The sequence below is a fragment of the Xiphophorus maculatus genome, chromosome 17 (genome assembly GCF_002775205.1).
Source record: "Xiphophorus maculatus strain JP 163 A chromosome 17, X_maculatus-5.0-male, whole genome shotgun sequence".
Lineage (NCBI taxonomy): Eukaryota > Metazoa > Chordata > Actinopteri > Cyprinodontiformes > Poeciliidae > Xiphophorus > Xiphophorus maculatus.
In genome coordinates, this window is record NC_036459.1 from 3,739,216 (window position 1) to 3,803,424 (window position 64,209).

At 39.2% G+C, this 64,209-nt stretch overlaps 1 protein-coding gene across 6 annotated transcripts; it reads right to left on the bottom strand.

The window, feature by feature from the left end:
- Window positions 1-552: 552 nt before the first annotated feature.
- Window positions 553-54,407, bottom strand: LOC102232116 (protein piccolo-like). Of its 6 annotated transcripts, XM_023349758.1 has the most exons (26): window positions 53,959-54,407; window positions 49,276-50,323; window positions 45,257-46,249; window positions 36,584-36,787; window positions 29,878-33,955; window positions 28,048-29,582; window positions 25,436-27,503; window positions 23,835-23,882; window positions 23,252-23,334; window positions 22,047-22,122; window positions 20,487-20,612; window positions 18,260-18,368; window positions 17,922-17,986; window positions 17,006-17,190; window positions 16,271-16,321; window positions 15,993-16,123; window positions 13,807-13,833; window positions 12,739-12,832; window positions 12,203-12,274; window positions 11,792-12,038; window positions 9,903-10,091; window positions 8,180-8,321; window positions 7,241-7,302; window positions 6,415-6,549; window positions 5,223-5,368; window positions 553-4,793 (listed from the first exon to the last, which is right to left on the bottom strand). In XM_023349758.1, exons 1-26 carry the CDS (start codon window positions 54,168-54,170, stop codon window positions 4,650-4,652), a joined length of 12,270 nt encoding a protein of 4,089 aa, XP_023205526.1. In that variant the 5' UTR covers window positions 54,171-54,407; the 3' UTR covers window positions 553-4,649. The 6 variants fall into 6 exon arrangements, with proteins under 6 accessions (XP_023205526.1, XP_023205528.1, XP_023205527.1 ...); XM_023349760.1 differs by lacking the exon at window positions 23,835-23,882; XM_023349759.1 differs by lacking the exon at window positions 13,807-13,833.
- Window positions 54,408-64,209: the final 9,802 nt, after the last annotated feature.

A 64,209-nucleotide genomic window follows, 5' to 3' on the forward strand; every position in this document is an offset into this window, starting at 1 on the left:
AAATCAAAACAGTCTTAAAAATCTCCGTTATGTTATGAAGAGTGCAAATTCTACTGAGGAATAAATGAGGACACTCTACACTTAATTCCTCTAAGAATGGCTAAAATTACACATATATTCTGAGGTGTACATGATTAGAACATTGCATTTGAAAATCTGCCTTTTTCAAACCTCAGATATTAAGTTTGGTTTTGACTCCTTACTGTTGAAGTGAGAGTGAACAACATCTGAATCTGTATTCAGAAAAATTATTGCTGCAAGTTACGAGTCTTGTAAGTGATTCAAAGAAGTCCAAACAGAATTTAAGTTCAGCTATGAAAAATACACAACAAGGAGAAGGAGTCCAAGCAAATTCACACTGAAAGTAGATGAAAATATCTTAGGTGAGGAGCTGAACAAACTTATCTCAAACAGGTCAAGAAATGGCAAGAAGATGCATCTCACTGATGTTATTCCAACAAATAGCATAAGTGCACTGATGACAACTATGAGGAAAAAAACAGACACAAACAAAATAAATCGGGTCATAAGTGAATACACAATAGAAAATAATAAGTTTTGTACTGATATTTAATATTTAGACATGGGGCAATAGCCATTTTTACAGCACATTTTGCATAATTTATCAATACCTTCTGTATACAATCACAAAACCATCACAGTAGATTTATTTCTTTTTTTCTGTTTACTTACAAGTGAAAAACCAGACAGGTTTTACAAGCAAAATCTTTGTACAGTCAGCATACATCGTCATTAATTTAAGCTTTTCTTCATTATTCTACCCCCTCTCTATGACATTTTTGCTTAATATCTTTCCATACCTTCTTTCTCTTTTCAGTTTTTCTGTAATAATATCTGGACACAAAAATAGTATGAACCACCAACAGAACATGCAACATCCAGTGAGCACATTTAAATTCTCCTGCGGCTAACTCGAGTTGTCACAATAAGACTTCTGTGTTACGACTGTGTTAACCTTGTAGTGTTCTGTGTAAAGGGTTTGGTTAATCTGGGTCCCTATAGGCAGACAAAACATCTTTTTTTTTTACAGCCTATCCACTGCACACCGTTTAAGAGAAAATACATTTCCTTTTATTATGTCCACTAAAACATCTTTTACTCCTCTTTCCCCGTCATAGATATATTTATATGTATGTATAAAAAAACTAAACTATATATTTACAATGCTAAAAACAGGGAGATGGCATCTTTGTTTAACTGTGTGTGTGGACATGTGGAATCAGTTATGAGTTACAGCAGGTGTTTGAGTGGAAACACATAAAAGAAGAGACATGGATGAGGATGAGACCACATGGCTCGCTGCACACAGGCACATAAATATCAACCTAAAAAAAAATACAGAACACAAACAGAAACTTACAGAGAGACCTTAAAACAACTACCATTTCATGTATAATGTCCATTAATTACAATCTTTTACAGTCTTTTCTTTTGATAATTTTTGATATGCTAAATGTGAATTAAACTAACTAAAAGGTAGGTGCAGACAAGAGGCAAGTTCTTTTTTTTTACGTCAATTTTTTTTTCTTTAGCTTCGAGGAATTTCTTGACGTAACATAATATCTCTGAGTTTCAAGTCCTCCTGACGTTGTAAACAAGCTCTACATTGTGTAAAAAAAATTGTTTTCTGTACACTTGATATGTACTGTGAGCAAATGCAATTCAACTTAACATGACACTGTCTCACAGGAAATAAATAAGTAAACATCTGTACAGCATTACAAAAATCACAAGTTCAAAAGAAAATGAAACCAAATTAAAGCAAGTAACCAGTTGTGGAGGATGCAGCAGTGCAAATTAGGAATCGGTGACTTACTTCTGGTAAGTTAAGATGCAGATTCTTCCCTCTTTTTACAGTCGATGTTGCATAGAAATCACTCAGGTGTTAGTTTTACTTTTTTTTTTTTAGCTTATGATATTGGATGAACCAGTAGCACTACCTCTTAACCTCCACAAAGCATACCTTTCTCAAATATAATGGACATAGAGAACATTGTAGATGATATTTTTGATTTTAACTTTAAAAAATGACAAACAGCATAGCATTATAGCAGTGAAGATGGCAGTAGTGCATTTACATGTATTATTGTACCCCACATCTGCTGTTATCTCATTTTACCACTTCTTTTATTTTGTCACAGTAAAGAAAATTTAGCAGGATGCCAACTTTTTACATTCTAAGCAGGAAAAAAAAGTGCAAAATACCACAATAAGCATGTGTTGTTAAGAGTGCCACCCATACAAACTGAAGCAAGACTGATGACAGTGATGCAAAAACAGCATTTGCTGCTCTACAGAATTCTCCTGTTTTTGTTTCTTTGTTACTGTTGGATGTTTCGGATAATGAAACATATTTAAATATTGCATAAAGGTAACATGGTTAAATACAAATTGCAATTTTCAAATGTTGATTTCATTTACTGATTGCTATCATACTTGTAGATTTAAAAAGTGCCTTAAACAGAACCGGTCCAACAGCATGAAATAGGCCAAAAGATTATAATTGAGGGGGACACAAACTTAAGTCCCAATGTAATGAAATTCAATAAAAGATTTTAAAAAGTCACTTACGTTTATTTATTTGGACAGGGTTACAAAGCCATTTCTAATCCCTTGGGACCCCAGTGAACCACAGTGAGAGCCATTATCCACAACTGGAGGAAACCGGGATGAACTTTTCTAATGGCCTTTCTAAATTTATTCCAATGACTTATCCAAGACAGAACCCAGAATAGCATCTTACAGCACTACAGGTCTCATGTGTTCATGATCCAACAATAATAAAATGGCAAAAATGGTATTCATGGAAGAATTCAGAGGCCAAAACCAAAAATAGCATGGAGGCCCTGCTAACATTTTCCAGAAAAACATCTTAATGGTCTCCAGGACTAGTAGAAAAACATTCTGTAAAGTGACAAGACTAAACTGAAACTGGATGACTAGATCCCTGCAGTTCAGTGTATAATGACTGATTTTCATATATAATGGTGGTAGACTCAAAGTTTGTGGCTACTTTGTTTGTGTAGTACTTTGATGACTTGTTTTTGGTTTAACCTAAAATTCTGCTCTGTACCAAAAAACCTTGATAGAACTTATCTGACCAACAGTTTGTTACCGTAGCCCCCAGAGCACAAAGTGCAAAACAATAGTCCAAAGTATACAAGCAAGTCCACTTCTAAATGGAATTTTAAAAAAAAGAAATTTTGGGTGGCCTTGATGTGACATAACCTTAAATGTAGCTTATGTTTGCAAACTCTTCATTGTGGATTAACTTCAATAATTCTGCAAATATGAGTGGCTCAACATTTGTCAACAATGTTGTGACTTGCAATAGGTTTACATTTTCATGCAGCGCCAGGTTGGTTGGGCTAACCATTTTTCCCTTGAAAAAATTAAATCATCCTTTAAGATTAGCTCTTTTTTTATTTCATGACATTATATATGTCTGATTTCAAAATAACTTGAAGTCTTGAAACATTTAAGTCTGACAAAAACAGAAGAACTGTGTAAACAACAAATCCTTTTTCACAGCACTTGGATCTCACAAAGCAAAACAGAAAATCTCTGGTCGACGTCTCACATTCGTCGTGGATAAATAAAACCTCTATGTCACAATCGTCAAGGCGTGATTGTCTGTGATAAAGATATCTATTTATTGAAATATTTTCATCTCCATCTATGACACTTCACTATTTACAGAGAGAGCCTTAAAGGTGTTTTTTTAGTGGCAAAACATGTGGTACTGCATGCCAAATAGACTCATGCGCACAATATACTGTATAGTATCCAATCTGGTATATATTTATAATAATTCTTTATCAAACAAATTCAGGTATATGATAAAACAAAGGAGGAAAAGCACACTCTAAAATCTAAAACATGCTTGGTTTTCTTCTTCCTTGATCTGGAATGCTAAGTAGGTAGAGTGTTTTGGAAAATATACTTCCATCCAAACATGAATTTTTAAAACATCTGATAAATAACTGAGACAAACAATAGAATTTTACACTAATATAATAAAAAAATAAATAGTACTTTTCTGTGGCAGAACCTTCTTTGTCTCATTTCTAAAAGGCTTTGAAATTCAATACAATTCTGAAAAAAAGAAATAAATGCAGATGAAAAGACTCGTCCCTGGATAAAGCGCCTGAATAAATTAAAATCTACAAGTGTGTCAATTCCCTGTTTTCCCCTGCATCTTTAGAGCTAAGGGTCCTCATGGGTGGAAATGATTTTGTGCAAAGTAATTGTGTGCATGTGTGTGTTGGTGGATTAGTATGTGTAATACCTGGTTGATCTTGACCTCTGCTGAGCCACATCACCTGCTGTTTGTTGTCTCTTCCCTTGGAAAAACTACGGTGTATCCTGCACCCTGTAAATGTGTTCATTTTCATGTAAACGTGAAGCCAAGTTCCCTATGCTGAGAGCGTCATCCGAAACAAGTCCCAAACAAAGGCTGGAGATGGGAGTGATTTGGTCTCCTTTTGTTCCAGAGCCACCATAGCCCGTAGCCCCCAGAGCACAAAGAGCCAAACGGGACCGGTCTTGTAGATGCTCAGCTAAGTTCCCTCTGATTTCACAAACCCATCATCTTTTCAGTTTTTTGCTTTGAAGTCCTCAGTGTCTCCCTACGAGTGGATCTGGGCCGTGCTAGCGAGAAGCTTGTGCCAGCCCACAACTCGTTTGCGTAAGTCCATTTTGTCCAGCCACACATAAGCCTCTCCAATGAGCGTCTTCTTTATGAACTTGCCTCCATTTGACACAAGAAAGAGCTTGTAAAAGAAGAAGGAAATTAATACGTCTCACTTTCTGAAGAAAAACATGTACTTCAGTAGCTCTGCAAGAGTATATTTTTAGACTCTTGTGATGTCCTTTCCCCATTTTTCCACATAAAAACTTGGAACTTCAGTGTATTTGATTCTTTTTTTGTGACATACCAGCAAAGAAGTAGCAAATTTCTGTGAATTGGAGGAGAAAGGACAAGAAGTCCAGTTTGCGCTTGTAAAAAGCTGCGAAACAGACACAACTAACATGCAGTTTGCTTTCATATTTATTAACTATTCAGGATTCAGAACAAACAATGTCCTGAATAATCTTGCAAGGCATATTGCTATCAAACATCTGAACATTTATTAACAGATTGTCAATATTCTTAAATCAAGTACTCAGGTTTTGGTTACATAAGCATCCAATTGAGTTACCTGTAGTGAGTGTCCTGTTGGGTTCATGCAGAAGCGGAAAGTTTCATTGAAGGACGGCTCGCGGTCATGACGACACACTCTGGTCTTCTTCTTGATGATCCTTTTCTGGGTGGCAATGTTCACCACATAGAGCTTCACATAAAGGTCTGTAGAGACCGACAGACATTGTCGTAAAAAACACAATTCAATGGTCTCGCTGACAGAACAGAACTGAACATAAACAAGTCCAGTGCACAAGATTCAGAGACTGTCAGACACAGAAGACACAAAGGTCTCAGTATGTACAACTTCTAATTAAGCAACGGTTTTAATTACTTCAAAGAAGTTGCAAGTCAGGACGAAGTCCTTTACAGAAACTTGTAAAATAACCTCAAGCAAATTTGCTGCAAAGAATCAAAGGACTAACTTAATTGGCAACAGATATCTCTACACTTAGCTGTCACCACAATAAGGAGGTAATGGTATGAGTCACTGAGCAACTGCTTGCACCAGTTCAGCTATACTCTCAAAGAACAGAGGGCTGCCAATCTGCATTTCCCATCTGGAAGCAAATGCAAATTGAAGAAACGACAACCAGCTTGAGCATCAGAACCCACAGTCAATATGGCAAAATAAGCCACTGTGTGAGTTACAATCTGTGCAAAGAAACAAAAAAAATAAATAAAATGTGCAAAATAGAACCATTTTGTCCTCCGTTTATAGATGTCAGACTGTCATTATAACATTGCATGTAACATTTTCTATGCGCAATAATAAAAATAAACTATATTGCGTTTTAAACATATGAATCATCTTTTAAAAATTTTTTGCTGTATTGCTTTTTGTGTGTTCTAAGTCTCTTTAATATTTTTTTAACGTATTTAGACCAATTTTGTGTAATGTAAGAGCTGATAATGAGGCAGAAATACACATTCCATATCTAATATGTGCTGTTCTTATAAGAGGATGATATATAACACTATAGGGGAGCTAATTTGTTTTGTGGTTGGTTTTATGTAAGCAATTATCTAAAGTAAAGGTACACTAAACATGAGGGTAGGCTGATAAGAATACTGCAACAGCAGCTGCTGTGCCTCAGTAAAATAGGAAAGGATTTAAGAGGCCAAGCAGATGTTTGCGTGGGTTTCTTGACTTTCAGGTATGTTTGAAGACCTACATGACCACGTGATGCTGCTCAGGCTGTTTTGATTACCAGGCAAGTGGTCTGGAGTCTTAAACTTGTAGGTGATGTTGCGACACTGAAGAATCTCCAGGACCAGATGCTCCCCCTCTGTTCTCATCTCTCTCTTCAGAGCAATCTTGATCTCCCCCATCACCTGAGTCTTTCCTAAAAACAAACAAATAAAGTGATCATACATAAAATGGGGGTTCTTGGCTGATACACTACGCAGTCTGATCTTTTCTCTGCATTCCTCTGCCGCCCTCTTGTGGAATGAAATATTAATAGCGGGAAGCGTGTACAAAAAAATTACATCTTTGTTTATACATTTAAAGTGACATAAAAGTCGATGTCACACCGGCAAATAACAAATGTTGTCTGCCCACTTTGCCTCCTTAATTACTGAACTAATTTACATTGAATATGATTAAAAATGAGTTTTTTTTTTTACTTTAATAAATGAAATCATCATTTGAAAACTGCCTTTTGTATTTACTCAGGTTATCTTTATTCAGTGCTAACATTTTTTATCTGAAACATTTATGTGCGCCTAAAAGCAAAAATAAAAATATAAGGGGGAAAAACATTTTTTAACAGCAATGTAGGTTTTAGTGTAATAAACTAGATTAGCCTCTAAGCAACAAGTAAGTGTGACAAAAGAGCCCATATTTGTCAATGAGCTGTTATGGTAATGAGTGCGTGCTCTCTGTGAAAAACAAAATGTGCGATCACTTTCTTTAAAAAGGTTGACGAAAAGAAAATTTTAATTAACTGATATTGTAGAAACTGTGAGATGCGGTACAGTACATTGTATTTAGTACATTTATTGCTAACAAAGCAACACATAGCCTTATACAACCTTCCCCATCACTGTGTCCCGTTGAAGATTTCGTCACATCTGTGCCATTTGGGATCTTCCCACTTAAACAAGAAAAGAAGAAAAGGAAAACAAATGACTTATTTCTGCATTTATGTTTAATGGTTTGAAAACCAGTCTATTATAATCAAAACCACAAAAAAGACGGTTACATACACATTTCAATCAAACAAAGGTCAATGTTTTGACTTGGCTTTTTCTCAAGAGCTGACTTCTTTCCCCCCAGGCATTCTTTTGTAGAAATGAATGTGTTTATTGTTGCCTCTTGATTTGTGACCTACCTTTAGTAGAGATCAAGCTTAATGACAAAGGTCCTGACATTTTCCTTTAAACATGATATGTGTCTTTCTGAATTCATTGACTACATTTTGCAGAGCCCTCATTCCCCAGGCAAATTTAAACAAGGCCAAGACTGTGGTGACAGAACTTTCACCTTCAGAATAAACTGGATTTAAAATTATTCTTGTTACTTTTTAAAACTCCAGATGTTGGCATTAGTTTGTCTAGTAGTGTTTTAGTTTGTTGATATTGACATTTTTGTGTCAATATTGTTATATTGATATTAATACAAAAATCCATGACTTGTAATTAAATTTAAAACAATGAAGAGTTACTAAAAGTCAAGCTCAAATAATTGAATATATGCATATGCTAATCATAAATCTCTACCATTACTTACTTATTTTGATTCTGATGCTCAAACAATAAGCACGCAATGTATTTAGAAGCCCAGCAGAATATTGTTGCTTCTTACTATTCTGAGTCTAAGAAATAAAATTAGTTGGTTCAATAGCAAAGATGTCATCTTAAGTTAGGTAACATCTTGGTGTACTTTGATACCACTAATCGTTTGACGCCCAGTAGGAGCGCATTTTAGTTGAAGTCTTTTCTGACATATATAAAGAGACTGAGCCTACTTACAATCGAGGGACCTGGAAGATTGCACTGTCCACTTCATTTGTCTCTCCTTCTTCATCCAACAGGCTGTAAGCACTACCGCTCAGGCCACTGTCCAAAGAGGCCGCAGTAACTGGAGCATCGCTTGCTCTGTAGCTCGACCGAGCTGTGCATAGACACAAGCACACCCATCACCACAGAAAAAAAAGGCAAAAACAGCATCTTAGCGCTGTCCAAAATAAATGTTAAAACTAAGAAGCATCGATTGACATCCGCAGCACTGCAAATCTGTCAAAAATGAATTACAATCTGTTATGCTGTGGACAAAAAGGAAGTGTATTTAAGGAATACAAGATCAGACAGTAGTGAACTGTATGCAAACATTAAGGAGAAGCAAGAAGCATGTGGACACACATTTATTTAAAGTCTTTCTCAGCAAAAAGACAAAACAGTGATAGCTTAAACAGAAAAAATACCACATATAGGATGATGCAGACCACACAAGAGGCACAAAGGTACTACTTTCATTGTTAATCATCTATATGAAATACTGAATGTGTGCACAACCTAACCGTGGGAGATATTACTGCCGTACAGCGCAGTGGAAAACAATTTGCCCCCTTACAGATTTTTCTGTTCTGGCTTTTCTGTCACAAAATTAATCCAGATTATAATAAAAACTCTAATATCAAACAAAGATATCCAGAGTAAATACAAGAAGCAATTATGATTTAATTTATTAAGAGTTAAAAAGCTATCCAATCCAATCTAGCTGCATGTATAAAAGTAACACCATGCTTGTTAAGGCATAAGTTTACTGTTTTTTGGTTTGATTTAATTAGACACATCCAGATCTGACTACTACCAGACCCAGAGGTGGTGGTAGTTTTGTGGCCTGGGCCTGCTTTGCTGTTTTAGGAAATGTACAGCTTGCTGTAAATGACAGAACTATGAATAATATACTCTGTAAAAAAAAAAAAAATCCTGATGGAGAATATCCAGGCATCAGTTTGTACTTAGCACAACCAGTTATTAGATTAAGGTACAAATAATTTTCACATACGGTCAGCTTACATCAGATGTTTTTTTTCCCCTTCTTAAGAAGTGACATTATCATTCGAAAACAGTTTTATTTGAGTTTACTCAAAATATCTTTGTGTGAAAAACCAAAACTGAAAAAAATCTGAGGGGGAAAAATACTTTTATTCGGCAATGCAAATTTTACTGTTGGACGTGGTATGGTTTACAGTACTTTTAAATGTACCCTTTTGTACCCTTCTACATGCTTAGTATTTTATTGTTTTATGTCTTAGACCTTTGTTCTCAAACAGGCGATATCAGTAATGATGTGGAAGTGGTGCAGAAAAGGATCCCTGTCAGCACTGCTTTATTTCAGGCCACTTGATGCATTATCACTGACTGATTGCAGACTTCAATAACACCACGTTGTTTCATTTAAGGATATCAAAATTTGAGACCTTTTATTTTTTTTCTTAAGTGAGTGAAAATTGTGGGTGACCAAGATGGAAGCATGTCTTGCTGCATGAATCTGGTGATGTGGCTGAGTGCAACTGTCTTTCTGCCTTCCTGTCTCACTCTACCTTGTAGGACTCCCCCTCTTTCTTTCTGCAGGTGTGCGTTAGTAGTACTGCATCCTCTCGTTCTTTCACTCTCTCTTTCTCTCCTTGCTCCCTCATTGCTTCAGTCACACGACAGAGGAGGGGAGACTCTTGGGGCAAACTCTCACCTCCGATGCTCTGCGGCCTCTCCTCTGACATGGCTTTCCTGAGGCTCAGGAGTCTGCCGTCTGCTCTGCTCCCTTTGGCCGACAGGGTCGATGGCAGGGCAGGCAGCCAGTCAGACTGGGGTCTCTGAATGGTGAGCACACCAACTACGCTGTGCCTCTGGTGCCTTAGCGAGAGCTGGCTCCTTTGGCCTGGATGTGTTTGCGTTTTGCAGGGTCAACAGCAGGAAACAAAAGGTCACGGCATCGCAGTTCAAGGTGTGAGAAGGGAGGAGCAAGATGGAGATTCAGAGCGCAGTTCATCTTCACCATGGTAATCAGCTTGACTGAGAATCACATGCAGCCACAGTGTGCAGTGCACATTCACCCTTCCCCGCGTGTCTCGAACGAGAGGGGTGCGCAGCGTCAGCCCGGAGTGCATTGTGGGTCCAGAAAGGGGGTGGCGTACAAGCATGCACAACCAACTCGGTGAAGGAACTTTAACAAAGCTGGTTGTTGTTAGATTTTAAAGAAAGTAATTAAAAAGTACAAAAAAAGAGAGAAAAAAAAATCTAAATGCCAAAATATATTATCTGGGATTTTTTGTAATAAAAGTTGGATAAATATTAAATAGTCATGATCAATGATAAATTTGATCCCTTACAGGGAAAATTGCTGGAGAATTTATTGGTTTTGAGAAATTTGAGAGTGGAATTGAATAAGGGTTATGCACCTTTATCACAGTTGAACTTTTATTAATTCCACATCAATTTATTTTGAATGAAGAAAAACTTATTTTAGTTTTTATATTCATGGCCTAATCTTGTGTCTTTCTTTTTGGGTTTACTGAAAGGTGGTTAGACCTGTTAGAGAAAATGTTTCAGTGTAAAGGTGGGGCGCTCATTCTAAACATATGTAAATACATACAGGAGATAGGATGGCGCACTGGAAACAACAGAAGAGGACCAGAATGTCTAAAATATCAGGAGGACTAAGAGTAAGATAAAAAGGGGAAAGTAAAGGAACGGAAAAGAAAGGCCAAGTAAAAAGGAGGAAGAGATGAGTGTGAGGAGGCCATGCTGCATGGGCTCTATTTGCGTCTTGGTTTACTTGGTGGAAGGCGTTGTGGCGGCGGCTGCTGCTGTAACTGCTGTTGGGCTTCGCCCCGTGCTATCACAGCAGATCCGCTGCCTCCAGTGCTGCTGTCCTGATGGTGCTGCCTCGCAGCGCTTTTGCTGGAGCGTGAAGCGCCATGTGAGCGAGTGTGCTGGCTGTGTCCGTGGCTGGGGCTTTGGCTCTGGCCCTCGGACGAGGAAGGCTTCGATGTGCCAGGATTATTGTTGGATTTCTCGATAGTGGTCACCTGTGTGTCTAAAACAACCAGATTCACCAAATTACTGAAAAGCTACTCTTTGCCTGACAGAACTGAAGAGGCTGTGGCCTGCTCAACAGCACTTGCGCTGAGCCTAGGACCCTCTGGAGCATTCTTAGTAAATTTAATGCTAATTTGTTGTTATCTTTTGCAAAAGTAGGGAGGCATTCAAAGCCTTCCACAGCCATGTGGCAGAGGAAAGATAGCGGGAAGCTAAGGCTAGGCCTCTGAGCTGGGTGACATTATGGCAACCAAGAAAACAGACCATGGCAAAGTAAAAAAGCATGAAGCTGAAGCTACAAGTGAGTGCATAATGAGCAGCAAACAATACAAGTAGTGAAAACAGATAAACAAGGACAAAGGTTGATACCGTAGGAGAGAAACATGGCAAAAAGAGAGAGGAGACAGGAAAAGGAATCACAGGAAAAAGGAATACCCAGTACAGAGAGGAGGGGAGCAGGAATAGCAGGGGACCAGCAGGGTACGGACAGTTGTTTGGGACTGACAGGTTAGGCAGGTGAGGAAATTCATCGTGTCCTACCCTTGGCTGGATCTGGAAAGATCCCATGGCTTCGACTCTTGGTGACAGATGATTTGGGGGAATCCTGACTATCATGAGTGGGGCCGGAGACTTTAGGGGACGAGTGCTGTGAGGAGGGTTTGGAGGAACCATGGCGACCCTGGCCTGAGTGGGAACGTCTATGGGGGTCGCCTTCGCTTTGCTCCTTAAGGGGGAGCCATCGAGGAATGTTGTCCAGCTGGGCTGTGTTGGACAGGTCAATAAGAACCTGGGGACAACCAAACCATGTTAGCAAATGCTCACAGATTGGGTAAGTTATTTGTATTTTTGTATTTTCATTAAATATATACATATATATATATATATATATATATATATATATATATATATATATATATATATATATATATATATATTGAAGGCAACATTTACCTCTCCTAAGAAATCATTAGAGGAACCTTTGTCATAGTCCCAAACACTCACTTCCAGAGTCTTCTTCCTCAGCTGAAACACATACAATTCAAATTATGACAAGCACTGTTGTTCTACAGTCAGTGATCCTGGCAGAGGAAATCAGAAGTGAAAACTGATGCAGATCTAGGGTCAGGAGAAAAGCAGTTAACACCTCTGCAGACCCCACACACCCTGATCCGAACTGTTTAAACTTTTACTTTCAGCTTGGTGTTAAAGAGTTCTATTTGAGTTGACAGAAAGATGCATAGAGCTATTACTTTGCAGGTGTAATTTGACCCAGAAGCTTGTGATAGCACTGGTGTAGGGCATGTGAGGTTAAATCTGAAATAATCAAAAGATGTACAAAACTTACCATTAATAATGTAGTATAAAATTAGTATGTGGGTCAAAGTAAGAGCTACCAGTGGTGAACACATTGCTGTGTTCTGACCCAAGTCCACAATAAAATGCAAAAGATCGGAAGGATTTCATGCATTCCAAAAATACTTCAGTACCTGCTCCAGGTGGATATTTTTATAGATGACGGTCTGGTTCCACTCAGGATTGAGGCTTTTGCCTGCATGTTTGGATTTTCTCTTGTTTTCAGCACTGTGGGAAAACATCACAAAATGTGCACTTTGTTATCACTTAGGCTAGCATACAAGTACATGAACCACCACACTGTGACAAGGGCAAGTAGTTGGGTCAAAAGAGGGCACAATGTGAAACTATAGAAGGAAGGCAATGAAAGTGATGAACACTGTTTTGGATGGTTAATAATGCAAAGACCTACGTGCATGGAAAGAAAAGACTGATGTCAGGGTGTGCTGCAAAAAAGTCCATTTTGTGGTCTATTAAGTCATTTAGTCTCACAGAATTTTGACATCCTACATACGCTTAGGTGGGTCATTTGAGAAATATCTTCAAAGACATCGATTTAGTACTTGTAGAAAACCCGAAAGTCATGAAGTAGGTCAAAAACACTACTTCATGACTCTAAGAGGGATTAAATATTTAACCTCTTATGGAAGAGAACACAAACTGAATAAATGACTTTTTCACATGGATGTTTTTTGCAGAGAACAGGGTTTGATTTAGGATTGTCAGGTATGAGATTTTAGCAGGTTTGGAAAAGACAAGAACAATTCACTCTATGGAAAGTCACAGGTGTGTAGCTAATGTGACAGGGTGTTAAGGGTGCAGTATGGGACTAAAGATTAATGTGGGGAGTTATAAGCAGATTTTTAAAGCCCTACATGGATAAACTAAAATGGTTAGAGCTAAAACCTTGAGTTACAAATGTAAATGGTCAAATACAACAAGCAATCTATCAGGAGAAGACATAGGCACTGGGAACTATTTGGTAAGTTGGGCTAGGTTAAGGATGGTCATTTTATTGCCAAGATGTCAAGATATTAGTAAAGTTAACAATACCAAAACATAAAATGAAGGAAAGAATGAAAGGAGTTACTAGACACTGAACTGATCAACCATGATCCTACTAAGTTAGCAGCCAAACTGACAGCCAGTTTTGTTTTATTTTTTCTTTACTGAAACACAACTAGAGTGGGCAAGTCACATACCTGGCATTCTGGACAACCATGACCTGACTGAGGGGTCCAGCATGCATTAAATGTAGAAAACAACATACAGAAACAATAGTCAGAGGGAGGGTGGAGGTTCAGATCGTCTCAGTGGACTGTAAGGGCTTCAGGGAAGAGGAGCTTGGAATAGATTTGGGCTTACTTTGTGGTTTATTTGTGTTTTAAAAGCAAAAAAAGACAGAAAATGTGCAAAAAGATTTTTAATTTGTTGTTATAATGTTTCACTGATAGTATGTTTAGTGCACCAGTATTGAGCAGCAGATTCAATTTTCTAATTTGAAAACTGTGTAGTGACTAATCAAACTGATTTTGTTACGTTTAGAAGTATTTCTTCATCTTTGTTACTACACAATGCTATGGTTGATGAGGCTACCTGCTGTATCACTCCACCTTGTCCAGGTGATAATTTCCAAACAACTATCAAACCTCAAAAACCACCAGATTGTATCATCTTTAAATGTTGCTGAAAAAAACTACTGCCACAAAAACGAATGATTTACTAAACATTTAGCAGACTGATGCATTACAGCTGGACAGGTGAATTGATACGGCCAGCCACTTCACAGAAATCAAAATCTTCTCTTCAGTTGTTTAGATTACTAAAATTGGCTAAAACCGAGTGTACCGTGTGGACTAGCCATTAGTTTTCTGTCATTTTAATGATTTCATCGCTAGTGTAGAAACTCACTGCACCATGATATCCCTGCAGCACAGCTAAGAGGTTTATTGCAGATAATAACATCATAGAACTTTATATATATATATTTAAAAAAATCAAAACTGTTAATTTTACACCTTTTAACTTATGTTGCGAAATAGTTTAAAACTGCTTTTGGTCTTTATGCAGCCAAGATGCTTGTTGATGCATATTTTACACATACCTGGGACTCTATTGATACTCTGCAGCCATTTAGTGCTGAGAGTGTAAAGGACATCTGGTAGTATTAGCTATTTTGGGAGGGGCATAGTTTTACTTTATAACAACTCAATGGACATGACCTTATGGCAGATTGGTTTTCACATAAAATACTTTTTTCCAAGGGGCCACATATTTTGAACCCCCTCAAAAAGCTGTAGGTCGGCAAACTAAAGGAAAGAAATTTAGTACCAACTTTCACCAAATCAAACAACATGTTTTTCCTTTTTTTTCTGGTTGCTGTGCCTTAAGCGATTGTTCTCAACAACCTTAATTTGGTTGTCAGGAGATCTGTGATGGAACTAGAGAGTCTGTGTGGGGATTACAGTTTGTGCCAATACCTGTGGAAAGTCATGTATAGCTCAAAAGCATATACATGAGAGTGTGCACAAGGGTTTTTGTTTCAGTCTAACAGTTTGCCTCAGTACTACCAACTTCAACATCCTTACCTGCATCTGGACATATATGAAGCTGAAGATCTTAGAGAGTGTTGGTCGAATGCATGGAGCCGCACATTATTATATTTATCATAAATGATCAGTGAAAAAAAAAAAAAAAACAACCCACAGAATTCGACAGAAGGTCTCATCTCAGGCAGAAGAGAAGGTGAAAGAGTAAATTGCATTATAATGCTATCACAGTGAGAGGGGAGCCCTGGACTTAATGAGGGAGTGTGGATCAGATTGCAGGCAAATATGAGCGCTATTGATTTTGTCTGCATTTATACCTGCAGTATCACATCCATCAATAGCTTGAACACATGTCAGCGTTAAGCCTCACATTATTCACGTAATGCTTGTTTAGCAGTGATTAGAAGCTAATAATCTCCGTAAAAAAGAAAAAAAAGAGGAGATGACGTGAAGCCTAGTTTACCTAAAAGCTGGTTGGCTCAAAGTGTCAGTGATGTGGAGTTGATATCAAATAAAGACCATGTGCTGCACATCGAAAGATGCAATGGTAAGACAAAAAAACAAAAAAAATCAATCTTAAATCGATTTTAAATGAATGAAAATTCAGTTTTGTTTTCAACAAAGTGGCTGTGTGTGCAGCACCGATGGGAAAATATCAGATGGAACAAAACATCATTTCAGTCTGGCTCTAATTCTGAATAAAACACCTGCTGTTTTTTTTATTCCTAACATTTTTACACCAGCAATGTTCTTAGATGATAACTTGCAATCATAACCAACTTTGCTCCATTTCAGAACCAGTTACGGTGTGCCTCAAAATTTGCACTCCCCTGACTCACCCTCTCCCTGGTAGGAGATACACTTTTACAAATGGATCCGAGTAGCCGTTGTTGTCACGGGGTGCGAGGTTTCTGGCCTGCAGGACATGAACTATCAAGTTGCCCAGCTGCTTGTCGTAGTGGATTTGAAGCTGTAAAAGGAAACGGCAGTTGAAAAGAAAAGGCAATATCCCATGAATGGCATGAATTACCTTCATGTCGTCTGGGATTTAGAATACTTCAGAGACACTAAACGTCAGAAACACATTTTGTAAATAGCAGCGATTTGTTTTACAGACCTGTATCTCTCCAGAGATGGGGTGGGAGTGGGTCTTGGATCCTTCTGTGGTCTATAAAGGAAGAGAATAAGATGCTAAGACTGTGATAGATAAAAGTGTGTAGGTGGGGAGTTTACTGGTGGGTGGTCCTGAGGTACATAAAGTACAGAACTCTTCTGTATTTGTTCCAGTGCTTGGAGGCACAACTGGGAGATTATTTGCTAAAAGAGCCTTAAGTTTATGTCTGGTCATTTTTCTGTCCTTTAGGCAATGTGCACATATATCACAACAATACGTTTTATCAGCTTATGTGTGAAATGGGTAGTAAATAAATGAGTTATGATTCCTTTATCCATTTTATTTCCTTTAAAGTTTATTTATGCACACTTTACATCTTTACAGCGTGAGCATTTTTAAAATCGAAGTCAAATTTCTTGTTTCAGATTTCAATTTTGGTTGACTAGAGTATTACTTCCATTTGAACCTTTTTCCCATTTTGTCACATTACAGCCACAAATGTACAAGTTTTCGGACGATTTTGTGACAGAACAAGACAAAATTGTGCAGCAATTTCTGTCTTTAGATGTAAATGTCTGAAAAAATAGTTTTGTGTAGTTTTGTGCAAAAAATAAATAAATAAAAATGGTTAAACCACTTTAAAAGCCCAATTATGTTGGTCTACTTTTCTTCCGAGGCTTGTGTATGAAACCTCAGTTTCAGGCAGAACATGTCTGAAATCCCTTCCCTTTGACTTGCCTTGCTGGCATGGCGCTTCTTGCTGACGGAGGGGGATCCAGGCTGACCAGGACTGGACGTTGCAGATGTTGGAGCGGCCAGGCTCGAAGATGACGCGGACATGGGACCCTGCTGCTGTGACACTTTCTGCAGCTCTGCAGCTAGCTGTTTGGGATCAACGCCTGGAGATCTGGGAGGTTTTTCCCCTACAAGTCAAAAAAACAAAACGAACATCTTACAAACACAATCATAACATAACTTGGTGTCCTCATTTGTAGGAGCGATATTGATGAGATCATAAATGTACTCTCTAAGAATTCTTTGGTGATTCAAACCTATGAACGCAACATAGAAAATGTGTGTGTAATTGTCCATTTCAGTGTGTATTAAAGTTTGACCCCTATATTTTGTTTTCTTAAATATACGTTATGGAGCAACACTTTCATTTTGCTTTCCAACAGAAAATGCTATAACATTTTCTGTTGATAAGTTGATTAAACTATAGCTTTAATAACATAAAGCTACATAATTTTTTGAGTGTAATCAGTAATACTTTTATAACAAATGTATGTCAGATCATAATTTCTTGGATAATGACAAGATGTCATAACAAAAACATTTTGAATAATGTCAACTTTGTATTAAAAGTGTCATGATTTACCGAATGACACTTTATGACAACAGTCACAAATATTCATGAAGACTTACTCATGTTCATGACAGGCGTTACGTCATGCTTATGACAGTGTCATGACAGTCTTATTCACAACCCGTCAAATAAAGTGTTACTGAAAATGCACTGTAAATCTGACTGACTGCCAATGAAAGAGAACACAACTATTGGAGATGGGTTAAACATTTGATAAAACTGTCAAAGAGACTGCATTGAAGGGAAACCTCAAATGAGGATCAAAATTAAGAAAACACAATGCATCACCTTTGCTGGGCTCCTGCAAATCAAGATGCTGGGAATCTTCAGACTCAGCCAACATGTTAAGATCACTGAAAAGAAGAGACTTCATTTTAGTTTTGAAAATTGTATATGATGAGAGATAAAGTAAAAAATTAAAACCTATGTACAAGATAAGAGATTTATTAAGTTTAAAAAAAGGACTCACAATAATCTCTAGAGTTAACAGTTACGGAGTTGCTAAGTTTTTTATAGCAATAAAACACATAAATAGATGGGCATAAAGGGAAAAAATGGTCCAAAATAAAATTTAGAGGATATATAAAAAAAACATCAGTAAAAAGAGTAAAAGATGTGATACTTACAGTCTGACACACAGTTCTGCTTCATTACACAGCTGTCCAACCAATCCTTGCACTTCCTCGTAAGTTTTTCCCGTCAGTAGAACACCGTTCCACTCTAAGACTTGCATTCCTGTGAATAGAAAGGGCACGAGCACACCATTAACAATGCTGTATTTACAATGTTTTTACTTTTCTTATATGGTCAAGATTAAAGCAGGCAGATTAAAGCAGGCCACGTCAAACCACAACAAAGGAAATTAAACCCTGAATGGGTCTGTTTAACTGATAGAACCCTGATTTTTTTTTCATTTATGATCTAAGGTGAGATTTTACAGTAGGATATTTAAAGTACGAAAGTAGAAAGTTAATCTAGAGACAGTCTTCAGACATTATGTTCTCAAATGTTAGTCAACACAGCAAAGCCACAGCAATCTCCCATCCTGCACACTTACATGGACACGACTTACATGGATTGAAGCAGCTCATCAGTAGCGTCTTGGGTTTGCGACGATACTCGCGGGCTGAATGAGCGTGAGTGACAGGGAAGCTACACTGTAGTTTCAAATTGTCACTTTTTAAAGATGTCAAATTTCAGCGACCAGCTGAACTGATCAGACACACAGAGTCATACGTGCAAACACTCACACTTCTCCATGACACTGAGCTTCTGAAAATCCCAACATTTCTCCTTCACCAACACAGTGAATTGAAACCAAATGCTTTGCAACCATTATGCTCAGCGCTAATAATGATCTGATAACTTGTGGAAAAATCTATTCTTATTTAGTACCTGCTATAGCAATGGTTGGAGAGCAATGTAATATTTGATGTATTATTGCTCACCTCTAAAACCGTTAATTTAACCCTTAAATGTGTTTTGTACACCAACATGATCTCTAAAAATAGCATAGAAACATGAAAACTGTCCAAAGGGCACAATGCGATACTGATGTTCACGACTCCCAACATTTTTCTGATACAGCTCACAGTTTTCAAGTTGCACACATTTGTTTGGACCTTTTCCTGCACTAGGTGATTTCACTCATCTCTGAAAGAAGAAAATAAGGTCCTGTGTCCTCCTACCTGCTACAAAGAAAATGTGGGAATGACCATGACAACGACTATAATAGATGAGCTTCCGCCTGACATAAGAAAATATTAGCTTGAATTCTCAGAGGAAAGCTCAAATATACTCTTTAAAGTAAGTGTACTCCTATTATGTGAAATAAAAGGTTTCAAATATCTGACAAGCTGTGGACAGCAAACTCCAATGGATTCATATGGACTTCAAAAGAATGATTGGATAATGACTCTAGTACATTTTCTTGTTTTGTTTTGTTGTTTTTTTTTACATATTTTCAATGGCACTGTAAGTCAGGATATTGCTGAGTTTGATTCAGACACTTTGAGACATGAGCCTTCACTCAGGGCTGATCTTGCAGCACACAACTCAGGAGACATCCGCCGTTCTAATGCAGTGATGAGGCACATCTCGGGGTGGCTTTGCCTGATTTGTCCTGGCAGACTGTCATCCCCAGCAGAGGGGAGATTTCTGGTCAGCTACAATGCCCTTGCACATCCTTATTTCATCTTGAGGTGCATGTCTCCCCATTTGTTAAACCATTTTATTCTCATGCCTATTTGTCATTACAAAATGTTTTTTTTTCTTTTTTACAAGGGCTGGCTTTTGTTGCGCAATACAATACACATGCTTTTGTAGCGCAATCAAATATTGTCTCTTGAAATGGTTCAAGTCTTTTCTCATCCCTAATGCTTAAGTAACACATATTTAATGCGATGGGTAGTAAATGAGCGTAGCACCAGTAACTTTGTAGAAAAAGGTTATTCTGTGGTGGGGAAAAAAATCCAAATTAAACTGAATACCCTTAAAGACTGGATAAAATGTAGAAAGAAAATTGCTTTTTGCACATCTTGACCAAAGTGCAAGAAGTGTATAATTATTTTGAGAAACTTATGAACACATTTACATATACAGTCTATACAGTCACTTAAACTTTAGCTTCTGTAGTAGTAGATATGGTGACTTCTATGTCATACAGTATTTGTAGTTCTGAACAACAATGTGTGTTTTAGTAGATTGGGAGATTTGTAATTTCTGAAAACAAGCAGAACTAGACTTGTAATTAGAAATGCATTTTCAAAAATCCTCAATGTTAGAAAACCTGTTTAGCTATTTATTTTATTTAATACCAAACTAAAAGAAAAGGAATTCAGGGGAAGGTTTTACCTTCAAGAATTTTTCCAGTTTGTTCTGCAGCTCCACCAGGTAGGACTTTGGCAACATAAGCTCCAATGTCTCCGCTCCCACCTGGAACCTCCTTTCCTCCAACTACACGGATACCCAAACCATTTCCTGTTCAGGAAAAAAACACAAATATTGATATTAATATTATGAACACATTTGTGTTATTTTCAATAGGAAAGTAATGCATGAAAATTGATAAAAAATTATTTTATTGTCTTGGAATCACAGTATGCATTAAAATTGAAAAAAAAGAATGGGTTTTCCAGAAAACAAACAAAAAAAAACTTGTGAAATGGCATAACTGGGGTCCTGACCTAAGTCCAAGAAGAAAACAAAAACAAACAAAAAAAATGCTATGATGTCACCTGAGGAGCTTTTGGGTAAGATTATCCCTACAGTCTGATAATTTGGGAAAATATTTGCAATGTAGAGAAAGCAATTATTTCCAAATAAAAATGTGGCGTCCTGAGTGCAAAAAAAGCTAATCAAAACGTGCTTTAGCAAAGTATTAGTTGCAATGATATGCGTTCTTACTCAGGTTGTTTTTCTTTTCAGTTGAATCAGAAAGTGAAAATATTACTTTGACAAAGGAAGTGATTCATCATAGTCTAGTTATTTTACATTGCAGAAGCTTGCTGTTTTATCAGACAGACGTGTGTGCACTTTTGAGATCTGCTGTATTTTATGTTACCAATATGAAAGAAGCACAGTGTCTCCATTTGAAAGTGAGTAGCAAAAGTTAACAGGGTTTAAAAAACACAACCTATTGACAACGTTCATAAAAGAATGCTTAGGGCAGAACAATATGTCCCCTTCACATTTACAGGAAGTGTTAAAATATTTCAGAGTAACCGTGAACATTTCCAATCCTTTGTCTAGAACCAGTTTCACTATGTGGATTTCATCACATTAAGTTACTGATTTCTTCCTTTGCTCAATGGTTCCACATACAGCACAAATACTATCAGTCATCCCTTCCTTTCAATACAGAATCAGAACCACAGTCATTTAATATTGTCAAACAATTTGATATGGTAATTGAAGACAGAACAAAAGGCTTGAGTCAAAATAATCCTGATCACGTGTTTAAAAAAAAAAAAATTCCTTGTGGGCTGTTTGTTTATTTCTGTCAAATAAAATGTGAGGGACATGCTATTTTTTGAGCATGGCAAGCTCACTGTGAAGATTAGCAAGATCAAAAACATGTCTGCCATCTTTGAGCCTGAAGGAGGTGTGTGATAGGATGTGACTGGCTCCTTCAATGGGATTTCAGTATAGGGTAAATAAAATGCATGACACTCATCAGTCGTGCTCTTTAAATCATCATATTATCATGAAGATTTAACCATACCAAATTACAGTGATAAGGAATATAGTCCAATTCACAATGATTAAATAAAACCAACATAAAACACTAAAGGCAGTATAATATCTACATGGTTGATAAGTGATTAGCTTACAATACATTGTGAATGGAAATGTGTCATTCACCTAGAGTTTCACGGTACTACATTTAACTTTATTAAACCTGTGATACTTTACCTGTGACACTGCGGTCTTTGAGATCCCTCTGCAGTTTGACCCTGAGGTGAGGGAATGGATAGTAGGGACCTTTTCCCTGTTGTGCATACAAAAGGAAAATATGTAACTAATGTTCTGCACTCACATTACATGTAAGGTATTTGTGTCACTGGATGTGAGTTACTACATTCAGTTATTACGCCGTCTTTGTTCATCGAATATTTAAGCATTTTGTACCACGTTACGGTCATTTCAGTAAACAAATAGGACTACACCCACCTTAATTTTTATAAATATAAGACAAACAAAATCATTTGGTTCTAGTTAGTTCTTAAAATAATTTATTTATTAATAATTAAAAATACATTTCTAAGCTTGATCACTTCAAAAGACAGATAGCACAGACCTATTATTGACTGAAAATTCTGTTTCAGAGAAAGCTTAAATATCACATAAAACCAATAAAAGACAGTTTCAATGCAGATTTTTTTTTATGTTTTGATCTAAATATTTATGGAAAATATAGCTTAGATTACCTTTAATTCTCAGACAAAAGTAAATGTCTGCAATGATTTCAGGTCATTACATTCACAAGGCAACCTTTGCTTGTGAACTACATTGTCCACAAGGGTAGGCCACAAAAATTCAAAATCGCTGGCAGTCCAGTAAAGAATTTGGGGAGTCATGTCATCTGGTCTTGGTCTACTGAGTTCTGTGAGCTCTAAAGTCACACAGCTGTCTATAAAGAAACTTTAGAGCCTTATCCACATCTCAGTGAAGTGGACAAGCTTCGCTGAGAGGCTGATTTCTGTTTCCAGCAAGATATGGTACCTACCCACACTGACAAAAGTACAATGACCACGGCATCAATCTGCTTGATTGGTTAGGAAACTTTCCTGACCTAAATGCCAGAGATAATCTTTGGGTCATTGTGAAGAGAGACATGGGACATGCAGACAAGCAAAGTCTGTTATTAAAACAACCTGAGGCTCCCTAGCACTAAAGAGGATTTCTAGATAAGTACTGAGTGCACATACTGCACAGGACATAGAGATCTTCTTTTTGGTCTAATGTATTATCCTAATTTTCTGAAGGCTGAATAAAAATTTTTTATTAGCTGGAAGTCATGATCACTGAAATTCAGGGAAATTAACACTTGAAACATATTGAGTCTCTACTGAATTACTTTTCAGTCATATTCCAATTTATTAAGTTGCATATTTCACCTGTCTCTTTTCTTGTCCGTTCTCTGGCCGTCCATCCCTCGGTTTGTCAAACCAGTCCGTCTCGTCTCGCCTGAGGTGATAGGCTTTAGGAACAGAATTCAAACTCATTCGGGGTCAGAACGTTTGCATCTTACAAAACGGGGTGGGTTCAAGTGTATTTAAATGTGATTTCATGCTTAAAAGGACACAGCTAATTATAAAATATGAAAACGTATTGGTGATTTACAAACTGAACATTGATGTGAAATAAGCAGAAAAGTAATGCAGTTTGTGGATGACTTAAACAGGATTACTGAAGCATGTATGATCGAATAGTAAGGGGCAACAAAATCCTCCAGGAATGTAAATGTTGGGTGTTGTATATATAAATATGAATTTTCCTCAATTGAAAGCAAGCAGTTTTATTCAAAACATATTCTATGACATTTGCAACAAAATCTGCTGCTTTTAAGCAGAATCTGCTCACAATTCCACTCATTTTCCCCAACATTTAGTCATAATTCCATTGAAAGAGACACTGTACTTGTGGTTCAGGTTAGTATGTTAGCTCATGGATAACTGTAGATCTAAACTAATACTCTACCATTAGTTGCATCGTCTCTGTTCAATGCCATCATGGAATCACATAGGGCTGTAATTAAGGCAAATTGGTTTACATTACAAAATCGTGGCAATTACTATAATTACCAGACAGAATAAAAACAATTGCTACTGACTTTTATATTTTGCTTATTTTTGTAAGTAATGTAAAAATGAAGGCCTATATGTTTAAGTCAAAACAGAAAAAGGGGGTATTGACATTTTAGTGGGAGAGGTGCATCGTGTTTGTTTTTTTGTTGTCAGCAAGACAACAAACAGAAACAATAAAATCTCCCAAGTTAAAAGCTGATGAGGAAATGTAGCATGACCAGGTGGATCCATAAATAACACAACATTATGCCTGGGTTCTGGTTCTAATTAATGACAAACTGCAGTCTGCTAGATATCTGCCATTTTCTCTAATGCATCAAACTAGGAAAGCACATATTTTGCTTGAAAGATAGACAATCTTACTAGGTCCTTGGACAAGGAAAACTGACAATTTCATTTTTCTGCTGATATCTTAGCCATCTCCTAGCAGAAGATGGCACATTAAAATGGAAAAAACAGATTAAGTGTAAGACAACTATTATTTGTATCCAAATTCTAGTTGCTCAGTAATCCAGGTGATGGGTTAATTTTTAAGTCATTCTTTTGTGACTTAAAAAAAGAATGTCATTTAGGCAATTGTCGTCATTACCTAAATGACAACAATTAGCCCTGGCAACCATTTTTTAAATGTCGTATTTGACATAGCAGTGTGTTTCAAAACCACTCAAATTGGGTTGTTTTTATTTCAAAAGTATTCAAAAGATCTTGGTCTCAATTTTTTATTTTGCTTTTTAGTAATGATCTCTTAGAAATAAAAGCAAATGTTTTAGCAGTTCTTTTCTCTATTTGACTTAAAGTGTTGAACTTTACAATAAACTAAACATAGAGGTCTGTGTACACATGTAAATCTTGGTTAGAAATAGAAGTATTACTCATGAAAGACAAAATGATAAATGACAGGCAATACACACATTTCAAAAGACAAGCATAAAAGACATGCAAGTTTAAGATTTGAATTTATTATGCAGAAATAAATGTTTTCCATCAAATCTAATGCATTTCATCCTGTGATAACAGCATTTTGAGTTTTTTGTGTTGTGTTATCAAGTGTTTGTGACCATAAAACGTTACAGATAAATTTAGAAACTGTTACATTATATTTGATGGGAGAAATGTCTACAAATGCAGTTGGAACCAAAATTAGATCATCATGCAAACAAAAAAAGATGAGACTATATAGTGAATGTAAAGAGAAATGTTACAATATACTGTATATGCAAGCAAAGTCAGTACAATAGACAAAAACATGCATACACCTCAGATCTGAACCTACAGACAATAGTTATGGATAGGTACTGAAAACAAGATGCACAGCAAAGTAAATGTTGAGTAGAAGAACAAAAATAAAGAAGCATGCACAAATTTAAAATATTAATCACAAGCTAAATATTTATGTCATGCATGCTAGCATTCAATGCAGAGCTCACCCACAAACGATTATTCACAAGACACTTAAAACGGAAAGAGATGCAGTCTTACAAGTTTGTTTTTTACCTTCACTATCTGACATTGTGCCCTGAAGATCATCCAGCAGCACATAACTTCTACCCCTTGTTGGCTCTTCTCTTAAATGTTGCTGCTGCTGGGAATCTTGTAGGGACATACAGGAACCAAATTGGTCCCTTGAATCAGCTGAAATAGGAGGCAGGGGCCCAGCTGATGCACGAGCCATGCCCATTGGTTGACCAACAGGGCTTAACGGACTCTCTTCCTCTGAGTTCTGTGCCACAATAGGAATTCGTCCACGACCGCTTTGCACAATTGGAAGGCTGGTGGGCTTGGTGCGACCAGAGGGGGTTTGATAACTTGGACCATCTCCAGTTGACTCTCCATCTCCTTTAAGCCTCAGTGAAGAACTCGAAAGTTCCCTTTTGATTGACAAGTCCAGGCCGTAGCACGAAGTAGGTCTGGATGAGGGTCTTGACCGGCTACCACTAGGATAAGCAGAGTCCAAGCCCAAGCTCTGGCCCAAATTTAGGGATCCAGCTAAATTGGCTCCCAAGGTAGACCCAAGATACTTTTGTTGCTCTGCAATATTCTTTCGAAGGCCGAATGTAATTTCATCCTGCAGCAGCCTGCTGGATCTGGGCGATGCACTGGTAGATCCCAAATAGTTATAATCAGTTTCCAAACCCCTGTTGTCTGTTATAGAGGAATACTTGGAGGAGATTTTAGGATCTAGTATTGGAGTTTTGTGCTTTTGGTACAACACTGATGCTGGAAGTTGTTTTGCCGCCTGCTTCTCAAGAGTAAGTCGACTGATGCTGTATTTGTCTGACTTTGGATAGTGTCTTTGAGAATAACTAGAGACACCAGTGCTTGGAGTATAGTAGTTTTGGGAGAGACCTGTCAGTTGTTCTAAGCTTTCTGTACCACCTGTACTTCTTCTAAACTCCTGCTTGAGCTGCTGCTTCAAGAGTTTTAATTCATAGGGTTCCTCCATTGTATCCTCTTCATCAGGAGTCTTTCCAAAAGCATGAAGCCTGGAGGTGGAGCCTAGATAGTCAGTAGACCCAAGATCTGCAGCACTTCTACGCAAAAGCTTCTCTGCCTTAGCCAGTTCCCTCTCAGCTAGACTATAAGATGAAGACAGACCTGTGGAGGTCTTAGCTAACTCTGCAGCATCTTCCAGCAGCATGTAGCTCCGAGGTGTGTGGTGTTCCACCTCTGTGTAGTAGGAATCAGAAACAGCGGACATTGGACTACCTGCTATGCTTCCCACCTCCAGGGCTCTGAGGTCTAGATGGTTACCATATTTGTCATATTTGACACCAAGATAAGCTGATGACGTGGGATCAGGCTGACGGCTAATGACATCGTATTTAGTCGCATCAAGCTCTGACAGGAGAGCCGCTTGTCTTGCAGCTTTCTGCTGCAACAAAAGCATTTGCTGATAACTCTGCTGCTGGGCAGTAGTAAGTGAAGGAACAGAGGAGTAGATAGAGTGAGATTGGTAGGACTGTGGAGTCTGATAGATTGATTGCTGGTATTGGCTTTGAGGATATTGGTACTGAGAGTATTTTCCATACTCATGCTTGGTTTGGGGAGGAGCAAAATCATCAAGTTCTGAGTGAGGAGCTGTTCTGGGGCGCTCAAGAAGGTGATCCTCAATGTCCTCGTCTTCACCACCATCTTGGACACTCCTAGTCTCTCGGATGTTACTGACTTCACTGTCTGACATGTAATCTCTATCCTCTGCAACACTCTGTAAATAGGCCCTTTCTCTTTTCTCCCTTTCCTTTAAAAGTGCATCTTTTCTGCGATTGATCCCCATCTCCAAATACCTAAGCTTAGCATCAATCTCTTTCTCCTCTTCATCTAGTTCTGCCTGTCTTTTGCGGAGCTTGGAAGACTCTCGCTCAACCAGATCCAGCTCCCGATCAATGTCTTGTAATATCTTGGCACGTGCCATGTTTGAATTTCGGCACATTCTTCGGCGTGCTGAGTTTGTGGTGTATGCTGTCTGTCCACTTGTTGTTGACTCTTCTTCAGAGGGGGGATTGGGAAGAGTCCTTTTCACCTTCTTTTGCGTCCCCGTGGGAGTGCCGCCTGATCCTTTCCCCTATAGTAAATGGTAACATAAAATATCAGTCAATTAAAAACCTTAACACCCAAACATGTTTGAATATCTGATAACATTTATAGTGTCTAGTCTGTAAAGGCAGGACTATCTTTGGCCTGTATTGCTTTCTTGGGTAAGTGATGGTACTTGTGTATCACCATTTTTCTGTTTCTGCATTTATTCCCATAAAAATCACAAAACTTTAACGTGTACTCTACAGTCCAACAAAGTAGCAATTTGTCTTTCTTAAAACCTGAGAGTCAACATTTCTTTCTGCATGTTCAGCTTACTTTCCCCAACAATTAATGAAGGCATGGGATTCTCAATGGTAACTTGCCTAGGGAGAATTTTTTTCATGAAATTTGCTGTGACAGAAAAATGTTTTCCTTAAATATACTTAAATCCATTTTACTCATTACAAAGCAAATGGAAAAAAATAACACCAGCAGCATCCTGCTCATTTTCTGACAATTGACAAAATACATTTACCTTTGTGCAAGTGTCTGACATTTGTCACTGTGGTGTAAGAGAATGTAGTACTCACCGGTTGGCCATCCCCATACTGCGTACCAGATGTTGCTCTTTCTTCTCCTGTTGGACTCATGGGTTTTGGGTCAGACATCGATCGCTGCATGGTTTTGGGTCCCCGAGGACTTGCTGGAGAGGATTTTGATTGGTCAATGCTTTCCCTTAGCTTTTGTGGGCTGGTATCGCCTAGGGACTTATCATAAGACACAAATTCAAGGGATTTGCTAGGTGATATACATGGTGATACAGGAGAATAAAGTACTTTAGGGGATTTAGGATGAGCTTGAAGGGAAGAAAATTCTGGTTTTAGGTTGGCAGACTGGGCTATTTCTAAGGGAGTAGGACGTTTCTTTGGTGAGGTCCTTTCTGAGTCTGACACCTCCATTCTCGTGTCCATTCGAATATTTCCATCTGTGTCGGTTTGTATAGAAATTTCAGTGTGGGCTTGAAGAGACAATTCTGACCCACCACCCCTATCACCTCTAGCAGTACGGGGACGGCTTTGTCGACTTCTCTGGGCCTCCCATTCATCTTGATCCTCATCATCAGTCTGGACACAGCTATCAACACTCTTTTTAACACTTTTCTTTTTTCTTCCTGCTGTGTAAGCTTTGCTTAGTGCTTCGTCCTCCTCATCAGTCTGACATCCGCTATCTGTAATTTTTCGAGAAAGCACTGTGCCATCAGGTCCTAAGACAATAGCCTCCTGTATGCCATGTCCTGGGATGTCTGCACCTGGGTACATCTGACGAAGCTTTTGCTCTTCTAACTGTAGTCGCAATTGTTCTTGGAGTCTTTGTATTTGCTCAAGTTGCTGTTGTTGTTGAGCATATGTTTCTTTTTGCATCATAAGATGAGCCTGTCTTTCCTCCTCCTGTTGAGTCAGGATCTGCTGCTTCATGGCTTGCAACTCTTCTAATTCCTTCTGTACTAGGAGCTGTTCTTGTTCACGGAATCGCTGAATATTATGCCGCTCCCATTCCAATTCCTCAGCTAAGCGTTGCTGCTTTAGCTTTTCCATTTCCAGCCTCTCTCGCTCTGCCTGATACTGGCCATCTCCAGGAACCATCGGGGACGAGAGAGCTTCCAGTGAAGCGGCTATAGCCTCCAGGGATGCATCTGTATATGTGTCAAGGGATAAAGATGTCGCTGCTGTAGCTGTACCATTGACAGCAGCAACACCTCCCTTTGAGATCTCCAGGTTAAGAGGAGCATCTCCTTGTTCTTCTGTTGTGGAAATGGTGGAGAGAAAACTTTGGGATCTTGTAAGTGGTAAATTCTGGAGATTGGACAAAGAAGGCATGGTGTCACTTGTGTGCATACCAGAAAAGGTATTATATGCTGTACTAAATATGGATCCTGGTTGAGTAGTAATTGCATATGTTGATGGGACTGGCGCTGCAACAGATGAATAGACCACTCCATTTGATGATCTTAAAACACTACTTGTCCCAAAGAGTGAACTGACAGCGCTTGTGGCACTTGAATGGGAATATGGGGGGATTGTCATTCCTGCATAACTGCCTTTCTTGGAGTAGTCAACAGCTTCACCTGTCAAAAGTCAAAAATATATTTTTAGTCCATGTTTTTAGACAATTCATTCTGAATCAAGCCATGCCTTCAGCAAATAAAAAAAATGCTGCCAAGATAAAAAAAAAACAACAATTCTACATAGAAGTGGAAGAAGCAAAACAGGCACATGCAAAAAAATTATGTTGAATAAAAAACACAATAAAATCCATGCAAAATAAAACAAAAGAAATGAAAAATCCACATTAGCCATGAATAAGCGGTGGCAGTTCAAAGTGACATTTAAGTGACAGATCTGCAATGTCACTGCACTGACCTGCGTCTGATATCTTCGATGAGGTGAGATCTACTGCTCCCTCTGTTGTGACACTGAAATTATAACTGTTCTTACTCTTGTATATGAATAACCCAGCTTCTGCAAGATTGGTGTCTGACATGGAGGGTTTAATTCCACCAAACCCTCTCATGCCATAAGGTGTTCGGTCAAATTGATAATGGTCATCACGATATCCAAAACGATCTTCAGGTAGAGGTGTGGTAGACTGCTGAGTTGCACAACTTCCTGCAAATGGCAGCTTGTACACATCACAGCACACAGCTCTCTTTCCTGCTGTTAGATCCACTGGTTTGCCATCATCTGTGATTACGGTTGTAACCACGTCTGCAGATGTCACATCAACTGATACCAAAGTATTGAAAGGTTTTGAGGTACTAAGATCAACAGCTCCTGCCACTGTGGTTCTTCCTGTAGTTAATCCATTGGCAACACAGGTTGCCACAGGAGGGACTGAAGCAGTGACTGGCATGGCTTGGAAACCTGCTGGGCCTGTATTTGATCCAACTGAAAGGTTAATTGGGATTTCTGCTGTTGCAAGAGTGGAGGGCTGAGACTCAACTGGTCGATATACAATTTGAGAAACAGGTTCAAAAGCCTTATTTTTTGTTAACTGAAGGGGCATGGAGGAGACTTGAGAAACCTCTATATTGTCACATTGCTGTATTGTGGCAGAACAGGTCACAATAGTGATGCTGTCAGTCACTATTGAAACAGTGGAGGATTCAGTGCTGAGGTTGACCACAGGTGATTGCACTGCACTGGTGTGGCGACTGACATCACTCACAAAAGACTGACGTCCTGAATCTGGAGCGGTGGACAGATCAACACCATTCATATTTGAATCTGAATCACCCTTAACAGTTCTAAGATCTACCACCTCAGAGGGTAGAGAGGTCGTTTCAGTCTGTGCTAGCATTTGAGGCTTAGGTTTCTCCATTGACATTGGAACACCAGTTGCTCTTGGAGCTGGTACTGGTGGTGGTGTTCTTTCATGAACAACGGAGACAGTGGTTCTTTGAACTTCCGTAGTAACCACTTGAGATATGAGGCTAGGTATAACAGATGGCTGTGCTGAAGCAGATATGGCCTCAATTATGTGACAAGAACTAGAAACATGTTTCTCTGGGCTACAAATCTCTTGTTTTTCAATAGACTCTGTGACACGTGTATATGCCAGAGGCACTCTGGTTGTCTGAGAAGGAGGGGTTGGTTGTTGTTGATTTTGCTTTGGATATGGGTGTTGAGGCTGTGGTTGATAATAGCTCTCATGTTGACCCTGCTTTGAGGGACATACCGGTCCAGGACCGGAGGGGGCTTGAGTTGTGACATTGTCAACTGGAGAGCTAGGCTGGGATGGCAGTGTGATGACTACATACGTGTCACGAAGATTGCTGGCATATCTTGGGGAAGAAGGAGACTTTGGTGAAGGTTGAAATGTCTTGCTCTCTGTAGAGGGGCTCAAATTAAGGACTGAGTCATTTGGACCAGTAGGAAGTACCGTAGGTCTTGTTGGAAGAGGGGCATGAGCAGGTGAAGGTGGCTGTGAACCAGGCTTTGGTGCAATTGGTGGTTTGGCACCATGTGCTGGTCTGTGACTGTCTACAATCCCATGAATAGCTGGCTTTGGAGGAACAGGAGGTGGAATATGAGGTTTGTACGTTGGAGTAACAACTTGTCTAACAGGCGATCCTTGGGGTGAAGTCATAGTCACTGGCTCAGATTTTTTCACAGGTGCTGAAGCCTGAGGTGGAAGTGGAACTGGGGCTTTCCTGGGGAAAACTGTGGGTTTTGGTGGAGTGGGAGGAGGCTGGGATGGTGCAACAGGTTCTTCTCCTTTTTCCTGAGAATTAGCCCGGCGCAAAATATTTGGCTTAGGAGGGACAGGGGGAGCTGTTGACACTACACTAGATATACTAGGTGTGTATTGGGGAACTGTTGGTAGGGGTGACACATTAGCAATCACAGAAGCTGATGATCTTGGAACAGTACTAGAAAGGTCGACAAGTTCAACCTGAGAAGTAGAGATTTCATTGTCAGGTTGCTGTTCTGTCTGTTCTGTTGTGGTTGAAGGGCAAATCTCGGATACTTCTTTTACATGTTCAGATTGCTTTTCTGATATTATATCTGATGTTCCCGTCACCACCTGTTCCTTTTTTACTGTAGTTTCATCATCAGAGGATAACTCTCCAGAAGAGCATTGTGTTACCTTTAAGTCTGGAATAGGGTGAAGAACCTTTTTTGATGAAGTAGTTTCCATTTCTGGCTCAGGCTGAGTTGGGCTTGTTCCTGGAGTTAGAACTCTTTTCATCAACTCCTCATAGGCTGCTTCAGCATCTAACAGTGGCTTCCCATCTTTGCCTAATGTCACTCTGCCGCTTTTTGGGAAGGTACTCTCAGCTGGTTGAAACACAATTTTTGGATTAGGGGTTTCATTTTTTGGCTTTATATTTTCATATTCCTGTTCTAGCTGCATGAATTCCTTTCTTTTTTTGATCATGTCCTCATAAACTTCATCGGGCGATCTCAGTTTTTTGGGTTCAACAGGAACAGACATTTTCTCTGTCTCTTCCCGATCAAAAGAATTGTCAAGAAGAGATGGATAAACATAGTCTTCAATAAGCATGCCACCATATACCGTTTCCTTTTCTGCTTGAATTTCACCTGTGTCAACTGTTGGAGATTTAGCCTTTAGCATGATTTCTTCATAGGCCTCATCAGCAGATTTGAGAGCTCTCTTCTGAGATTTATCAGTGTTTTGATCATCTGTTGGGGAGTGAAGAGATACAGATATAGGCAGCTGATATGTTTTTTGCACTTCTCCAATTTTTGCAGCATGGATCTCAAATCCTTCAGGATCTGATTCAATACTGGGGGAAAAGTCAGAGCAGGATGACCGTCTGATCTCCTCCATTTCAGCTTCCTGTCTCTGTTCTTCAGTTGGTGAGGCATCTTCAATTGGAGAAAGGTTGCTCGGAGGTGTCTTTGTATGCTCTCGCCTTCTTTGGGCCCGAATCTCATCCTTGTCTTTTTTAGACTTTTTTCCTGAGCCCTTTTGTTTTTCTTGCTCCCTGAGAAGTTCTTCCTCCTCCCTTAACTCTTCCTCCTCTGATGAGTCTTCAATAGTTGGTAGCATTTGCCCAGTTTGTCGGTGCTTGGCTTTTCTGTGCTGTTTAACCTCACCGGTACGAACATGACTTGGGCTGCTGTCACTATCCTCGTCCATAGATGAAAGAGATGTTGGCGATGTTCCGGGAGTGAAGCTAGATGCATGTAGACTAGATGACCCTTCACCCCGAGACCGATCATCTGGAGAGTCTGTTAGACTTTCTATTTCAGGCTCTCCATCTGCACTAGGTATACATGTAGGGCTGCTGGTTACATTCAGCTCAAAAGTTTGTAACTTGCGAGGTGCAGAAATTCTTTGATCTTCCTCTTCTTTTTGTTCTTTCTCATCCTCTTTGATAACATCAGATTTATCTGCTGATGCTGTGATTTCCTGAACATCATCATCATCGGGACTAATAGTAGTTTTCTTAGTTAATCGTCTTGTTTTTCCTGATGTGCTTTTCTGTACAGTCTCTTTCTTCTCATTCTGTTTCTTCTCATCATCTCTAATCTTTCGCCTGACTAAGCTTTCTTCATCTGATGGAGAGGCATCCTCATTCTCACTCATTTCTATGATTTGTTTCCTGATAAACTCCTCATCATCTCCTGACATTGGGCTTTCTTTTCCAAAACTTTCACTGCTATCATCCAGGGAATCTGCCTTGATATTAATTGGCACAAGAAGCTTCTTCTTTCCAGGACTTTTGGCATTCTTCTCTGAAAGGTCTTTATCCTCTTCTGAACTGGGAGAATCAGGCGAGAGAGGAAGAACCTCCAATTTGCGTCTGGTCTTTAAAGTATCAGTCTGTTTCTCCTCCTGCTCTGTGTCTACCTGGGACTCAAGAATGGGAAGCACAGAGCTTTCTAGTTTTGCTAGGTCTGATGGGCTTGTGAGATTGTCTTCTTTAGCTTCTTTCAATTCAGGCTGTTTCAAGGACTCCTCTTGTTTGATCTGGTAAATAGAAAGAAATGCATTGTTACTTCTGGCAGCAAACAATCTTTTTCAAAAAATTTTTTAGCATTCTTGTACGCGGACGGCTTTGTCTTATCTGCAGTAATGACAAGTTACAAAATTTTTTATCAACAAAAAACCATTTGGTTGAATATATTTAAGCACATGTTATAAAACATATTACAAATACATTCAACCATGTTTGAAAGACGTTAGCTATTTTCAACTATAATTCAACACTGATGACTATTTCCATTTCCTATATGCTATTACTTTTTACAACCAATTTAGAAAATATAGCAAAAATGCAAAATTGTTTAAGGATCTACTGCTACGCTTGCTAGACATTATGGTCACCTCAGGAACTGCATCGTCATCACCATGCTTTTCCACAGGCTTAGGTTTTGCATCCATTTGCTCCTCCGCGCTTTCCTCCTTCAAACCTGCATCATGCTCACTAACTACAGACTGGATTTCAGATTCTGCTAATGGGATTGAAGGTACTACAGCAGACACATGGTTTGAAGCTTCACGCTTCTCTGAAGTGGAGCTCACTTCTACATCAAATACTGTATTGCAATCTTTGTCACACACTGCACATGCTTCAGATACTGAAATAGCTTCCTGCAGGCTGCCAACGACAGCCTGTGACTCATCCTCTTTCTTGTCAGTTTCTGCCTCCCTATCCTTGAGTGATGGCTCAACAACTTCAGACTCATTTTGATATTTTGTGGGACCCAACACAGCCTCTACTTCACCCGCACAGTCTTTCTCCTTGCAGGTTTTATCACTGGGTTTTGTTTCAATGATATCGGCTGAGGTTAGCACAGGCTGTACACTTTTAACTGACACCTCAACAGCATTCGCTTCTTGCTGTTTTGATTCGACAGATGGTGGATCAGAGATAACCACTGCTTTGTCAGACTGTTCATCATTCTCTAAAGTGCTATCCTCCAGGTTTTGTTTTCTTGTCTGTGGTACAGCCTCTGCTACTGCAGGAGACTTTTCGTTTTCTTCGGATTTCTGTAACGATGCCATCGTCTCAACAGGGCTTCCTTCAACAGCCTTAGACTTGGTTTCTTGCTGTATATCTTTATTTATCTGAACATCTTCTTTTGGCATTTCCTCCGGGACAGTTACAGCTGCAGCACTTTCCTTTTCTACCTCCTTTTCTTTCTCCATTAGAATATTTTCAGCATCATTGCTGACTGCTCCAATTAAGCATGCTTCATCATCATGTTTTCTGAAAACTTTTTGGTCATCATCTGTCTTTGCAATTCCCTCCTCTTTTAATGACTTCCCCTCCTCTGATTTTACCTCTGCTGGTTCTGCTGTGCCTACTTTTACTTCAGTGTCAATTCCCACTTGTTCATTATCTTCCTCATGTGTTTTATCCAGAACAATTTTCTTGTCATCAATAATTTTCTCAGAGCCTTTTGTTTCATCAGCGTTCTCTATATCTGCTTTCTCTTGAACATTAGTTTCTTTCTCCAATGGAGCTGCAACAGGAAAGATATCTACTAAATCTTTCTCCTCTTCTTTGTCTGTAGTCTGTTTTTTTGTTTCAGCTTCCTGACCAACTTCCTCTAACACTTCAAGAGAATTTTTATCTTCAATGACAGAAGAAATTTCTAATTCTGTATCGTTTGCTGGTGTTGCTTGTAATTCTTCCCCTGCGTTGTCAGTTGCATCGGCTTTGGCAGCAGGGTTTAAGGAGGTTATTAACTCTGTTGCTGACATATTTTCTGCAGTAACATCATTAGAAACAACTGGTGTAACAATGTCTGCCCCAGATTCTTCAGTGATGTCTTTTTTGTTGACGTCTGATGTTGTGTCTGATAGAATTAGCTTTGCTGCCATATTTTGGGGTTCGTCAGTTGAAACGCCACATATTTTCTCTTTGTTTTCATCGGTTGCAGTAGTATCTGGCTTTACTGGAGGTAAAGTCTCCTCAGTGACTCTTTCATGGATCACCGAAGCAGCTTGCTCAACTGTTGCTTCTGGGAGCTTCTCAGGTGTTGACTCAACGGTTTTATGATCTTCTGCGGGAGCTGCACCCTCACTTTGAGCAATCTCGGCATCCGACCTAGTTTCTACCTTGACAGAGCCAGCTGTGTTGCCTAAAATAGCATTTGTCAATTGGCTTTGTGCTTCATCTTCAACGGATACACACAGACCCTCTGCCTTAATGTCAATGCTATCTTGTTGCTCAACTGCTGGGATTTGACCGGCAGGTCCACACTGTGTTTGCGGTTCAACATTAAGAACTTGTCTGTCAGACTGAGGATGATTCTCTGCCACTTTCTCGCAGCTCCTGTGTTGTTCCTCAGCTGCTAGAATTTCACTGGAAATTGCACTCTGTGTTTGTTGGTTAGTGTCAGGTAGCTCTGTGTCAGGATGAGGACCATCCTCTGGTATGCTCTCAGAGTTGAGCGGTTTGTTCTCAACAGGTGGGATTTCTGAGTTTATCTCAGCTAAACTCTTTGAATTTAAAAGCTGTTGATCAGACAGTGATTCATCTGCTAATGAGTGTGTTATTAGTTCTTCTGAATCAGGTGTTTCCTGAGGGATGTCCTCTACAGGAGTGTGTGTGTGTTCAGGTGAAACTGGTGTGGATGTATTTGCTACCTTGATCTCAGTAGTAGGTGGGATTGGATCTATTGGTTCAGCTACAGGTTTGCTATCTACAGCAGCAGGAACTGGGGTGGTGGAGGGGCCGGGGGGCAGAGCGGGTTCTTGCTTCTTTGGGGACACCATGGATGGTGGTGGGACGTCTCCCAGCTGGCCTGACATTGCTTTTTGAGTCTGACAGTTCAGGCAAAGCCATTCTTTCTGCAAGACAAACACGATGACAAGTATTCAGTAAATACAAAGCCTCCAGATCTGTTTAACAATGATTATAGATAACCTTGTCTAACTTATTCAGCAATCCTGCAAAGATCATTATGAACTGGGTTTATTCTATTTAATATATCATGAAAAAAGTTTTCATTACTAAAGCATTCAAGAAGAAGCTTTATATATATATATATATATACATATATATATCATTATGTATTTTGTGTAAAAGAATGGGTCCAAATGATACAATGCATGTGACAAGTTTCTCATGAGAAGTTCAAAGACATCATTAACAAAAAATGCTTTTTTGTTAAGTAATTCATACATTTTTGTAAATGTGTTCAATAATTTCTGCCCACTTATTTCACCAGAGTTTCAGATAACAATTGTTTGGGAATTTGTGTCCAACATTTGCTGTGAATTTTATGATAATAGCCTCACTAGGAAAAAAAAAAGTAGAAACATGTAAATATTCGTAAATGTAAACATAAGCAAAAATACACTCAGCATCAACACATTTCATCTGAAAAATACATATTGCATTCAAAGTCCTGACTCTGTTCTAATAATTCACATTTTGCTATTTATGCAAAGTACAATAGGTGGCTACAAAACCCTCTTCGAAATCACCTGGTGTGAAGTGCCTTTCTAGCTGTGTTGTCATGCTGCAACTGTTTTATTAGTGTTATCTATCCCCATGTGTTTGCTGTAAAAGAGTACTCTAGAGGAAGATGCTTTACGTAAACTGAACACCCTCCTGAGTGCTTTTATTCAAGATGTGGATCTATTGTTGGTATGTAATGTCCCATGGTGCTTTGCTAAAGCGGAAAAATGATAAACAATCAATATGGTGAGACTGGAGATCAAAAAATAGCACAGACTCGCACACACTCAAAATATTCTTGTGTAGAAGCGAGGTGCAAACAAATACCTCAGTTCACAGTTTGACAAATGTGTTAACATCCTCCTATAACCTACCCCGACAGGATTTAGTGCTAAAAATGAATTTTAGAGTCATGCAGTCCATCTCTGCGCGTGGAAAGATGAAGAAACAGCAAGACAGGACGGAGGTGGAAGATGATGACAGAGGGGGAATTTAGTAGCAGCTCAGCTTGATTAAATAAGGCATGAACCGCCATGTTGTAGCCCTTGCCTTGGAATGATTAACACACCTGTATGTGGATTTCTCCAATAAGGCAAGGAAAGGCAACCAAAATGTTGATGGACAAAGTATAGAGATGCACTGCTTCCTGACACAGAACCATGATGTGGGGGGTTTGGCGTAAAGACTAGAAAGAGCAGGCACTGAAAGGTAGAGAGATGGCTGCAGATAGAAATAGTCATTCAGGCTGTTAGTGAGCTCCAGCCTCCTCAGAGCCTGTCATCACTGACGTTATCGAGAAATTTCAACGGGAACGTTTTACAACCCATTCCCTCTGTCACTGTCTCTAATAGAGCTACTGAGGGGAACTGAGCCAACTGCAGCCTCCACACAGAAATAGATTCCTTTCAGCTTTTCGCCAAAGAAAAGGCAAGACTGACAAAAAAACTGAACATGTACAAAAGCAACAAACACAAAACCAATGGAGATTTCATAACTTACTCAGCAAAATGGACATCACTCCATGAGTCAAAAAAATTTAACCATCAACAAAGGAAATACAAAATCCATATTTATATACAGAATAACTAGTTTCGGATCAAATCATGACCCCTAAAGAACCCCAAAAGAAATGTCCTAACAATAAGATTGACACACACCCACTTGCTTGTTTCTAAACACCAAACATCTGATGCCATACTGTTCTAATTTATGAAACAGTATGTTGTGATCGATTGGGTCAAGTACTTTTTTAAGGCCTATGACAACCTGTGCATTTCTTTGGATCCATGTTAGTTTTTATTTCTCCAGTAAACATAGTTAATGCACTTATTGGGATGAAAACTGGGATCCGTATTACAGATTTTCACAATGTTACGACTTTAGCTACTTTTATTTTGAGGCCACAACAGCAAAATGAAGGCTAGAGGTGCAGGATGAGAACGGCATTTAATTGTAACTGAACTCCTGAAAGCAACAAAACAGGCTGGCAGCAATAAAAGAGGATCTTACACTGAGTGAGAAAACCCACAAACTCCTTTTGACAGGGAGATTGATTCCTGGAATTCTAAAAAAGGTGAGTTAATTAGCAGATGAGAAACAACTGGGTAATGCAGGAAGCTGAGGCACTGGTGGAAGGTGCAGAGTAAATTAGGGAACACAGAAAACAATCACGTCAACAAAACAGGACAGAAATGCAAGCTTAGGAAAAATGAAACTCAAAATACAACAGATTGTGATTAAAAACTGAGCTTCACATTGTATTGTAAAACTCTGTCAGATCCAGCAATAAGTATGCTTTCCTTTTCATAAAAGAACAATGTTAGAAAGAAGATTTTTATCTGACGTGATTTAATTCACTTTTAAACACTAAAGCTTTTGATAAAATGAAAGTCTGAATGTTGTTGCGCTTCTTCTCACTGATGAGTTTCCATCTTAATTATAATGTATCAAGCTGCTGGTGGAACATTACAGCCTCAGCTCCTTTGCGAGCCAAAAAAGATCTTTGTCTATTGATGTAGTTGACACTATATCTGGTTCAGTGGGCTGAGATCAGATGGGTTCTCTTTTACTAATATACAGCAACCATTTCTTATTTGAAAAAAGAAACTAAATAAGGAATAGAATATATTTCATCCCAAATAAATAAGAAAATGTTCTTTGACAAAACGAAGCTCATTTAACTCTTAAAAATCAACTGCAGACAAAAAGCCAAAGAAACGTCTCGGCACTGTGCAGCGCTGGCTCTGGCTTCCAACACCAGTAACTAGGCAACATTTCAATATAACAGATACTGTATTGTTCGAGCTTTATTGAAGAAGTGACATCTCCGTCTCTGATCAAAAAGTGATTCCAAGCGCCAAGAAGCTGCCTTGCACACCTCCATCGTTTTTTAAACAATCCTACGGTTCTCATGTTCATGAAATGATTTTGCCAGGCAGTAAATTTTAACCAATAAATGCAGTGGAAGTGACTCACAGATACGAGTCACGAGTGCTCAGACAAATTACAACAGTCAGGTTGTCATGCTCTGTACTCCTTACAGCTGCAGAGGGTGATACCCATATCTTTTATGACGCTGCCTTCCCACTCCCCCCTTCGTCCACTCGGGGTCCCTCTTTTTTTTTGTCACAGTAGCTTATTGTCTCTTCTCTCCTCTGGCCTGTTCTTATGATTTCTACATCGAGATGTTATTTTGTTTGTACTCCTCTTGCCATTGCACAATAAAATTCCACTGGTATGTAAGTGGAATCTGCTAAATATAAAAGATCACATCTTATAACTCTCCAAAAATATATTGAACTTTCATTTTATGTTTCATGCATAAAGAATTATTTGCAGTTAGACCTTTTCCTTATTCGAAGCTGTTTTGTTGGTTTCTCCATATATCATCCGGATGCATTAAAAAAAAATTTAAAAAATGAAAAAGAGCCAGCATGTGAATAGGATGGAAGGGGGGAGTGAAAGAGAGAGCAGCGGCAGTCAGGATGTAACAGCCTGTACTAACAAGATGAGGCTGGTGCCAGAATGTGTGGGTTTTCAAGTCTCAGTGAGGTTCTGCCTGCCTGTCCTCCAGTCTCTGATGAAGGCTCAGTGCTGGCACGCTGTATGCTTTGCCCCCCCCTCCCCACTTATCCCCTAGTCATTCCTTGGCACAAAATGCTCAGTAGCTAAAATATGGCTCTGGCCAAAGCATGCAGAAATTGGTAAATTAGAAAGGGGATGAGGGAAAATCCTTGTGGAGGGTCTAATCGCCACTTTCTAAACCTGAAAAAAGATGCAGAGCATTGCAAAAGTATTCATAACCCTATAAAATGTTCACATTTTAGGTAATTTTAGAATATTTTATGCATACTAAAAGAAAGCTTACACACAACCATGATATTGTTGTTGAATACTGCAATGACATCAGATGCAAAAAGCAATCTTTCATTCCCGTACCGTCTAAAGGCTCCCATCCGTTTCTGTGAACGCACCAGACAATTAAATTTCAAATCAGGTAAAAGTCCATCTAAAAGGTCAAATACATTAAGAGGTGCAGAATGTAAATGTATTGCCTTTGGAATATTAGACAAAAACAAAACTTCCCGTAATTGTTAACATACGCTGTGTGCATCCAGTCTGAGTGAGTTTTTGCTGTTTTTCAAAGATCTGGGCAAACATTACTATCTTCAGATGTGCAAAAATGATAGAGGCATACCTCATACAACTTGTAATTAAAATTGCAACATCCAATGTTTTTCCAAAGTATTTGCTCAGATGAGTAGAACACAAAGACACAGTGCACTTTTCAGATGTCTTTTACAAATAATTTTTGAAAATATTGCATTGTTTTCTTTCAGCTTTATAACCATATAATACTTTGTTCATCTTTGACATTAAAATATATTGAAATTTGTAGTGTTAACATTACAAAATAATCCCAGTTTAAGAGGTATAAACGCTTTTGCAAGAGGGATATTTTTTTTATTTTCTTGCACTGCACTTCCAAATTAGTTAATTAATTTAACTAAAAGAATCCCACAAAGACTAAAATGTTACCCATTTCAAATAACAAAATTATGGTTCCCACAGAATGACACTGTTAAAGGAGGTGAGATGAAAGAAGATAGTGGGAGGGGGCAGCCCTCTAGTCCCTCGTGTTCTCCCCTCTCCTGCTTTGGTGGATCTCTTTTGTGGCTGTTACTATTTTTGCTCACATCAGGCTCTAGGCCAAGTGATGTTGAGAGCTGTGAACACTGCATGGAGTGAATACAGATAAAAATACATAAACAGAAACAGATCTGTCTAAAGACCGGCCTATTGTGTAATACACAAAACGAAGCGGACGTGTTAAATGTACAAACTATTAGAATACTAATGTATGGCAGGTTGGTGATAAAAGCCGGTGTGTGTATTGTTGGTCTTTTTCTGCCAGTGCAGATTATGGGGAGTTTAGGATGGGAGAAAATGTGGACGTGATCACAGAATAAGGATAAGGAGGAAGACAAAGTATCCACTGCACAAGTCACCGTTTCTATTCTTTAGATGTGCAAAATAGAGTAAAAAGATGTATGAATGACACTAAGGACGAGCACGCCATTTATCAATATTTAGTCAAATTGTATAGTTCTCAAAATCATTCATATAAACTCTTTTACCTTTTAGATCTTCCAGTAAAATGGATAGAAATGTGTCCGTGTTTGTCCAAATTTATCTTTGAAATAAAATTAGTTGTTTTTTTTATCTCTGTGTCTCAACATGTGAAGGTTCAGGTGACCAGCTATTGTTTTTCTAGAAATTCCCTGGTTTTTAAAGATTAGCTTATTTTGCTTTCTTTCCTTTGAAGAAGAAGGGCTATAAGACATAGGTGTCCAACATTTCCACATTTTTACCCCATTAAACTTCCTCGATAATGATCAAATTAAACACATGGAATATATATTTTAAAATATTAGTTTTTTATGTTACAGATGTTTTAGGGTCTTAGGGGTGTCAGTTGTGATATTGGCAATTAGAAAAAAAAAAAACATAATTTCTGTGACTAAATTCTGTGCTGTAAAAATGTACTTTTTATGCATCCTTTGTAGTCGCGCCAATAAGTGCATACTTTCAATATTTCAAAATCTTCAGGGCAAAACTTGAGTAACAATGATGGTATGTTCATTCCCATGATTCATTCTTCCTTTATGTCATTTCCCCCCATTTCCCAAGAGTACACATAATGATGTATGGAATTTTGAAATCCATATGTAATACTTGCAGTAGAGTTGGTCAATTATTAATGTCCAACCAAACATCCCTGTCCCTGTCCTGCCTTTAAAACATCGGGTTTTAAAGGCGGTGGCAGTGAGGCCGCCATCTGATAAAAACTGAAACGTAGCTGTAGATTTTCTCGGTGATGGTGAGACGAGATGAAACACTCCAACTCCTTGATTCACGCTCGTTAGCAAAGTCGTGCCACTCCCATCTTATGTAAGACTCTTCCAACACGCGCTCTCGTTACTGAAAAGGCCAACATGACATGAAGTCTGAGCTGGAGGAACATTGTTGCTCAGCGCCAGGCATACTTTTACAGAATTCCCCTTACATCAAAAAAAGGGAGACGGTGGGGGGAGAAGAGAAGGACAAAAATAGATGGCCGTAAAATAACTAAAATGGTAGCTCACAGATAAATAACAACAAAAAATGATAAAACAGTGTGAAAGGACTAAAATATCAGAGAACCAAAATCAGATGTGTTGCTGGCCTGTTCAAGTGCCTTTTATTCACAAGTTGCGTTGTTGGGGATTAGACAAGAAGACAATGAAGCCTGAGAGGAGATGACAAGCATCCTGTTGCCCTTTAAATCTTTTAAGGAAATACAGATTACCCCCACGCACGTGGCGATATGCACGCGCACTCACCACAATTTATCTCAACAAAAAGGCAACATGCTGACAACACAGCCACTTAAACGTCACACCTACAACAGGTGAGGGGTCACCAGCCATGTGTGCATTCAGTGTTCCACAGTTCTGCTCACAAAAAACCTGCAGCTAAGTATCCTGGCTCCTATTCCTGGAACAGCACATGTATCCACAGCCACGCCCTCACATGCGTCAGAGAGCAAACCTTTGCTGGCAGCTGGACGTGATGACAGCGAGTGACACAGAGGTGACACACACTACAGGGGGGTTAGATGGCTCAACGAAAGTCTTGTGTGCAGAACATTCTGTATGCCATTCATTTTTTCCAAGTTGGATTTAAAAATGCACCCAGAGGTTCAGCTGCGTCATAGGTGAACGGATGGCCGGCAAAACTAGATGGTGATAATGAAAAGCTTAATGAAGTTTGGATGCCCATATGGAGTTAACCAATCGCAAGAGTTGACTTGTGAGGGATAAATGTTGTAAATACAATTTGTAATATGAAAGATTCTTCTATGGTGGCAAAGCAAAATGTCCTCTGAGCTCAAAGTGAAAATGACTGCAGGGTTAGGGTTAGGGTTAAATAAGATGAACTGTCTACGTTTAAGTAGATGTAAATATATATATTTTTAAAAACTAGTCTTAAATATTCCACTCTGAAGTACATCTAAATAAAGTGCTGGACATTTTTGGAGGCCCCCGGGTCTTTGGAAGAGAAACTGGCCCTTAGCATTACAGATAACCTGCCATGCTTAACAGTGGGCATGTGAATGTTTTCCATGGATGTTCCATTGTTTTTATACCAGACCCACCATGTTTGTTATCAAAAGGTTGAGACTTTGTTGTCTGCTGTTTGATACAGTTCTACAACACTGAGCTGGCACAATAGGCCTTTAATGTCCAGCAAACCGGAAAATTGCATTGAAGGTATTAAACATTTGCAGAAACTAATGAAGAAAATGAAATGAAAAATGGCTTGAGTATCAATAATTGTGTCAGGGATTTGACTAAAATAATTCTTATAATGGAACGATAATAGCCTGTGATTATTTTTGAAAATGTTCTAAATTTTCCATACTGAAGAATTTTCTAAAATGTCTAAAAAAACAAAAAATTAAGCATTAGTGGCAGAATACCTAACAAAGAAGGAGTTTTATGTCAGTTTAAAAGAGACATGCGTTTACCAATGTATTGGTAAAAAAAAGCAAGCATGTGATATTTTCCAGGTCGCACCAGGTTGGTTTGACAAAGACATGCTAAACAATCTAAGTTTAAAAGGCAAAAAACAGTTTAACACCATTTTAGTTCTACTTCCCGTTACGGAAGAATTCCAGGAGAGTTATAAATATGCAGCAGATTACCTAAAGACAAAAATAAATCGAAGCAACCAGAAACCACATCCTGCCATTTACCAAACTCAAATGATTAACTGTGAATACATATACATGTTATAATATTAAACCTGGAATCAAGCAGCAAAGTAGAATTTACTATGAATTAGCACACATAAAGGTACATGGAATATTAATTTGGTACAAAAATGATTTTTGATTTGTATCTTAACAGAAATGATTTTGCTCATCTATAGCATCAATAACCAACAACCAAGAACATCTTTAAGAAAAATCAGCAGTGGTATATGTATATTTCTGAGCCTGTGTGCATAATCTCGGAATAAATTCAGTTTTAGTTTTGAAAATGTTTACGTTTTTAGTTGAATAATCATTCTATGTCTCCTATAAAAAGCAATTCAAATCGATTATTAAAAGTTTTGGAAGATGCTGATGTGGAAAATGAATCCCTGAAAACATCTAATTCCATCTCTGCAGTGAGCAATTTTCATGAAACACCCAAAGGACTGACATGTCTACAAGCAACAACACAGAAAAACAACAGGAATATGTACATTGTTCAAAAAGCAAAAGGCGTAGTTAAGCTGGAAAGTACTTCAGTAATAAATAGCTTTCCTACCTCTTCCAAATGAGGATTAGGATTAAATCCACACAGATTGCACACGTTCTTCTTGCACTCAGTGCACACACTGTAGTTGGGGGCGTCTGACGATCCAATGTTGAGCTCCAAGTTACAGAGAGGGCAGTTTCCCTTGGCAACTGAAGTTTCAGACTGAGCAGACTCAGCCGCTGTAGACTTCTCTTCCTGCTCTGCGGCTGCCTGTCTGGGGGGCTCTCTGGCTCCGGCAGACGGGGTGTCCGGAGCGGAGTCGGAATCCGGTGGAGATCCAGGTGCAGAGAAAGGAGAGTCAGGAGGAGAACCTGGTCCAGAGTCAGGTGACCCAGGCAGAGACTCAGGTGCTTTGGTTTCCTCTCCAGAGACAAGAGTGGTGGCTGAGCTCAGAAGCGATGAGCCGAAGCTGAACATTTGAGATGCAGCAGCAGGAGGCTTTGCTGACTCCGTCAGCCCTCCCAGACCCCCAAACAGTTTTCCAGCCATGGATTCTTCTTGTTTTGGTGCAGCCTGTGTTGGAGGCTTCGATGACTCCATCAATCCACCAAACCCACTGAATAGTTTCCCAGTAACCGACTCCGCCGCTTGTGCAGCCGCTGCGGGGGGTTTAGCCGAATCTGTCAGCCCTCCTAAACTGATGCCGCCCAAACCCCCAAAGAAACTCGATTCTTGTTTGGCTTTAGCTGGAGACTGCTGAGGGCTGGACTTCTGCTGAATGGGACGCCCTGTTTTGGGGTCAATCTTGGGTGACCCTGCCAATGAGGAGCCTGGAGAAAGGGGTCCAGGAGATGAGGAACCTGGGGATTTCTGCCTTGGTGTTGTTGGCGGCGTCAGCCCTTGGTCGGAGGTGCTCTGCTGCTTTATCAGCAGCTTTCCAGGCTTGCCACCTCGCTGAGGTGAGGGTGGGCCAGAGCCTTGCATGGGCTTTGACATGCCAGGAGGATCCATGCCTCCCATTGCTCGCTGCATCTGACAGTTCAGGCAAAGCCACTCTTTACCCTGCAAATGAAAAGAAGACAAGTCAGATGTTATGGTTTTTGTGACCATTGTTCATTAGTAGCTTGAAAGTGAAACACCAATTGCACAAGATCAGGAATCAAAACCTGGGATAGCTGCATCGAGCTATAACTCTGATATATAGAGTGTAAAACATGCAACCATGATAAGATATAATTACATCACATTTTTTAAAACTGGAAGTAGTATGTTCATGTCTATACAGTGCCTTGCAAACCTACTCATATACTGTATCTTTTCTAAAGAACAGCTACTCAGCTGTTGCAGTTTGGAGGAACTTGATCAACATCCCTAGGGACCCATCACTACACGCTGTGACAATCTCGCTCCACGACTGGCTGAAGACCTCGACAGCTTCTTCTGCAAGTTTTAAATCCAATCATTTGCACGTCTAACCCATTTACCCACAACCCACTTTCACACAAAAAATGATTACATGGACTCTTATACCAACAACTCCACAACTCGCTCCGCTCCCCCCCCCTCTATGACTTCCTGCCTGCACCGAGAAAGGTGTAAACAGGCTTTTTCAGTGTTACAAGACCAGGAAAGCTTTCCTGATTCTGCCTGAAAGCCGGCGCTGACCAACTCGCCCACATCCTCAGATTTAACAAGTCTCTGGAGCTGTGTGAGGTTCCCTCCATCATCCCCAAGAAACGAACCACAACATAATTAAACGTCTAGAGGCTTGTCACATTGATGTTTGTGGTCATAAAATTCCTTGAACAGGTTTTGAAGGTCAGCCAGAAAGTTACCACTTGTGGTCCCAAAAACTCATTTTAGGATGCGACGTGATTGCTCATTTGAACTCATAACATCTATAAATTGTGGAATCCCATAATATTCTCCTTACCTTGATTAATCTTATTTGAAAGTATTTTATTAAGCAGGCATTTAGTTAGTCAGTTACAAACTACCAATTACTATGTTTATTGACTTTTAGATTTGTATTGCTTTCCATCTGTTTTCTCTATTCTTCTGCGTTTCGTTTACAGTAAATCTTTATGTGACATTCCACTCAGTGAAAAGTGCTATATAAAACAGCTCACTCAAGAAATCAGTGTTCCGTCGTCAAGCGACCGATTTCCATCTTTAAAAAACAAAATCCAAAATTCACAACAGTTCCATAATTAATCAGAACAGCAGTTGGTTGTTCTAGTAAATATTAATGCTAAAATGGTTGGCTTTCATAGTGTTTACCGTTACAGACCCAAACACCTGTCTTGAAAAAAAATAATGGAGGCCAGAGCCTTTTGTTTACTGTTTGGCTATCTCTTTTGGTCTCCACAGCATGCCAAGCACAGTGTTGAAAGAGCCAGCTGTTGACGGTTTGATCACCATCTAGAAAAAGAACAATATGTGCATACCTATTTGCTACTCATATGTTGGTGTGCTTGACATCTTAAAAGGCAAAGAAAATAAATAAAAAAGAATGTTCCTGTTGATCCACACAGAAGAATTTCTTAAAGAATAGTTCTACGGGGCGTGCTGTGGTGGCGCAGGGGGTTAGCACGCCCCACGTTCGGAGGCCTTAGTCCTCGACGCGGACGTCACGGGTTCGACTCCCGGTCCTGATGACCTTTGCCGCATGTCTTCCCCCCTCTCCTCACCCTCCTTCCTGTCTGCCTACTGTCGAAAAAATACGAGCCACTAGCGCCGCAAAAACTCTTCGGAGAAAAAAATGGAAATAAAAAAAAAAAAAAAAAAAAGAATAGTTCTGCAAAAGTAGGTTTTCTCCTGACCAACCAGCATTTACAGTTCATGTGTGAGTGAATGTCGTCACTTGCTGGCAGAGTTCCTTCCTGTGGCCATGATATGAGTCACCTTGATCAACATTCCCCAAGTCCATATGGTCACTCTGTTTCCCAGATCATGTGTGTTGCTCTTGTAAGTGACATGTCCTCTTTAGAATCAGGGAGGAGCGATTTACTGGACTCTGCTGTAGTTTCAATTTGAGCATCATAACCAGTTTTTATTTGAAAGATTTATTTGGACAATTTGTAACATTTATTAGATATGCACTAGTCTGGCTTATTTTTCTTGCTCTTACTGAATTCATTTTTCCTTTGAGGTCTGACTGAATCTGCCCCCACCCCCCCCCCCAACACACACACACAAAAAAAACAACATGTCACTAGTTCCACAACTGAGATTTCTATTTTGAAATAAAAAGTAAATGAAAGATTATTGCCCTTCATGTGTAAAAAATATTTCTAACCTTTCAGAAAACTCAAAAGAGCCGAACTACACACACTTTCAGGTGTTTAACATTTGAAGCAGAGATAATTAAGGAGAAATATTCAAATTCCAGTCTCTGCCTCTGCTCAATGTTTTTTTTATTTTTATGCGTGTGTGTGGGGGGGGTGTGCGCGCGAGTATCCTTAATAAATCTTTTTCATCTTTTTTTTTTTTACACTATTTTCTAACTAAGTACTTTTAACAATGATGACTATAATAAAAAAAATGACTGCAGATATGTGTACATATCGTTCCTTTACATTCATTATCTGTCCTCAAAGTTTTGTTTCTTTATGTCTGAATACTGTGGATGATTGAAAACCAGTCAAATTTCTTGTTTGCTCACTCAATATTGGCAAATAAATATGATTCATAATCTGGCAAAGCTTGAATCAAAATGATACATTTTGTACTTTTTGGGGTTTTATTCTTGCCGTTTAGCATGTAATGCAAACAGCAACGTCAGTGCATGAGTAATATTTTTTCTTCTTCAAAGAGAAATGCCAGAATAAAATCAATGCCTTTTCTACATGCATGACATTGTTCACTCCTGTGTATCATTCATTATGAAATCTGTGGTGGTATTATCTGTGAACTTTTGAGAACTGGAAAGCTCCCGGCTATACATGTAGACAAAAATCATAAAATTATCTCACTTTAGCTCATTGGTTAGGACATCATTAACCATTTGAATTTTTATTTTACTTATTTTTTTTATTTTAAGAAAAATACAACTACAGCAAAAGAAAGAAAAGCTGTGAGGATCTTACCGCTGAGTCTGGTGGGCTGAAGCCACACAGGCTGCAGACCTGGTTCTTGCACTCAGTGCAGGTGTTGTAATTGGGTGGCTCCTTAGATCCAGTGTTGAGCTGGGTGGTTTTACACAGCGGACAGAGTCCACCTGTAGGCTTTCCAGTTGCCTGCTGCCCGGGGGCCCCTGAACCTTTTGCTGGCATGGGGCCTTGCTGTCCTTGAGTGTTTGGTCCAGGTTTTCCAGGTCCTTGTTGTGGTGGGCCACCTTTTTGCTGCTGAGCTCCACCCTGATCTGGTCTAGGTCCCGGCTGCCTTTGACTTTGCCTGGGGGCCTGACCAGGGGGTCCTTGATCTGATTTGGGCCCCTGGCTTTGCCTTGGTCCTGGGCCAGGAGGACCTTGACCAGATTTCAGCCCCTGACCAGGTGGTCCTTGCCCTGATTTCGGCCCCTGACCAGGTGGTCCTTGCCCCGAAGGACCTGATTTCGGCCCCTGACCAGGTGGTCCTTGCCCTGAAGGACCTGATTTTGGTCCCTGACCAGCTGGTCCTTGCCCTGAAGGACCTGATTTTGGTCCCTGACCGGGTGCACCCTGTCCTTGCCTTGGTGCCTGTCCAGGGGGGCCTTGACCTGGCTTTGGGGGTCCAGCCTGCTGTGGTCCCTTTGGTCCTTGACCCTGCTGGGGGCCCTTCCCCAGTGGCTTCCCTCCCTGCTTGTTCTCTACTTTTGCCGTCGCATCGCCCTCCTCCTCGTCCCCAAACAGTCCAAACTTGGGAATGTTGACGGCGTCGCCCATAGATGTGATGGAGGACGTCATTGACGACACGGCGCTGAGGGGATTGGCCCCGCTGAGGAAACTGGAGCCAAACATGCTAGACGATTTAGTCTCCGGGCCTTTTGGCTCCTGCCGGAATTTGGATTCAAAGAGGCTTAAGGACGAGGGGCTGCGGCCTGGTGTGGGTCTGCCAGGTGGACCCTGGTTGAAGGCGTCTACAGTTCGACTTTTACTTAGACCTGCAGGGCCCCTGGAGGTGCCTACCTGCTGGTGAGCATCAGATTCTGAAGGTCTGAAAAGAACAGAAACAAAACGATCCTTGTCATGTCCATTTGTTTACAAGTAAAAGAACCCAATAAAAGAAAACACACAACTATAACAGGTCAATAGTGCTGCTGGTTACATTTTATATCTGACATTACAACATATAATATTTAAAGTTCATTAAAAGGAACGGCAAGTTGTTAGTCATGTCTGTTTCTGCTGACTCATTCACACTCACCATTACAAGTGCCATCCTCAAAAACTACACCCAATATTAAACATATAAATGGAAAATACAACAATTTCTTACTTAATTATCAGAGATATGACCAGTTTGTACAGTGCTTATCTGAAGTATTCAAAGCCCTTTAATTTTTTTATTTTTTATTACATTTAGTCTTGTTCCAACCTCTAACTTTAAATTCACTAGGATTTTATTTGCTAGAACAACACAAAGTAGTGCAATAAGATGAAAAGAGTTAACAATCTTTAAACATTTAAAGGAAAAAAAATTGTATTCACCCCATTTTACCCCTAAATGAAATTTTGTTTCAGTTGCCTGCAAAAGTCACACAGGTCTTAGGGAACAAACAGCTGACAGAAACATAAATACTGGTGAATGACATGGAGCGTAGATATTAGACAGAGACTGAGAAGCAGTAAGCTGCAGCCTGCATGTTAGGACAAAGTGAGAGGGCCTGTAAGCCCAACCTGCACACAGAATGCAGCGCATGCCAAGTGGAAGTGGAACTTTAGAGAAGTGCATCAGTGGAAGCTAATGGACCAATTGGCTGCCACTGATTAAAGCATGATGGTGCATGTTTATAACACACACTTGCATTGGTTTCTGCTGCAGTGAAGGTCCTTGGATGCTGTGGTGTAATGAAATAAAATTCTCAGGTAGTAAAGTTTAATGTTGCAATGAATATAGTTGATTATTTTCATAACACGCATGAGAAATATGTTACTGTAAAGGGTAGCAGCTGAATAAAGGAGAGCTGGTCAGAATGGTGAGTGAACTTCGGGCGTGTTTAGGGTCCCTCCTAGTGTGGGGGCTCTGAGAGTCTACTGACCAAATGAATGACCAGTTGCAGGTTATACATACAAATCAGTATCCTTAGGCTAAGTTTAATACTTGTAACATTCAACATTCCTGGAACATTCAATTCAACGTAAAACAGTGAAATTCACCAAAATATTTTGGAAATATATTAATCATACTAAAAGTTTAATTAAATATACTTTGGATATACATTTAATATGCAACCCTGCACAGTTTACAAGAGTTTCAGAATTTCTCAAATAATATGGAGATCATGAAATAAAACAGCATTTAAAAGCTTTCTTAAGTATAACAGTAGACTGGTTACTATGCAAGTAGTAAATTACTAAGTAAAGAACACTGTACAAGCTACTGAGTAAATGAAAAGGAACACTAAATTTTGTGTGAATTATCCAGAAATGTTTTTAATTTGATGACTACAAAGTGTCTGTGTAATGGCACAATTAGATGAATAGCAATATAAGAAGATGGTCTGTGGTAAATTAAGTTAATCTTATTTCAAAATGTCACAGACTCGTTTAATACTTCAGTTTTGTTCGGTTTTTGAAAATATGTATGATAAGAATACTATCTGGATGTAAGTCATTACATGTTCCTGTTGTTTGCCAACTTCATTTAAAAATGTTTGCTAGACGCACACAGGCACTTCATGAAAATCAACGAATCAGGAAGCTTTTACTTGCAGGTTGTATTGAGAATCATTGCACAGAATTAAAATGTACTTTGTGTAACATTACCATGACAATTAGTCCTTTCCACAAATACACACAAGTGTGTACAAGCTTAGGGGCAACGTAAATCATTTACTCAAATGGTCTACACTTAACAGCTTATGTTCACCTCTGATCAAGCTGAATTTTCTTCACAAGACTTGAGTCTGGATTGCCATGAGGTCTTTAAAGTGCAAGTCTAAGCTAAGTCTGAAATCATTTGTAAGACAAACATGCTACTAAGTGTTTTCTTTTTCAGTCAAGAAATGTATTTTGGCAAAAAAAAGAGGCAACTTTACTAATTACTAAAAGAATTCAAATCAATTGCCCTATGCCTAATTATGTGCTTATGGGAACTTGTTTTTGGAGGTTAAATTATATACATATAAAAAAATCTAAAGAACTGTAATTGATTTAATGGGAAATGCTGGCATACAGTTTTCTTTAACCCCTCCAGGGGGTCTTTTGTGGGATCTAGTGTCCCTTGTATGAAAGTAGGCTGACAGGAAAGAGGGGAAGACATGCAGCAAATATCGCCGGGTCCGGGAGTCGAACCCGCGACGGCCAAGGCCTCCAAACATGGGTCGCGCTATCCCCTACACCACCACGGCACGCCCCACTGGCATACAGTTTTAGTAGAAACTCAAGTAGCACACAAATTTCCCATCACTGCATGTAAAAGCTTTTTATTTCTATGTTTGGCATGTAAACGCAGCATTATTCATATCACCTCCTACCCCTCTCTTTAGGGTTCAGAAGGCAAAAATACAAAACAGCAGAATTACAAAATAATAATAATAATAGCAGAAAAAAAAAGATAAAACATGGAGAATATAAATGGGCTCAGGTGTTATGTGGTGGCCCTACAATGAAATCCTGCTTGGGGCCTCATAAAACCTTGGGCTGGCTCTGTCGACAAAATAATAATTGGCGTAAAAAGCGCCGCAGTGAGTATTTTCAGCACCACGGACAGCGCTAAGCCTGTTTCCTAGACGGCACGAGATGTAGCAGAGATTCAATACGAAAAAACACAACAACAACACAGAATTCGTCTGGGGAAACACAATCAAAATAAAACAAATTAACGTCTCTGTTCTATTTATAGTCATATTAATATTGATGCACCCCTCCCCCCCAACCTCTAGCTCGGTTATAAATAACATTTTTTTCTCTAGTTGGAGAGAGTTAGCACAGAGGCCCATTACTTCATCCGATACGCACAGGGATGCATCTTCTGGCTGAATGACTTCATTGTAAATACCACTAACAAAATTTTGCAGGATTTTTTTTGTTTTTGTATCAAAATGTGCTAAGATAAATAGAAACGTATTCGCGACATTTACCATCAAATAATGGTTGCATATATATGTAGCTAAGTGTTAAGATGTTCAAAATGCAAAATTATTAAAAAGAAGGAGAAGAAAAACATTGGGCACGACAATTTTCCTTACCCAGCAGGCATTTCGACCATTTCTCACAAATAGGCTACTGGAGGTGTGTCTCCTCACTGATTTCACACAGATCGACCGATCGAATCGGCCCATTCTGGTGACTCGAGTGTTATTCATTTACACCGCCACGAGCTGCAACTTTGCCCACTTTACAGCCAATTTTGTGGATTCAGCCATAAAAAAAATAATAATTTTAACCGGAGACTCCCATCACTCCTCCTCACAATGAACTCTAGAAACAAACTGGGGTTTCTTGTGCGATTTGTGGCATTGTAATGGGTGTAAATGTGACTCTCCGCCTCCTTAATGCATATTTCTTAACCACACACACACACACACACACACACACGCAGTCACCCCCTCAGGCCTCACACACACAAAACGCTTGGTCCGTTTAGATATTTGGAGTGCACTGAATGATGCCGTTTGAAATCCCTGCCTTCGTGCAGCTGCCGGAGCTCCAGGTTGCCTGCCCTGCGCCCTTGACATCGCCGCGGCCAGTTGCCTCCTCTCATCCTCGCTGAGCTCGCTCAGGTTGACCGGAGTACCATCGGAGATCCGGACGAAGCCGCCCTTTCCGTCAGGTGCCAGCCCCTCCGGCAGACCAGACGGCGGCCCTTCGCCTCCTTCCAGGCTCGCTTCGTTCCCCATGATCGACCCCTCCCGTTCCCCCCCAGTTCTCAGATCAATCCTACACCCGTCTTTTTTTATTATTATTATTATTATTTTATCTTCGAAGACGGTGATCCTTCGAGTATCGAAGCATGACGGATTGTTTAGATTTCTGCAGTTATTTCCCTGTCCAGTCGCGCTTCTCCATTTCCTACGTTTCTCGTTGTTTTTTCTGTCCCTCGCATCTCTCCAGCTTCAAACCACAGTTGCCACAGTTTCCCGTGAGGGGGGTCTTCGTTTTACTACTGCTCATAACCACTGAACGACTTCCGGAATACGATTACAAAAATAAAATACTTATTTTTTGTCTGGCATTGTTTTCGCCATTATCGTTATTAAATAAATTCAAACCAGCCTTGACCAACAAAAATTTGAACTTTTCAATCCAAATGCTTTGAAAGAAAAAAAAATCCTACATTTTATTACCTGATATTTTCAGTAATATTTAACCGTTTCATGCTTTATTTTATTCCATTCCAATCGAAATACGTACTGTTTTAACTTCAGTTTTCTAATATTACCAACCCCAAATAATAATAATAATTTATTATTATTATTATTATTATTATTATTATATTTTGACAAATGAGGTGTTACATAAATTATAGTTGTGATTTTTTTTTTTGCAGAGTTTTTATATTTATTCACAGTGGAAATGCATTTTATTAGTCAACATCAAGTGCTTTAAGTTGAAAAAAAAAAAAAAACAACTTCCGCTCTTCTCTGAAGAACTCCAGTTAACTTAACGGAGGTTCTCCAAACGTATCCTGACCAACCACGCATGCTCCGCCTCGCAAGTGATCCTAAGACATCAGTGAAGGAAAATGTGCTTAAAGGCGACCATCACTGCTACATGTCGGTTAACTGTGAAATCCAGAGTGAGAATTAAACGAACAAAGAAAAAGTCACAACCCTCAAAATACAAAAACTGTGTCAGCGGAGAGCAAATGCAAATATGAGTTTGGGGTCAAGAAACCAGGGCCCCTGGTAGAACCTAAGGATGTGATCATACTTGTGTGATTACATATTTAAAAAAAAAAAAAAGTTTAAAGCAAAACAACGTCAGGCATCATGATTTCGAAACATACAAATCTAATTTTAGTGGAGTCTGCCATCATGAAATATTCAGAAACACAGATAAGACATCTGCAAAGGCCTACAGATGACTCATAGATTGAATAATCTATTTTCAGTACGCAGCTATTATCTCTATAGCCTTTCTGTTAGATAAATAAATATGATGCTGTATATTGGCATAAACCTGTGAGGTAACCAGTTTTCACTCATTGAAACGCAACAATGGATTCATTATCTCCTCTTCTCTCTTTTATGAAGATTTGATAGCTTGGGTTATGTAAAGGAGCGCCGCAAAGGATCAACTGGTCTCAAAATAGGCTCCAGAGCATCCCATCTTCAAGAAGACAACCCAGTTTAGATGCCGATTTGAACTCGTAAACCAGTCATCATCCCGCGTGGCACAAATCAGACCTACAGCATATTTATTTAGGTCTACTGCTGTGGGAATATGCACAAGCAGGAAGAAGTACAGCATCAGGGATATTAAAACCTGTCGGCTGTGCTCTACATCAACAGGAAGTGTAGCAATACGACAGCAAGTGCTCATTTGCTGTGTTGCTCCGTAGGAGCTGTTGGGCAGATGTGTCCTCATTGGAACAAACTCACGGCCCCCCCAGGCACCTGGACAGGAAGCTCCGGAGTACGAACGTGTGACAGTACAGATCATTTGAACTCAATTTTAGATGTGATGACAGGAACCAAAAGTGTGACGCTAGATATCTCGCAATCACTGGGTATCTCTAGCTTGTAATAACCACGGCGTCCTTGTGAATTATTTTGTTGTGGTGCTTCTGATGCAGCCGTCCGTCGGAGAATGATTGCATATTTAGATCATAACCAGGCCATGAAAATAGGTAGGTATGTTTTGTCTTTTCACATCCAAGGGAATGTTATTTAACTCCACCAATCTGTATCCATATGCAATTATATGTTCTCTGACTTAAATTCTTGGGCTATTGTACAAATTGCCATAGCACATGATAGATATATATAATGATAACCATAACACTTCTGAGCTTTGCAGAATTCCTAATACTTTTATTTTAGTCTTTGCCATTTAATTTTTTTTTAATCAATGAAAATTTTCTCATCACACCTCCATCTCTTTGACCTTCCTGTGCAAAGGCATGACTCATTTTTTATTTTTATTTTTTTACAGTTATCTCCTTCGCATTGTGTATCTGCATGTGTAGGCCCGCATTTTCGTGACTGTCTTCAGTGATAAATGATGGTAGCGTAATGAACTCTTTTTTGCCTACTTACTGGGAAGAGCGTTTTCTAATTTTCTGTCCTGTGAGGGCGGATAAGCAGCCTATGTATGGATGCTCGTCTTGTGTGCGCGCCTAGATACAACCAATACGCCCCCATGTTCACACGACACAGATATTCACTCATAAAAAGCATGAACACCCTTCCAAACAGAGGCAAAACATAAATAGAAGGGTGTTCAAACCAAGAAATATGATTACTGCAAGTTTAGATTTACGCAAAATTCTCATGGAAAGCTAAATATATTTTTTACCTAAATTAGTGTTATGTTAGACTGCTATTTTCTATGGAATAAAGTAATATATTATAACTTTTTTCAATAGAATGTTGAAAAAGTGTTTACCTGGATCAGCTCATCAGATGTGGTTAGGTTTTATTGAGAGTATTCACGTCACATGAACTTGTTCCACATTACAACTACAACCTGTAATGGATTGTAGTGGTGGATAATTGTGAAATTACCTTTAACGCAAATATTACTGAGAGTTGGGAGATTTTAGATGTCACCAAGCTAAGCAAGCTTTTCAGAAAGCCACATAGGAGCTAAAGGATAAATCTGAGGAGGAGGTACTGAAAGTGACTGACTTCTTTAAGAGGTGATTAGCAAAACAAGGGGCAGGTGAGACTAATCAATAGAAGCAGAACAGCTGGGTCAGAGTCTGAACACAAGAGCTGAGGGAAAATCACCGATTAAAACATAAAAGGAGACGGAGTGTTCTAACTCGATCAAAACCTCAAGAGTAATACTGAAACTTTAACAGATATTTTATGGCCTAATTATGTGTTCTGAAGCGTTGAAGCTTGTATTGAAAGCAAAAAAAATAAAAAGGTTCATTTCTGGAAGATTTTCAATGCAGGCCTCTGCAGTGACATCTTGTGGCCCAACGTATTAAAAGCAGCTTTAACGCTCAATTTAAAATCATGATTGTCCACTCTACAAGCTTGGATTGTTAGCTTCTGTTTAGTTTTGATATTGGGATGTTATTGTAGTGCTTTGTCCACGTGAAAACAAAGTATGTCACTAAATCATTTTGATGAGTGCTTGATGTTAATTGATTATAACATATGGAGACAAACAAAAACTAATGCTGGGAGGATATGCTTGTGAGGGACTTTGTTCTAATGCAGCCAACTGACCAATGGAAAGGTATGTTATAGCAATGCCTCATATTCTAACTTTGATGTTTTGACATGATTGAAAAAAAAAGTCACTGACATCTGCCAGGCGAGGATTACAGAACCAAATGGTTTGGGATAAAGCAAACTAAAGGTCTGTGTTGTGAAACCTTCAATCTATCTAAATTAAAACTAAAAATACTTATTTCCACTTATCAAAAATGATATCTATTTATTTCATTTAACCCTTATTCAACCAAGTAAATTGATTGAGAACAAATTCTCCTTTTCAACAACGACCTGTTCAGAAAACATTAAGACGTCATACAACAGCATGTCAAAACGCTTGACGGCAGTTGATGCAGCAAAAAGTCGCATTAATAGGCATAAAATTTATATTGTAAACCATCAAACAGATTGGTTTGGAAAAGTTTTCTGCAAATGTACAAAACTACATTTTGTATTTACTTAGATTACCTTTTTCTAATATCAAAATTTGTTTGGAGGCCAAAAACATAAAGAAGCTATCTATCTGATGTACATCTATGTGAAGTTCAGCAAAAATATATCTTGAAATTTGACATGTTAAGGAATAAATGATCAACTTCTGAATTGCGCATTATGATGAGCCATCATCCTGGAGTCACCAGTGTTTTAGAGATGTGTGTGCTTGAGGAGCCTATCCTCACTGATGTAACTTGAGTCTGGTAACCAGATAACACAGACTGGGCCCATTAAATATGAATACTCATTTAGAGCATGAGGCAAGAGACTAACAAAGGCAGGCTCTTTTTATTCCTCTAGAAAATGGACCAAATAAAAGTAGAAAACTAACCAAGCTTCAAAAACACACCTAAACAAATATTTTACTGAATTCACCTGCAGGTATTACAAGAGTAATTTGCCCCCCGTGATATGGTTGTCTAAACAAGCTACTTGACTCTCCCCTGAGAGCTTTAGCATCCTAATTCAGTCCTATTTCTAATATAAAAAAGAGAAAGTTACATACCTGCTGCGTGGAGTGTGTCCTTGTTTGCATCCTTTAATTCAAAGAGTAATAACGAGGAGAGGCGGTTCCCAGGTGACAATATTCTTGCAAGTGATGTTTAATTTCTCTTACATTAGGGCTGAGCCTCACTTATCCTTATTAGCATCCCGGCTAATGTCCAAAGGGGAAGTTTCCTTCTGTCTGTTGAGTCACTGGGGATAAAGAGTTCTTTTAAAGTCACTGAGGTTTCTCTTGCTTCCCTCACTTTACCTCACTATCCGCATATGCTAGATGTACCTGGGTGCACCTGCTGCGAGCACACACACACACACCCACACACACACACACGTCCACACTTAGTCCAATGAGGGTGCACCCATGCGCAGACTTAAAACCGCCTCTCTAATCCTCTTTTCTTCTGAGAGATAGGCCAATCAGTCACTTTGCTTTGCCCTGTAAGCTGTTTTCACACAGTGCAATGTGTGAGTTGTCCAGTCCGAGCTCGCAGTCACAGAAAAGGGTCAGACTGTGAATCAAATGGCAAAACAAAACAAAGGAGATCAATTTTTGCAGAGAGAAATTCTTCTCGGGCGACCAGAGCAAACATTGCACCACCATCTGTTGATCCCATTAAAAGCAACAAAAACAACAGGAACAAAAACAGAAGCTAATGGCATGTGGTAGCCACACAGCTGTAGGGAGAACATTCACACTTTGCATGTTTAAAGAAGTGGGACAAACATCTTTTTTTTTTTTTAGTTTGTTTCAGTGCAAAAGCAGCCAGTTTCTTGCCACAAACTGTGTGAATATCATTCCTCGTTCCCTAAGGACGCACAGAGACGTCTGATTGCGACTCTCCAAACAGTGAAGGACTTACATAAGTCCCTTTGTTTCAAACAAACTCAAAGCTGCAGAAGCGCAAACAAACAACACTGAGCTGCTGGAAAGCTCGAGATGAGACCAGTTTGAGACGTTCATGGCTGAAGATGCGCTTGATAAAAACTCAAAGTGAAAACACACAACACATTTAAATATTTAACCCGAGTCACGTGTCGTCACTCAGACGTTGAGATGTTTTCTACATTTGTGAACTACCTAAATCAGGGTTTATTTAAAGGCAACATTATGATTCTCACCTGAAGGACAAGGGAAAGGGCATTTTGTGGTGTAGAAGGACTCTTAATAGGATTTGCTGGTTGTTGTCTGGAGGCCAAATCTCCAAAGCCAAGAGTGCAGCTTTGTGATTGATGTAGCAACAGGACAGGCTGCTTGGTGCATAAATTTAAAGCAGCAATGGTGACGAGGTAATACTTGGCACTATTAAATAATCACAGTATTTCCTTGGTGCCTAGTCTGTGCTGAAGTGTATGCTTATCCTTTGTGCACTTCCTTGCAATGACTCAGTGTGTTGTGCTTTTCCTCAGAATTTACCTTTAATCTGTGTGTTTGCTCTAAGGAGATGTCAAGGAAAAGGGTTTTCTGGGACCATTAGAGAAAGCAGTCTTCTCCAGAATAGGAACATGTTTTCAAACGCAAAATATAAAAAAACTCACCTTAAGGATAAATGAATACAACTTCTTCCTCTCAGAGGAAATATGAAAATAAAAAAGGTGCAATAACCTGATTGCCTAAGTGTACGCTTGCTTAAACTAATGCTTTGCTAAAAGTTAATTTAATGCTTAATTCTTAAGTTACCCCCTGCCACCTGCTATAGAGAACCTGATTAACCTGGAATAAAGCTCAGCATTAAACCATACCTCACAGAGAGGTTATCAAAGATCGATAAGATCTCATTGTCGAAAAGTAATAGTTAGAAGGGTACAAAAAATGTTTTCAGAGCATTCCATATGTACCTTGGCACAGTGTTGAAAGTTATCAGTAATTGAATTTCAACACGTACAATGGTACAAGTGCACAAAAGACAAATATTACCTTAAAATTCACACTTTTATTTATTGTGCATGTATTTCATAACACTGTTCTTAGAAATTTTCTAAAATCATGGCTCACCAGTAACACAGAAAGTGTTTTCCTCCGTGTGTTTGTTCCCTTCATGCGTCTCACTGACATCAGCTGATGCTCATTCAGTGTCTAAATGCTGATTCATCATTAGAAGAGAAGCAGTGCCCAAGGGAGAAAGGTCCTATTTTAGAAATGGAGGAGTGAGACAAAATGTTAAAGCGATGCTGCTCTCATGGCCAATTAAGCCGTATATTCTCCCTCAGTGTTCGTGAATTCAGAACAGCTCACACCTGTTGTCAGCACAGTGCGTCACAGACCGAAGCATCACCACTTTTTACAACGAGGGGGTAAGTCCCTCGAGTGTGGGCGGACTAAACACAGATGAGTCACAGTGACGACAAAATCAAACCCAGCACATTACTAAGGTAATGAGAGGCTTACATACAGTACTTCCACGCCTGCCGTCTCCATGGGGATAACTGTCCAAGTCCTGATGCAGCTTCAATAAAATCTAAAATGACAATTGGGCCGATGAGCTTTGGCAATCCTGGCAAAGCATCTCTTGAAGCCCTTGGTTTTAACAATTAACAAGACAATGTTCCACTGTGAAGGGTGGAGGAGGTGGAGGCTAGTGTTTGTCAGGGACTTTTTACATCTTACCACTGATTCTCAATATTATATATAGGTGTTTTGAGACAATCTCAGAGAATCCTTAGAGAAGTATCATCCTGTTGGGACACTAAATACATGGCGATACTAGAAGGAAGGATGCTTAAAGTTCACTTCCCAGCAAGACAGCAACACTAAACATGAAAGAATGGCATAAAATTTGGTTTCTTGTCTAAAAAGTGGACTTAATTTACAAGCATGCCACATTTATTTGCAACTGCAAAACAAAACATACAAACAAACATAAGCTCTTTAAGAGAAACTGCACATAAAGGATTTTCGTGCCCGTTTTGTGGGTAAAAAGTATTTTTATCATTTTGAAAACACCATACTCACCAAGATGGTAATGCTTCTATGCTGCGCAAAGTTGAAACATCTTTCATCTTTGTGAATCAGCCCCTGTGGAAGTCACAAAATTAACGTTTTTCTTCTTCTTCTTTTTTTTTCCTGCTTATGTACCGCTCCAAACCATGCCTCAACACAGGCTGCTGCAATCAACATGAAGCTAAGAAAAAAGGAGCACCTGGAGAACACAGCAGGGTTCAGTCTGGATGGAAAATGTCACCTGTCATCAGGGAGAGCTGCTCTTTCTAAGGGTCCTGCTTCAGTTGCAGTAGATTCTTCCCGCAGCTGCCACTCACCTGCAGGGTTACTAATTACAGGATGCCTTAAAGATTACGATAATGCATGCCGCAGCCCCCCCGGGGTGGAGTGCAGCACGCAAATATCTGCAGACATGTAAAGTGTTAGTTTACAGCAAAGACAGAGTAGGTGATTAAAGGTGAAACACACTTACAGATGCTTTGCCATCAGCCAGATGTGATCAGTGTTAGCTGGCAAGAGTGAGAAAAAAACGAGAGAGCAAAATGAAGAGATAAAACTGCGAGTTATGTATTTTAATTTATTTAGTTCCTAAACGAGTTCATGAGCCTGCTGCTATCTTATCCTTTAGTGTCAAGCTAAATCTCCTCCTCACTGTTTGCCCACAGCCTTTATTTCCCACAATCCCTCAAATGACTCCAGGGCAAATAAACAGGAGCTTCTTAATAAAACCCACTTTCAAGACTTATGAGCAGTTCTGGTTGTGGAGGCACACACGCACACAACACAATACTTTGTTAAAGAAATATGTCTTGAGCCCACAGAATTTAGTTTACATAAGCATACAGAGATACCCGGCATTCCGTGGGGTGTTGTAAGATGTAACAGATTGGTTATTATCTCATGCCCGCTGGTCTGATAAATTGGTTTCAAAATTCTACCAATCAGAATCTTCTAAAGTATTCAATTATGTTAAACAGTAAAGGCATGAATATACTTGACAAGCCATACTGGTGTAGGAAGAAAGCAGCTTGGAGTGTGTGCAGAGCAAGCGATAGAAAAAGACGCTAATAAAAATCTGCTGAATACAGGCACAGACTTTCCCTCTGTGCAGCTGAAAATGACTCTTGTAAAGACTAAGACAAACACTCAGCACATACAAGGGCAGTTGTTATGGTAACCGGCAAATTCATGAACCCTGAGGACAGAAACATGATTGCAGCACTCTAATCACTACAGCTGACACCAGCAAACACACACATGTGCCGCTCCATTTTCGTCCATGACCTTATTGTGTTCTTAATTTCATGTTTAACTTTTAGAATAGGTCAGGATAATGCAGCACAAAATTATAAACAAGCCTGAATGAGCAATGGTATGTGTATTAGGAAGCAACCACTCGGGGTGTTAAACAGAGCCCTCTGGTGGTTTCCTTGGAACATTACTGCTTTTTTTTTATCCTCCAGCCCCCAGCTATTTGTTCTACAGCTTTTTGTAAAAACGAAAACAAAATTACTCTATGTGTTTATTTTTTGTTTCAGAGGGGAAAAAAAATCTATTACATGGTGTTCTTTACATGTTTTTATTTTCAAAAACTGTATTTTTCATTTTCTTTAAAGACAGTTGGGATTAACACAGCATTTAGTTCAGTGTCACCTGGAAATAAAGAAATAAATAAGACTTTTCAGCATATATATTTTTAAAATACTCTGAAATAAAGCTAAAGAAATAATATAAATACATTTTTTATTAAAACCTTCTTTATTACCAAAGAATGACAAATAAAAATTTGCATTTTTATGCACTTAAATTAATTCAACTTGCAAAACATTGCATTTCAAGCGCTGAAAAGTCAGATACCTTGCAAGATTTAGCTTTTCGGAATATACTTTAACTGCAATTGAATCAAGCCATTTTTGGAATGCAAATTACAAGTCCAGTGATCTTGTGGCGATAACAATATTTTCATCCCATTAAGTAGATCAAACAGAGCTTTGTTAAATGCATGCTCCATGCAGTAAATCAAGGCAACATTTCAAGAGCAACATATGAAAATGTTGGATCTGCTCCAATAGTGCTTCTCGGCGAATGTGCAGTGATCCAGAATGTCGTGCTTTTAGCAGACTGTGGCTTCAACCAACAGAAGATAATCGGCTTCACATTGAAGTCGAGACACATTTTCTTCTTTGAATTCTTCAGTGAACGGTGCCAAATGATAAGATTTAGTTGAAACCTGAAGGAAAACCTGCCTGTGTTCACACTTGTCTTTAGGCAGTAGATTTCCCACTTGCACACATTACCAGTTAGCATGTCTGTAGCCTTCTGCCAACATCCATCACACTAATGCAAGAGAAGGCATTTGTTTACAAATCAGTATTAATGTTTGTAACTGTCTTGAAAGATTATTCTTGTATATTTTCCTCATTGGCTGTTTTATTTACACAGGTTATCTTCATCTGAAAAAAAAAAACAATAAATAAATAATTCCAGGCCATAAAAAAAGCTTCATGCTCTGGAGCATGTACGTATGACAAACTAGCAAAAACATCATCTGTAAGGTGATGCATCCTTTTCCACAGCACTATAGAAATTGCTATTTTATTTATTGTACTTTAG

What these genes read in the sequence shown, in the direction of transcription:
- LOC102232116 (XM_023349758.1), bottom strand. Translation starts at nt 54,170, where the DNA reads ATGGGGAACGAAGCGAGCCTGGAAGGAGGCGAAGGGCCGCCGTCTGGT. An exon ending in AGAAGCGCCATGCCAGCAAG is followed by an intron (nt 16,322 to 17,005) that starts GCAAGTCAAAGG and finishes CTTCCTTTATAG; the next exon opens with ACCACAGAAGGATCCAAGAC. An exon ending in ATGGTTGTCCAGAATGCCAG is followed by an intron (nt 12,833 to 13,806) that starts GTATGTGACTTG and finishes GTTTTCCCACAG; the next exon opens with TGCTGAAAACAAGAGAAAAT.